At 38.4% G+C, this 72,089-nt stretch overlaps 1 protein-coding gene and 2 pseudogenes across 3 annotated transcripts; 1 reads left to right on the plus strand and 2 right to left on the minus strand.

Annotated features, from left to right (window-relative positions):
- Window positions 1-7,721: 7,721 nt before the first annotated feature.
- Window positions 7,722-20,032, minus strand: LOC103268937 (clavesin-1). Of its 3 annotated transcripts, none has more exons than XM_008066524.1 (2): window positions 19,851-20,032; window positions 7,722-8,332 (listed from the first exon to the last, which is right to left on the minus strand). In XM_008066524.1, the coding sequence occupies exon 2, from the start codon at window positions 8,178-8,180 to the stop codon at window positions 7,722-7,724; it is 459 nt and encodes a 152-aa protein (XP_008064715.1). In that variant the 5' UTR covers window positions 8,181-8,332; window positions 19,851-20,032. The 3 variants fall into 3 exon arrangements, with proteins under 3 accessions (XP_008064715.1, XP_021572502.1, XP_008064716.1); XM_021716827.1 differs by having other exon boundaries at window positions 7,722-8,328; window positions 19,851-20,007; XM_008066525.1 differs by lacking the exon at window positions 19,851-20,032 and adding an exon at window positions 19,756-19,842.
- LOC103268940 lies at window positions 19,779-54,481 on the plus strand (annotated as a pseudogene).
- Window positions 54,482-59,371: 4,890 nt separating this feature from the next.
- Window positions 59,372-60,445, minus strand: LOC103268938 (annotated as a pseudogene).
- Window positions 60,446-72,089: the final 11,644 nt, after the last annotated feature.

Here is a 72,089-nt window from a genome sequence, read left to right on the forward strand (position 1 = left end):
AGTCAAGTTTTCCCATTGATGAGTCATATTGCTCCTTGACTAGAAAGTTTCTCCTCCTCCTGAAACTCTTTTTTGTCATCAGTAACTTAGTGATACTGAAACTCCCAAATGGTTATGAGCATTACATAAAAAGATGGACATTAAAATGCTTGGGAACCATACGGTAATAAGCAGCAGTATAACTATAAGGTAATAAGCCACATTGAAGCCTGAGGCAAAAGGAAAATCAGTAATAATTATCCTGCCGTCTTTAAAAACTGGACATTTTAGAAACAGAAAGTAAAATACTGCATGTTCTCACTTATAAGTGGAAGCTAAACAATCTGTACACGTGGACATGGGGAGTGGAATTATAGACACTGGAGACACCAAAAGGTGGCAGGATGGGAGGGGAGGAGGGATGAAAATTACCTACAGAGTACAAGGTACACTATTTGGGGAATGGTTACACAAAAAGCCTGGACTTCACCACTACACAATATAGCCATTTAAGAAATCTGCACTTTACTCCCCAAATCTATTTTTTTTAAATCCAACGATAAAAGGCAAATGTAAGCATGTTTTCTTTTTAAATAAATATATTTGGATACCTTGCCCATCAAGTTTTTATGCATTGATTGTGAGTTTTACAAGTATTTTATTATAATATTTACTTTGATTATTATTATTATTATTATTATTTTGAGTTGGAGTCTCACTCTGTTGCCCAGACTGGAGTGCAGCAGCTGCTCCCGGCCACCGCAGCTTCGACCTGCTGGGCTCCAGTGATCCTTCCACCTCAACCTTCCAAGTAGCTGGAACTACAAGTGTGCGCTACCACGTCCGGCTGATTTTTTGATTTATTGTAGAGATGAGGTCTCGCTGCCCAGGCGGGTCTCGAACCTGTGGGCTCAGGCAATTCACTCACCTCAGCCTCCCAAAGGCGCGGGATTACAGGCTGAGCCACCGAGCCCGGCTTACTTTGATTATTAAGTGTATTGGTGCTCCCTTAAATTTTGTCCTACTCTTCCATCTTTGCTCAACTCTAAGTTTGAGGTCTGGGTTCAGACTCCCCAGTCTCCCATCCAATTGGTTGTGCTTCAGACCAAACTTTTTGTCTCTTGTTCTGTGTCCTGGGGAGAGAGTCTCTTGTATACTTGACCTCCATATGGTAATGCTACATACTGGAAAATAGTAATCATGTTCTTCATCAACCTCATTTTCTCTCTAGGAAATCGCCCTAACTTAACTCCTCCTTAAAGGGCCTCATGTTCCTCAAATAACAAATTTTTCAACTAGTTTTCAACACAGTTGCTGATTTCTGAACTTTTAATTGTGGGAAACAAACAATATGCTAACAAAAGATGGTTCCGTGCAATTCTGTATATTATGACTTACAATCCATGTTCAGCTGTTTTTCTCCCATCAAGGTTCTTAGGGACCAACTAATGGATATCATTTTGGTGCACTGTGGGACTTTTATTATCAGGATCCACCTTCCTCTTACATCTTGAGAATAACACAACAGGTAGATGGTCTAAGACTGAGTGACTTCTCAGAGCCTCCGAGCACAACTGAGCTATTGGAGATTTGAAGCAAAGTGTTTGGGGATTTTAGTTGTATTTTTTAATACTTTTCCATGTGGAGGGAAGTTGATACTGGCATTAAGTGCTGCTGTCCTTAGAAAGTACATCTAGTACATACTGGTTAGGATATGGAAAATGGGGAACACTCATACACTGTTGGTGGGAATGGAGAACAAGTATGGAGGTTCCTCAAAAAACTAAAAATAGAACTTCCATTTGATCCAGCAATTCTACTACTGAGTATATATCTAAAAGAAAGGAAATCAATATATTAAAAAGGCATCTGTACTCTCATGTTTACTGTAGCTCTTTTAACAGTGGCCAACAATATGGAATCAACCTAAGTTGAATAGATGAATGAATAAAGAAAATGTAGTATATATACCCAACAAAATATTATTCGGCCATGAAAAGAATAACATCTTATCATTTTCAGCAACATGGATGAAATTGGAGGCCAAGCACAGAAAGGCAAGTATCCATGTTCTTACTTATAAGCGGGAGCTAAATAAAGTAGATCTCATGAGCATAGCGAGTAGAATGGCAGTCACCAGAGGCAAGGGAAGAGGCAGTGGCTAGGAAAAGAGACCAGGGGCAGGGGCATAATGAAGGGAGAAAAAAGAATGTAAATATACCATATTTACTACCACTGAACTGTACACTTAAAATGGTAAAGATGATAAATTATATATGTATATTTTACCTCAATAAAATATTTTAAGACAAGAAAGTACATCCTGTGACCTAGGATCCTAGATATCTGCCTGATTTGTTTTCTTAAGAAACAACCACCATTTATTGAACCCCAATAGTGCTAACCTATAACCATCATCATCCCCACTTTACAGGTGAAAAACTGAGGGTAATAAGAATTTAAGCAACTCACTCGAGATCACGTGGCTGGTTAGGAGGCAGCTGGAATCTCAAGCTGGCCATCTGGCTTCAGAGTTTGTGCACTTAATCACTCTTCTGTGCTGGCCTCTGGACACCACTAAGCGTGGCAATTGGGGTTAATCTTTGCAACAGCCCCACATGCCAGGTATTTTACCCATTTCCACCTGATGAAATTGAGACTCCAGAAAGTAAAATAACTTGGCCGGCCTTAACTCTTTTTTTAACTGAGTGAAATCCAGAAAAAATAAATATGCTCTTCTATGCTCATATTCTTTCCCAGTATCTGGGCATTTGCCGCAAATCAGGCTTATGACCAGGTGTGCATCTGCAGCTCAGAAATAGACAAGAAATGGATTTATTTTTGATCATATTTTAAAGGGGCAAAATGTGGATTCTTGCCAATGCTGATATGAGTTTAGGTGGCAAAGATCAAAGGACACACCGAGCAATAGTATTGCCTTAGGTCTCCATTACATGCCAAGCTGGTGAGCTGGAATGCAAGCGCTGCTGACTCTGGGAGGGCTAGGTTCATTTTATGAATGGATATGCAAGCACTGATTTTATCTAACTGATTCCAGTTCAGCCTGGCAGAAAATATGGAAGTCAGCTCTGCTGAGGCCCAGTGTCCAGACAAGGCCAATTTATGCTTGGTAGCACAAGCACTGGCTGTGCCTCAGCTGCCACACCTAACCCAAGCACAGAGCCTGGCACCACACAGCTTTGGAAAACAGTGCTTCCCACCACTCACTGTTCCGCATTTTGTCGCTGTGTCTGGGTCTAGGTGAATGAGAGTTCCATCTTCTTAATAAATATTAATAGCCATTTTAATCTCAGTAAACCTTTCATGAGACATTCAAATAACTTTCTAGTCATCTCAGGCTCCCGGTGAGAAGGAAGCAATTGCCTGGCAAGGCTGTGTCAACCCTTCCAGGCCTTTTAGGTCCCATTTGGGGTGGGTCTGTGTGACAGGAAACAGGTTTGGGGAGAAAGCAACCAGGTGCTCAGGACCAGCGTATGGACAGGTCGAATGCATCACTCACTCCCATAATATTGTACTTCGGTCTCTGGTTCTAATTTCATCTGTGCTGTATTACTTCTGACTTGCAATATTCCATAACATTAGTCATATATTAATACTAGAAGCTAATATGTAGAGTGCTTATATTGTGCCCAACAATGAGATGCATTTCTTCAATGCACTATTTCATTTAATCCTCCCAATCACACAATTAGATAGATGTCATTATTATTCCACCTTACAAATGAGGAATCTGAGTCTCACCGAGGTTGCTTGTCCAAGGTCATATAACTGGTAAATGACATGACAGGTTCAAACTGAGATTCCTTTTTAGCTAAAAGTTGCCTACTAGTGAGATAGCCCTATCATTGCCAATTTTTGGTTTAAAGCCATAATGGCTTAGAACAGATAATATTGCACAGTTTGAAAAAATGAGATGGAAGAGGTCTCTCTCTCTCTCTCTCTCTCTCTCTCTCTCTCTCTCACATACACACAATGAGAGAAAGAGAGAGACAGCAGACAGACAGAGAGAGAGAGATTCCTTCAAAAACTTTTAAGTTCCTTTCCATCCACAGGATCAGGCTGAATGAGCCTCACACTCGTGAACAATTAGAGTTTGAAGGTATCTTGGTGATTGCATAGTTCAAGCTTCTTATTTTACACATAAGGGAATTGAGAAACAGACATAAAATAGCTTGTTTGAGGTTATCATAATCATAAACATTTAGATTATTTGCTCAGAAACTTGTTTCTTCTTCTTAACAACACATTTGGGATATACACAAACTAAATCCTAACACAAAATAAAGTGTTTTACTGTGGTGCATTTCTTCATGTGTACGTCACCACTCACCACCTCGTCTGTCTTAGCAGATGGAAGTTCTAGAACACTGACAACAGCTGAGCACAAATGAAGTCAGTATGATTATTCTCCAGAATCATCAAAATTTTCCTGTTGCAAGTTTTGAAATGTTAATGTGCCATTCTCGGGAAGACAGCTGTTCCCTGTAGTTTACACTGATATTTTGCATCCATGGTTTATATGTCTCAGAAGAAGTCATTCTGGCAGATGGGGATGAACTCTCTGTATGTCTGCACCACTGCTGGACAATAGGCTGCACAATGGGGTCTTCACTAGCACGACCATGTGTTTTCATCACTGTTCTCAGTGCTTTCGGACAAGCCCTGGTGCAAATCTCTGTACTCACCAAATATTTGTTGAGTGAATGATACAGATGGATGAAGCTAAAGACTTATAAAAAAAAAAACTGAGCCGGGCTCGGTGGCTCAGCCTGTCACCCCGCGCCTTTGGGAGGCTGAGGTGAGTGGATTGCCTGAGCCCGAGGGTTCGAGACCCTCCTGGGCAGCGAGACCTCATCTCTACAATAAATCAAAAAATCAGCCGGGCGTGGTAGCGTGCACCTGTAATTCTGGCTACTCGGAAGGTTGAGGCGGAAGGATCGCCGGAGCCCAGCAGGTCGAGGCTGCAGTGGCCGGGTGCGGCCACTGCACTCCAGTCTGGGCGACAGAGTGAGACTCCAACAAAAAAAAAAAAAAAAAAAAAAATCGGTCTTGGCCAGGTGCAGTGTCTCAAGCCTGTAATCCCAGCACTTTGGGAAGCTGAGGCTGGATAATTGTCTGAGCTCAGGTGTTTGAGACCAGCCTGGGCAACTTGGTGAGACCACGTCTCTACAATAAATCAAAAAATAAGCCAGGCGTGGTAGCATGTGCCTGTAGTCCCAGCTACTTGAAAGGCTAAGGCAGAAGGATTGCCTGAGCCCAGCAGGTTGAGACTGTGGTGGCTGCGAGTGTGCCACTGCACTCCAGCCTGGGCAACAGAGTGAGACTACAACTCAAAAAAAAAATCTGTCTCAACAGTGAAGCAGTGTAATGAGGGGCTCATCAATAATTATGTTACTATGATATATGTTAAATATATGTTATTCTATATCACTATGGAATCATAGAACAAAAATATGAAAAGGCAGCTATGGCCCAGGTGCAGCCCCAACCAAACTCCAGACTAAAAGAGTTGACATTCAAATACCTTTCCAGCATTAGATTGCTCTACCCTTACTTATCAACCAGAAAATTATCAGTGGAGGCTAAGATGTTTTACCCTGTTATCATCTTTAAGAGGAAGAGTAGGAGCATGAGGCATTGAAAAGCGACCCTAGAAATTCCTTATGATTCTGGGGGGGGGGTACTTTGATATATTTTAAGTTAAACCTGTGTCCCCCCAGAAAACAAAAATTTCAATGATATCTCTGTGAAAGCTCAAGCCATAGGTGATGCTTTGGAGACTGATTCATTCATTCAACATTTACTGGATATTGTACCATGGGCCAAAAATACAAACATAAAAAAGACACAGTTCCCTTCTCTCAAAGAACCTGCAGTCTTGGGAGGAGGAGTAAGACTACACAAAGCAAAGACACACAATTACAATAAAGTTAAGACACCTAGCTCTCAAATCAGACTAGTTGGGATCAACTCCCACTCCATACTTCACTGGCTATGAGACATTAAGTGAGTTCCATAACTTCTCAAAGCCTTGTGTCATCAAATGTAAAATGGGGGCTGTGGTAATAATACCTATCACGCAATGTTCATGGGTGGATTAAATGAGAAAATAAATATTAATTCTCAACAGAGTATGTAGCAAGTAATAAAAAATATTAGCTGTGATAACAGTGCTTCTTACACGTTTGTTGTAAATGCATTAATAGAAATATGAACAGAGGAAGGGTGCCTAAGTGAAACTAGAAGGTAAATGAAGACTACTTTCCTTAAGAACCATAACGTTGGCCAGGCTCGGTGGCTCAGTCTGTAATCCCAGCACTTTGGAAGGCTGAGGCAAGTGAATTGCCTCAGCCCATAGGTTTGAGACCCACCCGGGCAATTTGGTGAGACCTCATCTCTTCAATAAATCAAAAATTAGCCAGGCGTGGTAGCGCACAGCTGTAGTTCCGACTACTTGGAAGACTGAGGTGGAAGGAGCACCAGAACCCAGCAGGTAGAGGCTGTGGTGGCTGGAAGCATGCCACTGTACTCCAGTCTGGGTGACAGAGTGAGACTCCAACTCAAAAAATAATAATAAAAGAACCATAACGTTGGATATAAATCAGTAAGCAGATTGTGTCAGGATGATTAGAGTTGGGATAGAGGATAACTGGTCCCTCCTTTAGGTATCTAATGGGTCAAGTTCAAAAGGTTAGAGGCAAGTAAAAACCTCAACTATTTAAGGCAAGGCATATGCTCCCAACCAAGACCAGAGAACATGAAGGATGGCAGAGGATGAAGCAGAGTAGGAGATGTAGAAGGTGGATTGTAAAGGCCTTAGTTTACTTTGAAGGCCTTGTAGGTTACTAAAGAACTTTAATCAAGAGAATGATATAACTGAATTTTGGGAAAGTCACCTGGCTACAGTATAGACTAGAATGGCTCAGAGGAGATAAGATCAGAGGCGGGGATGCCAATCAGGAGGCTATTGCAGTAATGTAAGTGAAAAATTATGAGAAACCAAATTATGGTAATAGCAATGGGAGCAAAGGGAAGTGAAAAGATCTGAGAGGTTTTTAAGAAGAAGGGGTAACACTTGGCAGTTAATTGGATGTAAAGGCCAACCCAAGAAGCACTCAAGAATGACTCCCAGATTTCTGACTTGAGAGTCTCAGTGGATAAAAGGGCCGGTATAGTAGGAAAGATGATGCTTTTAGTTTGGGACATGTCAAATTTGGGGTTCCTTATAGGACTTTGCAGGGGGTCCTTATAGGACTTTCAATGTCTAGCAGGTACTTAGATTAAAAAAAAAAAAAGTCAGTCCGGCACTCAGGAGAAATAGAGGTTATTCAAGTCTTGGAGAAGATCCAAGAAATTATTTTATGTGTTGAAAACATTTGATTTAGAGCCATCTATTGAATCCATTTTTGTTATTATTGTTCATAAAGATGAGAACACCAAAGACAGAATATATGGTTCTTCTGGAAAATCAGCTTTCAATTTTATTAAAGTAAATGACCAATTTTGATGACTAGAATGATTATTTATAATGTTATGATTCAATTAGTCATCTGGTATTGCCTTTTGATTATAGCACACCTGTGGCCTTCAAGCTCTGTTGATGAGTGTGTGGAATATATATATTTTAAATAAAAGCCCATTACCTGTAAAGCCATACATCCCCAAACGTGCAGTGATGGTGCTTACAGAAAAGAAAAATCAAGTAAAGACACTATCTACATTTACCTACTCTGATCCCAATTGGCTGCAAACAGCAGAAGAATCTTCCTGCCGTAGTGGTCTCGGTTTTCCAGCACCCCAGGAAACCCGTCGATCAGAGCTCTCTTAATGCCAGGATCATCTGCCTTGAAGTTTTTGAACATGTCTAGGTTTAGCTGGCGGTACTGGAAGTACTGGGCCAGAAGTCTAAAGGCATCCGCTTGGTGAAACTTCCTGGCTCGGAGAAATCTCAGGATGAAGGCATCATCTGTACGTAAAAATCCAATGTCAGGCCTGGTGATGATCATGTCTCTGACTTGCTGAATATCTTGATGTAAAACATCTGGGTTTTCATTTAGTTCCAGACGTGCTTTCTCTATAGTCTCTGGACTGAGTCCAGCCTGTAAGTGGGTCATCTTGGCCAAATCTCCTTTCCAAGCACTTAATTTCTGATATTTTGGAAGAAGAGAGACTGGTCCCATTCACCTGATGGAATGCTGAAACCGTGGCCCATGCAACAGTGTTTTACTACCAGACTGCCACCGGAACAGGCAAATAGAAGATCTTCTTCCGCATTCAAGCCCTATGTGGTGGTGGCCATCCAAAAGAGAAGCAAAACCAAGGCCATTGCTTACTGAAAAACAAACGCACACAAGAGAAACAAAACAGAGATGATACAAAAAAAAGTCTAGGCAAATTAATTGGAGCTTAAATAGAAAAGTAGTGTATTAGGCTATGGGTCTGATTAGATTACATATCCGAAGAATACATGGCAAATTATCCTTAAAATGAGGTATTGAGCATAAGTTGATCATTGACAACTTGAATAAATAATATGCAAAGATTTGAAATATGTTTGAGAACTTTTTAGTTCCACTTACTAATTAACACAATAGTGTCTGATCAGATAAGCAATAGACTGCACTTTTATTAATTCCACTAAGAAACAGTAAGAGGAGAGGAAGATGCTTCTCTGTTGCAGCATTCTTTATGGGGCTATTCCAGGCAGAGAAATTATAGCTGCTGTACAATTTATTGCTTCCCATTAACCTCTTTTCTCAAACAGAATTATCTTTCACAGAAGTATCCCCTCTCCCACTTTTTAAAAAAAGCAGTCATTTATGTCTTAACAATAAAAAAATATCACCCTTTTCTAACCTCACAGGTGCTTGTGACTCACAGGAGTCCTCCACCAGTGTATATGGGGGATGAAGGTGGGAACAGGCTGATGGCTGGAAATTTGACCTTCAAAAATCACATTCAACAATGAGAAAGGAGGCCCATGCAGACAATTACAAATAGTGTCATTATTTGCATTTGCTGCCCTTCTGCAAGGAAAGCAAATGGCCCTGAAACTCTTGGTTGGCTATCCACTTAAACCAATATCCTTATGGGCTTTAAAAAATCATTCCACTGTACGTATGTATTTTGTTGTCCTGAGATACTGTTTTACTTATGATAATGATCATTTCTTATGATTTCTTCACCTAAATGGTATACAAAAAAACACCTATATTGCTTGCCTCTTTCTCATTTTAAGTCTAAATGCTTAAACTCTCACACATATTTGTTTGGTCTAACCGGGAAGTTCTGAAAATTAGAAAATGTACTAGGTATAAATAAAATTGGAAGCATGTATTTTTTCCTAGCTTTACTAGGTCAATGGTATCTGCAATAAGAGGCAGAATATTTACTCCCAATCTAATCATTATTAATAATGCTTTATCATACAAAAATAATTTAAGAGACAAATGATTCTTTTGCCAAATTTAGAACTAACAGTAATTTCTTAAGGGAAACAATCAACTCACACATTTCTGCCTCATATTGCCTTTTGGACATGGAGGAAACAAAGGACATTTCAAGTAACTGGTATTTATTTTCAAGATAACAGAATAATACATATAATTTTATTGATAAAATGTTAGCTTTGTAAATAACTTGTAAGAAAGTAGCATTTAGCTCTGTAATGTGTGAACAGGAAACAGAACAGTCTTGCTTCTCCCTGATTTTTAAAGACCCAAAATAGTAAAGGAAAATAGTAGCATGAACTAGTCCCAGGGTTGGGAAAAACTTCAAAACCCTTCTAGCTCAATGCCCGCCTGTTGTTAAAATTCCCTCTTTGATAGCCTCACCACACCCCTTCAGAAAGCTACCTCATCCAATGTCTCCCTCCTCCAATTCATCCCTATCTCACTGCAATCTATCTTGGACATACTGCTGAAACTGCTGGTACCAATCAATGTCAGGGACAAAGATATAATTTATTATCCATACTTAGGCACTGAAGGGTACTCATAATAATGATGCTGCAACAACAGGCATAAATTGAGATGGTTTCAAGCAAATTCAGACAGATGATCACTCTACTAGGAGGTGACATTTTTGTTGCCATAGCCAGTAGACAAATCTCAACGCCTGTTGTGTGTAACCTCTCTCAGTATTTGACACTGACTACATCATGCTTCTCAGACCACTTTCACTCATTCTCTCATTCCTTTCTGTGACTCCATGCACCCTGACTTTTTTCCCCTAGCCCTTTGTCCTGCTCCTAGTCCTTTGTCCTCTTCAATGTCAGTGTTTTCCAGGATCCTGCCCGATGATTTGGTCATCTACATTTGGACGACAGTTTGTTGCTCCCTCCTGATCTTCAGGCTATACATTTCCCTTACTGGTCTGAACATCTCCACTTACTGGTTCCACAGATGCCACAAACTCAATGTGTTCAAAACTGAATAATCATAGCTCTGCATTCTGAATTTGCTCCTCCACCTCCGTCTCTTAGTGAATGACATCATCTTCCATGCAGTTTCCCACGCTAGAAGTCTGGGAGTCAACCATTATTCCACCCTCTCTCTTATCACCCACGACCAGGCAAGAACTTCCATAGCATTTTTCAAATTTGCCCAAATCTTTCCACCCCCACTATAATCATCTCTGTTTAGACTACATCACCACTCATCTCTTTAGTCCTGCAACGTTCTCCCTACTGGTGACCTGGCTGCCAGTCAATTCTCTGCATTTCAATCTATTCTCTGTATTACAGTTAAAATATGCTCGTATCATTCTTTGATTAACATCCATCATTTGCTTCTAATTGTCTGAGGATAAAATATAAAACTATGAAACATGGTTTCCGAGACCCTTCATCATCTGGTCCCTTTCTGTCTCTCCAGATTCACCTTCTGACCATATAGCCACTTGCAGCTTCTTCTCACCTTTGTGTGCTTTGGTAAAAGCTACCCTCTCTGCCTAGAAGAACCACTGATTCACTCCTCTTTGCCCTTTAGGACTCATCTTGAAAGCCATTTTTCCCTCTGACCGTCAGAGGTTCTCATAGCCCTAACAACACCACATTTTATATGTATTGCCATTTTTCTTTTTCTCTCTTTATTTGGAATACTTTACAAGGACGGGTTGGATCTCATTCATCTGTGTATGCTCAGTACAGGCCCTTATTACATACACAGTCACATACAGTGTCTGCCGTGGTGAAGGTGCTCAGTAAATGCACAGAATAAATGTTGAAAGAAGAAATCCAAATGTTGCTTATATAAGTGAATCAGTGGTTTCCCTTTCCCTCTCTGTTTGGGTACCTACAGGACTGTTTTTCCTTGAATGAAGAGTTGTAGCTGTCATTTAATTTCCTCCCTCATTTACAAACTATTTTTTCCTTTCTGGAGAATGTTGTGGTTCAGAGTCTTGCCTTGCTAAAGCATGCCGAGTAATGTTCACAGTTTCAAGTCATGGGGCACAGTGCTTAAAGCACAGGGTATAGCAATGGCTCGCTCCCTACAGAAGATTTAAAGCTTGGAGCAAGTTACTTACCTTCAGTACAGGGAACTCAACAATGTTTCTGAGATAAATTACTATGGGTTCAAAAGGAGAGTTGAGGTTGCATTTTTCATGGTCTGCTTCCATGTATAGTTATGCCTCCAATCTATAATATCTGAAATAAATCTGCTTCAATCTATATCTTTATTCTGTGCTCAGCATACAGTAGAAACTTCTGGGAGAATACTCAAGCCATGGTCACTCGGTTTCATAACTTAGAATAAAACAGATATTTTCCATTACAGGCAAATTCCTAATACCAGAAGTCTGAATAGACTGTGACTTAAATAACAACTTCAATTGATAATATTTAAGGCACTAGAAAAGCTATATAAAGAATGTTCACCAGGATGTAGCATTTTCAATTGACTATAGTCTTTTGTGCACATAAAGGACTTGGTTCTCACTCAACTTTTCTGAATTATAAAAGGGTGCATTGAACTTGGTATCACATTAAAAGTGGAAGTGATTTTCTGTCTTGTTGGTGTTAATAATAATACCTATTATTATATTATTATTGCTGTTTATTATGTTCTAGGAACGCAAAGACTCTTTTTGATATACCTAGTATTTAATCCTTAGAACTGTATGTAATGAGTAGATTATTGTCCTCACTTTTCAAATGAAGAAACTGAGGCACAGAGAGCTTAGATGACTTGCTTAAGATTACACAGTTATTAAGACAAAAGCTGGATTCAAGCCCAAGTAGTCTTTCTCTGAACCCAAGTTCTTTACTACGATGCTACTTTGCCTCTTACGTGTAGCAGAAAGGTTTTATTATTTCCTACTTAAGATCTATGTGATCATCAGCAAGCCTCAGAACCTCACCGTCTCTCCCTAAAATTCCTTCCAGATTTATCATTCTATGGGCCTAAATATGCCAATAGATGAACAAATTTTCTTAATAGCCTAATACTGTATCTTACAGACATCCAGTTGCCATCTTATCCTCTTTTCTTCTTTGGAAGATGACTGGAGCTGTTCAAAATCCAGCTATCTAGGCCTCTTCCAGATATTACTAATTTTTGCTCTTCTTTTATATATTTCCCTTTGGCAAAAATGACAGATCAAAGACCCTGCCATTCTATTTGAAGGATTGATACTCTGTCATGTCCAGCAGAGTGCCAAGCATGATGTAAGCATTAAAATGTGCTTGATGATCAAAAAGGGCACTTTAACCCGATTCATGTGAGCCTCAAAAACCATCTCTCCTCATTGTGGTTTAGTCCTAGATGAGTCTATACTTAGAGACCATTTCAAAAACACAGAGGGTGATTCACAAGTGTTTCCTGGGGGAAGAAAGGATACTTCCTTCTGCTCTAATCCATGACCTTTTTTAAATGAACTTAGAAATTTAGATAGCGGTACTTTGGTAAGAGGGGGGAGGAAAGAAGTGTCTCCATGTTACAATATGGAAAATCATGCCATCTGTAGATTTTAGATTCATATTTCATCTCGTTTCCATTAGGAAAATACCTGTGTGTGCATTTCCTCACACAGAATTCAGTCTTAAGAAAGTACATGTACAAAAATACACCATATTCTTTATGAATCAAAGAGCCTAAAGTATAAAAATTCTTTCAGAAAGTATAATAATTCAAAAAAATTTATTTTGGTTATTTTATAATCTATTGTTCTCATTTATTTTGGTTATTTATAATCTATTATCTCATTTATTTTGTTATCATCTTCAGAAATGCACATAAAATATATCGGAAAAAATCAGAATAACAATAGCAATGCCTTATCTAAAATATGTACATATGCATGTATTATATCAAAACATTTTATAACAATTATCATTTTCTTTGTTACAATGATCCTGTAATCAGTAAAATAAAGATAATTTCATGAAAATTGCTGAAGTAAAATCAAGTGAAATAATATTGGTAAATGTGCTTGTGAAATGAAAAGATCCATTTTACATTAACTGTGATATTCTTGTTGATATCATAATTATGCTGTCTCCAGGTAAATGAGGATACTGAAACCTAGATCAGCTAAGCAACTGACTTAAAGTCAGATAATGAGGTAGTATTAAAGTTGGAAAACAAACAAATATTCAATGCACATTTGTCATGTGTCAAAGTCCTTGATGTTGTATGATTTAATTTCCACAACGGCCCTTAAAGCTAGTTTATTACTTACTAGATGAAAGTATAAATCTGAGAGATAGATGTAATTGGAAGAAGAAAGACTTGCACCCAGACCTACCTGACCTAGGTTTTGTCCATGACTCTGCCCTGCCTCTTTGAGGAAGTAACTCCTGTAACATCACTCTGGTGCTCTGACATTCACTCACTAGCAAGATAGGTACACATCCACAGTCTACCAGTTCTAAGGGAGATCATATAAGAGATGTTGCAAAATTGTTCAGATTGGGAGAGGAAATAAAATATTGTATTATGATCAGAAAGATAAAGTCTGATATTATTTGAAATATAAGAACATTAATAACTAATGAACAATATCTCAAAACATCCATGGCTTCTGGGGATTCTTGGTAATACAAAGAACAATTTTAGGTATTCATAAATTTAAATAAGTGCAAATATAAAATGAGAAACTAAACCCACATTTGTTTTGGAAGCCTCTCTTACAAGAAAAGGATGAAAAATAAATCTCAATGACAACACTTGATACATGAAAGTCTCAGCAACTACCTCATACATCTTTGAGTGTGAAATTATGTTTACACATTTTCAATATATATTGAATTAGGTTAACTCTTATAGCTCCTCACCTTTTTAGAGTGTCACTTCAGATTTTTAAACTGAATATACATTTTCACCTAGAAATGCCAAACAGACTTTTTATACTGAATAAAATAAAAATAGATGCTGCTGATACATCTAAACCAATATTGAAAATCACAGTGAGCAAAAATCTTTTTTTAAGTACAATTCTATTTGAAATATTTCCTGAAAGATGACATGCTCCCTTACTGCCAGTAGAACATACATTTAAATCTCATAAGTTGATTGATTACAACTTTTTATGGTGCTAACCAAAAAGAAGTCTTTTCCACTGATAAATTTTGAGATTGACTCCTATGACTTGTAGGACTTCTGTATGAGTACTAGCAAAGAAAGATAAGACCTGTGAGTAACAAAGTGGTCCCCAATCCATTGATTTATTTCAAATGTTAGCCAACTTGAAGATATGAACTGTCTGTACTAGAGGCAAACAGAGTAGTCTAAAAGGGAAAAGAAGAGACCTTAATTATCTGAATATGTAGTGTGACCAGAATTCAGCCCGTGGTCCACAGTTCATCTTCTGTCACCATTAGCTCAGTCCTAGCTTAGGACTAACTCTTGCCATATAAATATTCATTGTGTAGATTCCCTAGGCACCCTTTAAAACATCAACCAGGCACAGAGTCATCTGTTCCCCCCTTTGCTCCTGCTTTTAAGAAAGGTTAAAAGTAAATTGGAATATGAGTTCCATTATAGTAGTGACAGTGATAACTTCTACCAAAAATGACACCAGCTCAGAATTAGAGTAGTCAGAGAGTCAGATGAAGTGAATCTATTTGATAGAGAATTCTGTCCTGAGTTCTAGAACCATCTATAAGAGCTTTATTTTTTCCATTTGCTTTGGAACAAATAATGCAAGAAGTTGAGAAGAAAGCCAATTTGTAGGAAAAGCATGGGTTTTTTTTCCCTTCTCAATGTGTAAGGTAGAAATGTTTTTAATTGAAATATCATGTACCTTATACCGTAATGTATTTTAAATAAAGATAATCTATAGGGAAAAAATTATTGAGACACAGAAAATTAGACTAGAATGTTTTCTTATGCTATTAAACAATCCCCATAAGTAGTCACTGGCAGTTAATGCATTCATTTTTAAAACAGATTAGTTGTGCTTCCTAGGAGTATCAATAGGAAGAGAAAGAGAAAACAACAACAACAACATTTGACCCTCTGTCATCAAAAGTAAAAGATAATTATCTAGGAATAGATTCTTTCTTTTTTGAGGAAGAGGACCTGGATAAATGTAAGAAATGTAAGGCAGGATTCAGGCTCATTCAAAGTTGGCCATTAAATTTACTTTTCCCTTTTTCACTCAGCATTTTTCCCAGCATACCCATGTAACTTTTGTTCAGGATGTGATTGGGCAGACAATGGCATCAGCAGGAATCAGAGCTAAGAAAGTGAAACAGAGTGCTTAAGCGTGAGGTGGGAGGCTCAGAAAAAAAGAGGCTATTTGTATATCTTTCTCCTCAATTAGAAATACAATTTCTGAGTTCTTATTGCCTCAGAACTTGGAGTTGCTTTTCTTTTGTTTTAGTGTGAGTGCTATTATTTAATTATGAATCATTTATAAAAAAGACTTTTCTTTGCCCTAGCTTCTCAAAGGGTGTTCTGTAGATTCGCAGCAGTAGCAGCACCCAGAAACTTGTTAGGAACACATACTGTCAGGAGCAAACCAGAACTACTGGGATGGGTGACAGAATCACCAGGCAATTAGTATGCAAATTAATGTCTGAGAAGTGCTGGTCTGGAGGATTCATAATGGCCTAGAGGGATTGAGAAGTTAGGTTAATTGCCCCTGAGGCCAGAGCTCAAACTGTCAGTGGACAGCAGAGCTATATGTTCCAAGAGGAGAGTAAAATCATCCCCGATGTGTTCATCACTTATGGAGCAATGTCACTCATAACATCTTATCAGCTCACCCTGTTAATTACTCTCACACATGCTTGCACAGTCTATATATCAATAAAAAAGTGGAAGAAAGAAATGCAGAAACAGAAGCTAAAGAGAGGGAGAGCGAGAAGGAAGAGAAAAAGGAAAGAGAAAAAAACCTCACGTATTTTGTTTATTTTGTTTTATTTTGACTACCCGTCAAGAAGATTTTTACTTGCAGAGCCTGTGATTTAAAACCCCCAACTGCTATTCCCAGGTCCACACCTTCTCTCCTACTTCCTCCAAAACTATAATGAACATTGAATAAGCTATGCAAATGACACACATAAAAGTATAAAACTTTGCATAACACCTTTGAGAAATAACAGAAGCTGAATTAATGTGATGCTATTTTAAAAGGTAGAGATGGGAAAGGGGTCATCAGTGTTCTGTACTACAGTCAGGAATTGGAAATTTGGCTAAAATGGTCCTGGACACAAGAGCAGATCATCTCAAATATATATGGGGAAATTCTTACTGCTCAGAAGTCAGGAAGAGAAAAAGCTCTCAGGAAATTAGTCTACCACACAGGAAACCTCTGAATCTCCCTGATACAGAACAGTTCCATAAAGAGTCAGAGCATAAGGTTGACCTAACAGAGAAGATATAATAAGGGGCTGTGGGAGGTAGGAGAGATAGGAAAAAATAATGAACTTATTATCCAAATGATTGAAAGATTTTTAATGGAGCAAGAGTGTTTGACTAGTTTATTTCCACATCCATAAATAATCAAAAGAACATAAACTTCCCTTAAGCTAAGAAAAACTCAGACTGGAAATTAAGTACAATTTTCAATAGAATGACAAAAAACACTTAGGACTATGGTATGGGTTACAGACTTGTAGTAATTCACATTGTGAACCTTCTCCTGAAACGACTTTGTTCTAGTGAAATTTGTATAAAATGAGCAATAATCAAAACAAGAAATATTTTGGAGAAGGATGTAGAGGGGAAAGAAAGATCTCTATTGACAAAAGGGTATTTCTGGGCTGACTGCATGTAATCAAGCTTCATATTTTGCAAAACCATATTGTTGTGCTACCTCTTCTGTCTGAGTCACTGTGTAACAAGGGCCGTGGAGAAGATCAAAGTCAGCCTGAATCCGTTTACTAGGATTGGATGGGTTTGCTATGAGGGAGTATGTAAAGTTGTGAATAGACTTCTCAGGGATAATAAGGTACCTCTCTTTGTAAAGCCTGCAGAAGTAAACCACCAGTTCTGAAGCATTCAAGATTTTGTTTTTTGGGAAATGAAGGACCTTCCAGCTTTGTGTTCCATAATTCTGAAATGATGCACCCTTTTATGATCATGTCTACAAAAATGTATGATGACACTCTACTAGAAAATGATTTTTGTTGTTGTTTACTTTTAAATACATTATAAAAATAAGGGAGTTCTGTTATTGAATATATGAAAAAAAGCAAAATAGCCCTGAGTAGACAAGATCTAAGCGAGGAAGGCAGGATAGCGGCATTCTAAAAAAAACTAATAAGCTCAGCATAACATTTCAGTCAGGGAAAGGCACTGCTTACAGACAGATGCCTGTAAATCTCACTGAAGCAGCATTGTTTTAAAATTTCCTCAGCCCCAGGAGATTGTATTAAGCACAGAAAGGCAGCAGTTTTAGAGGCACTAGATTCCTGGCCCAAGTTTCTAGTGTGAAGCAGCTAGAATTGGCAATATATGTACACTTTAAAAAATTGTCTGAGATGAACCATTCTTTGCAGACAGATAAGGGAGTTTTAAGAATCTATTTTCTTGGGGGAATTGAAAGGTTTTGTTTACTGTAGATATTAACTATTTATGTAGATGACAAAATTTCCTTCTATAAATCCATTTCACTACATATTTTTACTAGTTTTCTTGGTTTTAGATCAAAAGTGAATAATTTTAGAGGCAGATAGAATTATGCTATGTTGACGTAATTAGTAGCTGTAAATAACTTTTGACATGATACTATTATTGCTTATTCACGAAGAGTATTAGGTATAAATTTCCTCACAACTTCTTCTAGAAGATATCTGTTTGTGACTACCTTTATATACAATGCCCCTAATGATAAGCAAGCTAGTTTAGATGAAATTTGCTTCACTGTACAATGTACAAGGGCAATTTTTAAATGAAGCTTTTTCTGTCCTCTGGCTTAAACTTTATTGTTATATGTGACCTGACATTATTCCCATTTAAATACATTCCACTTTTAATTAAGATGTTGATTTTATGAAAAACGCTTGTCAAAAAAAAACCTCAAAGCTTTGCTGTTCAGTAAAAATCAATTAAGTGAGCACCCACGAAAAGATTTTTATTTATGACAAACTCAGGTGCTTATTTTCTAGTGTTTGTTAGCTCTTATAAAACAGATGATCCTGGCTAAATCAAATAAGCGCTATGACTTGGGTTTAGACCTTCAAGTTTAAATTAATCAGATATTTGAAAGATGTTCCAACTTCCTTTCAACTGAAATAGAAAATAATAGCACTCTAAAAGCAGAGCTTCTTAGAAAACAGTTATATAAAATGTCTTTTCAATTTTTGTACTCTGGTGCCCTTTACTATAATAGGAAAATGGTGTTATCGCCTGATTACTGAGAAAGCACACAAAAATCTCGCCTTCCAAATCTGAGCCAGTCCTTGACTAGTAATGAACAAAGCCAGGCCATCTGCTCTGAATATCATTACTACTTTGGCCATTTGGGCAAAGGATCTATCTTCTCTGCTTCCAAGAGAGGGTTAAGATGGGAAAATTGAAATAAGTAGACAGCAAGAGACATTTGAACAAACAGCACTTTCAAATGAGATCCCCATTCCTTAGGCTATGATGATTGTCATCATTTTAATTTTTATTCTTGCGCAGAGTTAACCTTTGCGGCCCCTATTTTACAAAACATTTCAGTAAAAAAAGAAAGAAAGAAACTTAATTCCAGAGTTCCTGCAGTAAACGCTTAGGAAGGAAAACGGACATGTGGGTGAATATGAGTCATCAGTCACCCCCACCCTGCTTCCTGGAGATTCTCCATTGGAAAACCAGAAATACAGGTTGAGTTTACATGTCTATTTTTCTGGAACCACACTATGCCTCAGGCCATGTTAATTTCCTGAACTAAACAGCCCCTAATCTGCTGAAAGGCAGCTGGCTAACTGCTGGTGTCTGGCAAGTGCCCCATCTGTCCCCGTGCCCGGGGTCTCTCCTTCCTGCCTGCACTTTCCCTTTTCCCCGCAGCAGGCGTCCCTCTTTGTTTTCAGGGGTGTCGTTCGCCTGAACTTTCCTTCCTAAGGCTGTAAACTTGAGCTCTTTTCCTCTCCCCTGCGGAGCCGGGGCTTTGTCTCAGTGACAAGACACAGTTGTGCGACTGTAGTTACCGCGCTGGTGATGGTGGAGATGATGACGGTGATGGTGGAGATGGGGGTGCTGATGGTGTCGGGGAGCGCAGGCTGAGCGGCGCCGGAGGAGGATGGACCGCGGAGGCGGCGGCGAGCGGGGCGGGGGCGGGAGGGATGGAGTGCAGAGGGATTGCGGATGGGAGCTGTCCACATACCGAAGTGCTGAAACGCCGCAGCCATGGCATCGCCAGAGCGGGGGAAAGGCGGGGAGGCGCTGCGAAAACAGAAGGGAGAAAAAGGCAACAAATACCTTTACACGGCCGCCCAGCCTGGCTTTGGGAATGTTTCTGCAGGTGTCCTCGCTGCTGAACTGGGTGGGTGAGATCCCCTATGCTGGCAGGTTCGGGTTCAGATTTCTCTAGAAAGCTGTGAATGAGAGCTCGGGCTCCACACGGGGCTGTGATTTTGGTAGGAGGCGTGTGCGCCCGATTCTCTGTCCTTCTATACCGAGCCTGGCTTTCCCCTGGGTCCTAAGTGCCTCCGCACCGTTGCTCTCCCCCGGTTCCGTCGAGAGGTACTAATACTTATTGTAATTTTGTTAACATCTGGGACAAAAAGTACTGGAACCCTCACTCCCCACACAACCCTAAAAATAGAATATTTCAAACTGATTAATGCCAGCTCAGAAGCAGACCAATGTGTGTGTGTGTGTGTCTGTGTGTGTGTGTGTGTGTGTGTGTGTGTGTATGTGTGTGTGTATGTGTCTGTGTGTAAATTTGACAGACGAGCAAGTATCACAAATCTGTGGGAAAAAGGATGGATTACTTTATTTAAAAATAATGTTAATAAAATGAACTATTTTAAAAGCCTCAATTAAAGCTTCATTACATCAGAATACATTATACATGGATAAAATAGCTCAACAAAAAAGTAATCTAAAAAAACTAGAAGCTCATAAATATTTTCCTGATCTCAGAATAGAGGAGGTTTCTAAACACAAGAAGAATAGAAGACATTACAAAGAAAAATATCATTAACTTTGAGTGCACAAAAATACCTCTGGGTGTCAAAATATCAAAAAAATAGTAAATATACAAATTACCACTTTAAAATTGCAACAAATGGATGTTTCATACATAAAATATTTCATAAAAGAAAAACAGCCTCATAGAAAAGAGGCAGAAGGGTAAATGACAATGTGCAGAAGAAAGGGAATGCATAATAAACACATTTTTAAAAATAAACCTTACCAGTAAACAGAAATATGTAGTTTATAACAGTTTTGGCTGAGGTTTTAAATACACACATCTCATATTGTAGGGATAAAAGTGAGAAAGAGTAATGTCTCTACAAATCTATTTCACAACATGCATCAAGTGTTGTGAAGTATACATGACAATTAGATACAATAATTCCACTTCTAGTTCCTTATGCTGGGAATGTGTTCAGATATGCAGGCAAAGATTCATGCCTATGAACTTCATTTATGATTATAGAAATTATTGAGAATTATAAAAGTACTACATTTGTATATAGTCTATAATATTTACAGCCATGAAAAACATTTTGAAGACATATTTTTCATTTTGAGAAATGCTTACAAAATGATAAGCGATGGAAAGCAATATAACAAATAAAGCATTCCTCTTTTTCCTCAATTATCAAGTTGGTAAGATCATAGAATAGTATGAGATCACAGGTTTGTTTGTTTGTTTGTTTGCCAAGGTGACTTGATTTTCTTCCTTGTATTTGTCTTAAGCTTTCATGTATACTAAAAACAAAGAAAACTTATGACATAGTTTAAGGCAGTCTTTCTATTATGTATTTTACAGAGACTTTGCAGTCATCGGAATTCTTCCAACTCTGACATAGTATTATATACTTATTTACTTCCTTGTTTGCTGTCTGTGTCTTCAACAGAATGTAAGTACCATGCCTCAGATAATTTATTTGTTCATTATAGTTTTTCAAGCACTTAGAAGTGTGCCCGGAACATCATTTTTGTTTATTTATTTATTTTTATTATAAAGATGTGGGGTACAGTTCAGGATTAAGTATACAAAAGTTGATTATTCAGATACCCTTGTTGATGAGGTATAACTCCCCCTCCCCTGACAGTGTCCCACTACTGCCAATCCCTTTCTTATACTATTATAATTGTTCAAGGTCTGCTTATGAGTGAGAACATATGGTACTCTGTTCTTTGTTTCTGTGATAGATCACTGAGTATGATTGACTCCAAATCCATCCAAGTTGCTGTGAAGTCCATATATTTGTCCTTCTTTATGGCTGCATAATATTCCGTTGTGTATATGTACCATTTTTTATCCATTCCAGCTTTGATGGGCAACATGGTTGGTTCCATGTTTTTGCTATTGTGAATAGAGCTGCAACAAATATACATGTACAGGTATCCTTTTTGTAGAATGATTTGAGTTCCTCCAGGTATATTTCTAATAGAGGAATTGCTGGGTCATACGGAAGGTCAATTTCCAGTTCTTTCAGAAATCACCACACTCTTCCAAAGAGGTTGCACAAGTTTTCATGCCCTCCAGCTGTGTAGAAACATTCCTTTTTCTCTGCATCCCCACCAGCATCTGTTGTTTGTTTTATTAATGATGGCCATTCTTACTGGGGTTAGATGGTATCTCAATGTGGTTTTGATTTGCATTTCTCTGATGATGAGTGAGGCTGAGCATTTTTCATGTGTCTGTTGGCTGCCCATATATCTTCCTTTGAGATGTGTCTATTCATGTCTTTTGCCCACTTTTTAAAGGGGCTTGGAACATCATTTTTAGTTTATACATCTCCAGAATGAGAAGATCCACATATGGATATGCTGTAGAGATAAGATAACCACATAAAACCTAGAAATTCACATGTTGGAAATGCTTTTCTGGAAGAATTTTTGGAGATGGGTTTGGTGTGTTCTAGGGGTGGTGGTACAAAGGGAGCCAGGATATTTTTGGTAACCACAAGAGCAGATTGTTTACACACACTAGACCCTTCACATAGAGAGAGGGCCATGCTCCCATCACGAGCTATGAGCGGAAATGATGCATATTACTTCCAGGTTAAAGAATAAGGTCAGGTACAAGTTCTCAGTGTATTATTCTTACCTGCTGTGATAATTCCTCACTTGGTTCCTGGGTGACTTAAGTGGAACAGAGCTCTCACCGTCCTCCACATCTCCTACCCCCAGTGTGAACAAGGAAGAAGCTATTGTTATGGGAAGCATTGGGACTGCAGAGTTAATTTGCTCTTTCAGCATTGTCTAACCTATCCTGACCCAATACAAAATGCCGAAACTTCAAAATTGGTATATTAGATAATAGAAATATTCATGACACTAATATTCTATTAGTGATAAGAAAAATATTAGTGAAAATGTCTTATGATAATATATTGGGATATATGTTATGAAACCACACAGGGGGAGAACAAAATATAATCTAGTTAATTAAAATATCTTTACTTTTACAAGTTGACCTTACTCCTCACAAATTTTCTCAGCCATTAAACCTCCAACTTAGGTAGATGTCCAAAAATAGGCTGTTTAATTACAATATTATCCTAATATCTCCTTCATACATATCAAGATTTCTTTGGGTATTAAACCCATTCCTCCTGAACTCTCAACTTCAGAGCATTCCCATGTGGATAGGGCATTTACCTGTCACCAGCCAACACACAACAAGTACTCTCCTGATGTCCAAAACTAGATTACATTATTAACAAGGTCCTTTAAGACAGTACAGAAATGAGTAACTGACTAGGGAGTCCCAGGCACAAGGTCAGGCAGCATGAAAGGTGTTTGTGAACAGACCACACTTTCCCGCTTGCTATTGATAGGTTATACACAAAAGAGTACATGGAGAAGTCCTGGCAAACAAATATATAGGTAGCTGTAGTGTGAGGAGCTGAAAGGGGAATTGAGCAGTATGAAAAATGTCAGCACAATGTGAATGAAGAAAAAAATTACTGGATGGTCATTTTCGAATCTGTTCTAGGTAAAGTGGCCATGTTTATCAGAGTAGCCCCATTTTCTATGGAATGAAATTAAAAAGTATATGATCAAATTACATTCACATTTAGCTGGTTTCCCATGTAAGGCAGTTATAAGCAAGTGGTTACAAAAAGGATGATGTATTCTTTACACTATTCTGAAAAGTACATACCTCAGCCTTCTTGGAAGTACACTGGTTTTTAGCCCACTCTCTTCCCATAGAAGACTGGGAGTTGATGGGTTATTTTAATTCTCTGAGGTTCCACAGGCTTTTTTATTCCAACCTCATAATTTATTTGAAAGTTTAACTCTCTGAAGACCTTGGAAGTGCATCTTCCATCTGACTTAACCAGTTATTTATTCCAGTAACCACACCATAGGTCTTTGGAGACACAGAACTTAGATCTGCTATATTTATTTGCTTTTTCATTCCTACATCTTTCTAATATGTCTCTGTGCCTCTCTAGAGTAGTAAGCAGTAAGGATAGTTTTTTTTACCTGATCTTTTCCTTAAATCATCCTAAACCATTAAGAAGTTTCAAGTAAACATAAAGCCCACATTCTTAATCTGATGATTGACAAAAATATTTGGATTTAATGGACTTTCCCCCAAATGCTTGCTTCATTTTGTCTCTTTCTTTGAACATAAAAATATATTGACCTTTCCAACATGGCAAGATCTGGATTTCTGGAACTCTCTGTTTCTCTTTATTTCTACTTTAAAAACTAGACATCTCTTTCTTTACTCTATTGGAAAATGTAGCAAATAATAACCAAGATATACTACTGACACTTTGTTTCTTACCTACTTCCCCATAGAAATGTAAATTATTTAAGTACACATCTTTGTCATGATTAACACATAACAAGTGTGCATATTTATGGGACAAAATGTAATTATTTGTATATATATTGTGTAATGATAAAATCAGGGTAATTAACATATCTAGCACCTTAAACATTCATCATTTCCTTGTGATAAGGACATTTTAAAATCTCTCTCCTAACTATTTTGAAATATGCAACACATTATGGTGAACTTGGTCATCCTACTATGTAGCAGAATACCAGAACTCATTCCTCTTACTAACTGTAGCTTTGTTCCTGGTAATCAATCTCTCATCATATTTTCCTCCCCACTATCCTCTCCAACCTCTGGTAGCCACTATTCTACTTTCTACTTCTACAAGAACAACTTATATGTATGAGTGAGATCATGTGATATTTTCTTTCTGTGCCTGGTTTATTTCACTTAATATTATCTAGGTTCATCCATATTGCCACAAATGACAGGATTTCATTCTTTTCTATGGTTGAATATTATTCCATTGCATATACATATGCCACTTTTTAAATACATTCATTCACTGGTGAGTACTTAGAATGATTTCATATCTTGGCTATATTATCTTACTTCTAAGCTATCACAGGCAACAGTTTTACCAACATTTTTATCACTGCATAACATGGATTGTTATCTTTTCTACCTTTAATATCAGCTTCCCAACCATGAATTTCCAACCACTAAATCAACACTACCCAATTTATTTTTTTAATACAGCACTTCACTTCTAGGAGATGGTAGACTGTGCTCCAATAATAAATTAACCCAAAGCTCTTAGAAGCTTGATACAACAAAGTTTTATTTTTCATGCTGGGGGTTCAATACTAGTTGGCATGGAGATGAGACAGAAGATCTCTAGTCCACGAAGTCAAACTCAGGAAAAAGTTCTACAGTGGCAAAAGCCATCATAGTGGGAAAAATGGGTACATGAGAACTCACACTCACTCTTAGAAGTGAAATATATCATTTCTACTTATAGTCTATTGACTAACATAAGTCTTTTGGTCCTACTTAATTGCATGGAGCTGGAAAAGGTGGGAGTATTTGATGAGAAGTATAATTTCAAATGCAAGTACAAGTTTAAGCTAATTTCTGAGAGACTACAAGCTTGCGAGTCTGAAAGTAAAGATCTAATAATTTTTCATTATGCACTGATACTTCCAGAGGATTGTTTTGCAGCATCAAATAGCAGGAGGTGCCCAAGGTTGGAAATTCTTGACTTTATGGAAGAGTAAAGCAATCCAACCTATAGTGAACATCTACAATATATCAAACAAGAAAGCATAACCACTGTTATCAAAATTGTTACTTCTGTCACTTGAAAACAAAAGAGCTCAGCAATCAATATCAGCATTGTAGAGGAAAATGCAAGGAAGTTGGAGAGAGAGAACTTTGGCTCAAATATTATTAGTTGTGGGATCGCAGATGAATTGCTACAGCAGACATGTGTTTTCTGTCTGACCAATACATCTTTGAAGGAATCCTTCTTCTTTCATAATTTAATATTTCTGTTTAGATCATGTAATAGGAGGCACTTGAGACTGGTCAATCACCACTTCAGAAAATGGCAGGTAAAGAATATAGGAGAGAATGAAGCCAGGGAGAGTTTGGAGACCCATAAAAGGAGAGTACCATAGGTTTCATTACTTTCCCCAAGGTTTTGATTCTTACAACTCTTCCTTCAGTTATCGAAGCCACATGATGAAGTCCATCAAGCTATTTTGTATTAGCTTATCATGGATATTAACTTATCATGAATATCACAATAGTTCTGCTTAGTTCTACTATTTCTCTGGAATAGTTTGAAGAGATTTCACTACACAGAATATAATTTCCTTATGGGACCTACTTTTGTGGGAAAAGTCTACACTCCAGAAAATAGATTTTCTTATTACCTATCTAACCTTAGGAGGAAGAAATGAGCAGGGAGCTGTAACTGACACTGCCAATACTAGAATTCACCTAGGGGCCTTTGTATTATTTGGTGAGGATGTTGTGGACAATCATAACCCTTCCTACACAAGCCTCCTCTTTATTAGGACAGAAAGAAGCAGTTGAGTATTAGAAACAATACACCTTGCTGAGTATGATGGCTCATGTCTGTAATCTCAGCACTTTGAGAGGCTGGGACAGGAGAATCACTTCAGCTTAAGAGTTTGCGATCAGCTTGGGTGACACAGTGAGACCTCATGTCTACAAAAAGAAAAGAATATATCTGGGTGTGGTGGTACATGCCTGTAGTCCCAGCTACTTGGGAGGCTAAGGTAGGAGGATTACTTGAGTTCAGAGGTCAAGGCTACAGTGAGTTATAATCGAGCCACTGCACTCTAGCCTAAGCAAAAGAATGAGATCCTATCAAAGAAGAAAAAGTAGAATAAAAGAGAAAGAGGAAGAGAAGGAGGAGGAAGAGAAGGAATAGGAGGAGGAACAAGAAGAAGGCAAAGGAGAAGGAAGAGGCAGAGAAGGGGAGAAAATCATTCACCTTAATTCCTACAAAAATCTCTAAAAAATGCAAGTATATTCTTAGAGAAGTTATTGTGTCAAAATCGTTAAGTGATAGTCTCGTTTAGATTGCAGAATGCAGAAGTTAGATCTAAACTTTATTTACTTTATTAGATAAGAGGTTGTTATAAGCTACACAGCTTATAGTAATAGTAATAACAACAATAGCTTAGCTAAAACATTAATTTTTCATCATGTATAAACACCATAGTAAGAACTTTATAAGCACTAAGTCATTGAATCTTCATAGCAATTCCATGAGGTAGTTTTTTTATTGTCTCCTTTTTTCCAGAGAAAATGAGCCATGAAAAAGTTGAGTGACATGCCTAAATTATTTGGGCAGCTGGGATTGTAACCTATTTCTGTCTGATCCCAAGGTCAATGCACTGAACTACACTATGTGAATCCTAGAAGAAGTGCACTATTGCACTTGGACTACAAGGTGCCATATCTCAATGTCAGCTCCTGTGGTCTTGTAATCAGGTTCTATCATGGCTTCTCCAAACACTTCGCTGCTTCTATCAGCAGCTTCTTTCCCTCTTAATCTTTCTGCCTCGTGACTTCTGCTTACTTATGGTCTCTGCTAGTCAAGGCTCATGCCTACTGTCATCTTTCTCTGTGTCTTCCCTACTTTGTCTTCTGCTTATGAGATTCTTATTATATATTGCATTCAAACTTTCTTAGAGCCACAATCCGATTTGCTCATTTGGTCATTATCAGGTGAGGAGCATCCTTTCAGGTAAGATTCTTTCCTTGGCAGCACGATAGGTCTCCCACTGCTAGTTGTCTTTTGCCCAGGACCAAACCTTGTTCGAAGTAGTTGTGGTTGATCTCTAGCCAGGGGGGACAGGTTTGGATATAGAGATCAGTGGATGCCTTGAGGAGCCAGGATGGAACAAGAGAGCCTTGGATATCAAGATGTGCATGTGCATATTAAGTAAATGACCACTTACATGGGCTAAAGTATTTTAAAGACTACAAGGGCTAAAGTATTTTAAAGACTATGATAGAGAATATTCCAAACTTCTTTTGAGCTATTATATTTGCAAATAGGGGACTTTGTTGCCATTAATGAAGCAAAGGCTCAGGGAAGTTCATACATAATTTGTTTATAAAACTACTTTCTTGATATGTTAATGAAGATTTTTAATGGTCTTACTATTTTCATTTATGTTCTTTATTCATTTCATTATGAAAACATTATTTTAATGTAAAACTCATGATAAAATAACTCTTCAATACCAAATGTGAACAGTCTGTTTTTTTAAAAAATTGAGTAAGCAGAAATTGTACATCATTTTGAATTCAAAAAGAAAAAGTCTATCTAATGTAGAGGATAAACTCTAGCAAGTGGGTATTGAGCTAGGTGTGTTACTTACTATCCATGTAATTTAAAAATCCTTTTGCCCCTTCAATGATTTCAAGGATTCCATTTTATTAAATAAGAAAAATATACATTGCATATCTCTCTATATATTTAATCTCTGATGACATCCCTAACACATATAGCCAAATTTGTGTATGTTACTGACACTAGAGATCTTTGAAAGTTATGTCCAACACCTCCAAGTTATAAAATCAAAAAATTTTGAAAGTCTACTTTGAATACAGAACATATGTTTTAAAAAAATTCTCACAAAAAGAAAACAAATTTACAAGGATTTTTTTGAAATTGTAGAATAGGATTAGCCTAAACATCCCCTAGCAAATCAAGACTGGTGAATAGAAATTAAGGTTATAGTACATTTATTGCTACTTAAAGAAGTGTTCAATGGCAGAGTGTTTGCTTACTGGCTTTTTAAAATTGCTTTATTTAGTGGATGTAAAAAGTTTCATGAGAGAGAGGCCTTCTGTTTTTGCTAACCATTAAGTCTATTGTGGGATACCAGAATATGTTTCTTCAAAATAGAAAAGATTGTTGAGCTGAAGATGATTAAGAAGAAGCAGATGCAGGAAAGTTCTCTGCCCTCCCACTTTTTGCTTGAAATTAGGACATGGATTTACAAAGACTAAAGATATTTTGCCTTCTACCCAGCCCCTTCCCCCACCACCAGAAAGAACACTGAAGACAGCTTTAGGATCTACTCAGCCTGGAGATGACACCAGAGGAATCTGTATTAACAATTTTTGCTAGCTAATCTTTGTCTTCCCTCAAGTTGCCGTAGAGACTCAAGGTCGTTTTTTTTGTTTTCTGACTTGTCACTTCTCTAAAAATGTACTATTCTAGCCGGGCTCGGTGGCTCAGCCTGTAATCCTGCACTTTGGGAAGCTGAGGTGAGTGGATTGCCTGAGCCCGCGGGTTTGAGACCCGCCTGGGCAACTTAGCGAGCCCTCATCTCTACAATAAATCAAAAATGAGCCGGTTGTGGTAGCACACGCCTGTAGTTCCAGCTACTTGGAAGGCTGAGTCAGAAGGATCGCTGGAGCCCAGCAGGTTGAGGCTGCAGTGGCCGGGAGTGGTCACTGCACTCCAGTCTGGGCGACAGAGTGAGACTCCAACTCAAAAAAAAAAAGTACTGTTTTTTATTGAAGATTCCATAAAAACTGGAATTCAGAGTCATCTCTTTGAGAACTACTTATTCTCTGGATGCTTCATATAAATACATAAACACAAACATTTATATATTTGTGTGTGCATATATACACATACATATACTAACAGACGTATGTTTTTGTTTTCTCTCATTAATCTGTCTTTTGTATTAGGAGTCTGTTCCAGTGGTTAATCTATGGGGGTTATTACCAATAAAGATTTGTTGAAGGAATGAGTTTACTTAAGACCTCAGTAATTTCCTCTAATTTTGTTTTCCACACGAGACCTTGATTTTTGCCCCCATGGAATTGTGAAGAACAAATGGGGCAATATATGGAAAACACCTGGCATGCCTACTCTAACATGTATAGGAGTTGAAAGTAGTAATCAAGTAATCACACCCATCCATAGATCATCCCTAATATACTCATCCCTGGCTCTGTCCTGCATCATGAGGGCCTTCATAGACTGAGTGTGGTCACCATACACAACAAAGCTCATCCAACCTCACCCCAACCAGCTGCACAGGGATGCTTAGGAAATAGAACCCTTGGAAAAGGTCCACAATAGATCTGAATGCAGATCTGGGGGTCATTTTGGCAGGAAATTCTTGTATCTTAGTAGTTGGAATGTGGAAAGATGGCACAGATTCTGGGTATACATGTCCTTGGGCATTGTGAGCTCCTAATCTCAGGGAAGTGGGATGCCCAGAGCCAGAACAAAGGCTTCATTATCCAGGAGCAAGGTAGTGCTTGGTATATAGTATGAGAGAGAGAGAGAGAGAGGGAGAGAGAGAATATAGCTCCTGATCCAGCAAGATCTGACTGCAATCAGATTGAATAGGTCAACAGAGATAAAATTAAAAGGTATGGTTTAAAAGGAATTTATTCTATTATGGTGTGGTAGAAAGGAGAATTTGAAAGACAAATCAACATGACCACAGCCTATGCATGCATCAATGAGGTGCTGAAAGGGTAAGGAACAAGGCATCAGAGGAAGGAAAACATGACAGAAAGAACAGTAGTAGCCATACCCTCTGATTTGCTTGGGACTTTGGAATTCTCTTCTCTGAGAACACCACCCCTATATAAATTGTCCTCCCTCATTCTCCCAGTTCAATCATTGTGTTTCTTTTATGCTTTTATATATTAACTAACACTTGGATTTTTTTTTTTTCGAGTTGGAGTCTCACTCTGTTGCCCAGACTAGAGTGCAGTGGCCACTCCCGGCCACCACAGCCTTGACCTGCTGGGTTCCAGCAATCCTTCCGCCTCAGCCTTCCAAGTAGCTGGAACTACAGGTGTGCGCTACCACGCCTGGCTAATTTTTTTGATTTATTGTAGAGATGAGGTCTCGCTGCCCAGGCGGGTCTCGAACCCGCGGGCTCAGGCAATCCACTCACCTCAGCCTCCCAAAGGCACGGGATTACAGGCTGAGCTACCGAGCCCGGCAACACTTGGATCTTTAAACAAAGTGGAACTCTTCACAGACACCTATTATCTTGTGTGGCTGTATTCATTTGTTTCTTTGTTTTAATAACATAATGCTTACTGTGATAGGTGCCTGGAATGCAACAATGATTAAGACATGATCATTTGTCCCTTAATGTATAGAGTCATATGTAGGAGATGAATGTGTTAGCAAATAATTATAGTGAAGTTGATAAGTGCTGGATACAGGTGTGGAAAAAAATGCTGTAGAGCACTGAAGAGGTTGAAAAACTAAGAGTCTAGTTTAATTAGGATCTAAAAACAAACAAAAGAGCATTGCCAGAAATAGAGTCTTACTGGTGCATAAGTGCAAGGGTTTCCTGAGCAATCTTTCTAACTACACACATTTGCTGGGACTGTTTGGGATCATCATCACCCCTAGAAGAGAAGAAAGGGAGTAAACAAAGAGAAGAAAAAGGTATTCCAAGTGCATTGATCACACAGGGACTAAGAAATAGGAAGAGAAGGGAAGACATTGAAAATAGAGTGTAAACTAATGTAGGTGCATATTGATGGCAACTGGTTGGACAAAGAATGATGGCAGATTGTTTTCTAATTACCAGCTTGTACTTCGTCCTTCATTCTGTGAGCACCTTCTCTGCTGATTGTTAATGGCTTATTCCAAGTATCTTAGAAAACCACAAGAAGAATTGTTTTCTTAATGAATGTTCAGCTCTGAGTCAGAAAGTGCGAGGAATCCAGGAGTTCCCAAACAAAACCTTTCTTTGTTCCCTTTTATGTTTACATGATGAAGCTGCAGCTCTTGATTTACCATATTAGTGGCAACTTTAAAAATACCACTGCATCCTATGTCAAACAAAATGATCTTCTTATAATGTAGTCATATTGACATAAAGAAATTTAGCATGAGTAACATGATATCTAAGAGAAAATAATTTCTGAATGTGTCATAGAGTTGTATTTATTTTAGTTCAGTGGGTTGTTCTTTTGAGGGATCAATGGCATTTTTAAAGGCAAGTGCCTTTTGGAGGCTTATTTGAAAACTATAACTTTAAGCTTGTAAGAATGCCATCATTTAATCAGTTTTTATTGACTGCTCCAGTCATTGTACAAAATGAGCAATAAGCCTAGCGTGTGTGAGAGATTGAACTCAAAACTCAAAACTCAGCTTTCTCTCTTAGCTTGGTTGAATTATTCAACCTCTCGAACTAAACTTCCTTTACATTACTCCTTTGACATACTTTTGTGGACTCACAAAAAATATGAAATATTATATTAATGACCTAGATTTTTAGTTGGTTCTGGCTTTAATCTCTCAGACAAATATAACCATGCATGAAGTGGAAAGGGCTCTAGATGGGGACTCAGGATATTTGAGAAGTAAACTGCATGTGAAACATGTTGCTAATCAGTTGCCTTGAATAACTTACCGAACTCACAGTTTTCTCATTTCCTTATCTGTAAAAAGTGGGTCACAGATTTCAATGCAGCTAGGTGCCAGGCAGGTAGTACAAATGCACGAATAAGGTCAGAGGTAAGGCAGTGGTGTTGGTGGGGAGTGTGGTAGACTAAAGAGCAGTTTGCATTTTCTAAAGGCATTGAAATCAAGGTTAAAAACATAAAAGCAATCTGCAGGCCAGACCAGGCCTGAAGGTCTTCTGTTTGCAATCTCTGGGTTAGATAATATTTTCATTCCACTCTAGTTGTAATAATTTGTAGTCTTTGGGTTTTTTGGGTATTTTTGTTTTAAAGTCAAAATCTCCCAGCATCTGAGCTATTCCCCGATTGCAAATTGGGCACCTTCAAAAACTTCATTAATTCTTTGCACCACTAGAGAACCATTCCATAAATTATTTATTCCATTGCACTCTTTATGTATTACTCAATGATCACAGTCTTTAAAGCTGTCAGACTACCCTATTTGTACTTGGAGAAATAGATCGAGTCTGTAATATGAATTATAAAGACATAAGAGACTACAAGTATTAATCAAGCTAAGAAAGTAGCACCAAATTTTAAACAACTTCATCTGGAGAGAAAAGATGTAATTTTTTTGGTTTCTTTTTTTGTTTTGTTGTTGTTGTTGTTTGAGTTGGAGTCTCTGTCGCCCAGCCTGGAGAGCTGTGGCACACTCACAGGACCCCAGCGTCAACCTGCTGGTCTCCGGCGCGATCCTTCCACTTCAGCCTTCCAAGTAGCCGGATCTACAGGTGTGCTCTACCATACCTGGCTAATTTTTTTTTTCTCTTACTGTAGAGAGGAAGTCTCACCAAGTTTCCCAGGCTGGTCTCAAACCTATGGGCTCAAGCAATCCACTTGCCTCGATCTCGCAAAGTACTGGGATCACAGGCCCAGCCACTGAGCCTGGCCAAAGATGTGTTTTAAGTCCATTTTAAGCCACCCAAACTTCGAAATAACCAGTGATTTTGTGCTCCTTTGCCATGATGTATCCCCAAAATGAAGATGAATTCTTGGGACTTGAAAATCGATTGCAGTGTGATGAAAGCAAGAAATAGCAATTTTTCTGATTTGATAAAAACATCTCAAATTCGCTACATGTTAAAAGACATAAGGCACAAATAGTAATGAGTTCACTAATCAGAATTTAGTTAGAGAAAAGAGGTAGAGAACAAAGCAACAAGAGAAAAGTTTAAAGAAATTAAGTATGTCTTTGGTTAAGTGATTCATCTGGGTAGAGAAATGGCATTATCAATAACTATCAAGAAGATTAAGCTCAGGGAAATAGAGCTAATTTCAGCTGGAATAAAAAAGTACATCCAGGGAAAATAAAGCCAAAGAATATTTAATCTAAGCAGAGGGCAACAAAATGAAATAAGTTCCTCGAAACATCATTGAAAGAATGGGTCTTACAGCATCATTTAATTACCCATTGACTCATAGCACAATGCTGGGCACAACAAAGGAGCTCAGCAAATTATTCTTGATTATCGAATATCATGTGAAACATTTAAAATATTCTGTTATTTTTAAGAATTTTTAGTCAGAATAATTAGCCATTTCTAATTCTTACATATTCAGAATGACTCCCCTATCACCAAACAACTGTTATCAAGACTTTTATGTTGTGCTAACTACAAGAGCCCATGAATGGCAAAGTCTCCTTCTCTGATCAATCCACCAATAAAGTGTTAATTAATGACCTTTTTTCACACTCAGCCCTGAGACAGATTTCTTAATCACAGTGAGGAGAGTTTTCTTAAATAAATTAACTCAAAATGACAACACAGTTACAATAAATTGAAGCATGTTTTATGGGTCTTGAAACATAATGATGCCAACTTTGAAAGCTCATATTTGTTACACATATAAACAGGCAATAAACCCAAATTAGCTATGTACCTCAGTCATGATTATCATTTAATCTATTTTCAGTTGAGAAGGATGCTTAGATTAGTTACAAGAAGAGAATAAACTAAACTGATATGGGAAGTTGTTTGATTTTTTTTAATTACAGCTGTTTACGCATTATATGGAAGCTTCAAGTTGCTCTGTCTTCCAAGGCTGAAGATCATTTTTCTTATAAAATTATAGTCAGCTATATATTCCATGTTTGAGCAGGAGAAACCCAACATCGGTGATCTAAAACACCCATTAAAGATTAAAGATAGTAGAAGGACGTGTGTGTGTGTGTGTGTGTGTGTGTGTGTGTGTGTGTGTGTGTGTTAAGGTTGAGGAGTATATTTATGGCTTATTTTATTCTATTATATGTTGTTTCTGTTCATTTTAATTTTTAAATACAGCCAGGAGTACAATAAAAATTTAGATACAAGGTTTATAAAATACTAAATACCTACTTGAAAAATAAAAAACCTTTATTTTTTTAAATAATACCCTTTGATTGCATGAATATTTAACTTTCTATAAATATAAAGACACACACCCACACTACTTTTTTTCTTTCTTGTTGGTTATGTTTTCTGAAGGATTAGGTGGGCAACAAGGAAACTAACATCATCAGATAATCAGAACATGTATTTTTTTCTGCACATGAATAGGAAAAAAATGAGTTGATGGGTGAATGGCAATTCTAGCCTACCATCAGCCACTCATTATATTTGGCCATAATACCTTGGCTCTCCTGAGGTTCTGTCTCTGCACCCAGCATTCAGCTCAATGTGAAACTGCCTCTGTGTTGCTCCATGGTGTTGGGATTTCATCAATAAGCATTGAGATTCAACAGGCATAAGGGTTAACAAGCTACAGCTACAATATTTTGGCTAGAATCCCAAATAGCAATCTATTTTTACTCTATAACACATACCCATTAGGCATCTATCATGTACTAGGTACCTTTTAGACACTGGGGACTGTCAATTTTTTAAAAATCTGGATTTATTAAAGAGAGACTTTATTTGAAAGGATTATTGCAAGAAGGAAAAGGAACTGTTGCAATAGGGTGAAGATGGTTATTGCAATAGGTAACACTGAACTGTAAGTCTCTAATGGGTTATGCAAAAAGGGATTTTCTTTTACAGGAAGGTGCAAAAGGTTAGGCAGAGGCTGTTTGGAGAAATAGAATGAGATAGAATCCTAACAGGATTCAAATAGGTGTAGAGAAATAGGATGAAAGAGTGGCATGACGGGATAGTTTGTCCTAGAATGTCTTACCCAGAGGCCAGCCTGTTCTTACCTGGGGCTGTCAACAGGCTCAGATTGAGTGTGGGCCAAAGTCCTTTTGCTTGAGGGAAGGAAGATATATTCACCAAATTGGATTAAAAAGCATTTTTTCCAACAGATCAATGGGGATTGGCCAGGAACAAGCAGTTCAGCTGAGCATTTATGAGGCAAAGAGTGGAAATCTGGAAGGTCTGCCTGGCCTCCTCTTAGGTAAACAAGGGAAGGAATCTGATTCTTGTCAAAGTCATTTAGGGAAGGATAATTCTTTTTAAGCTGTTTCCCAGGACACAAAGTGTGAAGAAATTTCCCTGCTTTTGCTGTTTGCCCAGGATCACAGGAGTCAGGTAAAGTTCAACATCATCTGGACATAATAACAAAATAGATAGGTTCTCATCTGACATTCCTCCATAGGGAGAGATGCACAGGAACTGGACACATTGATGTGTCCATTAATATGGTCATTTCAGATCCTGTTATATGTTAGGAGTAAATTAGGATAATATGACAAGATGGGCAGTTATCAGTGATGAGGCTTCTCTGAGTGTGAAGATGAGGGACACTCTCTTGGAAGAGGTGACATCTCAGTTGAGAAGCAATTGATGCGCAAGAGCAATCACAGCATGCCAGCTCATCCTGAATGAGGTGGGAAAGGAGGTGGGACCCAAGCAGGTGTGGTCCAGCAGACCGGGTGAGAGGCCTGGTGAGGAGCTCAGATTCTGTTTGCTCTGCAAAGGATAGGCAGTAGCAGGAGACAAGTTAGAAGGTATCTAGGAATTCAACAGAGATATAATGACCATCTGGTCAGAGATTGTGTATTGGGTTGGTGAGAAGTGATTAAATTCAGGGTATATTTTTGGAAGCTGACAATATTTGCTAGTAAAACCTAGTTGAGGCATGAGGATTTGATAATGATAATGATAATGACAATAGCAAACCCTTCACAGAACCCACGATATGTCAGGCATCATGCTGAGTGGTTTATGTTTAAACTTCACAAAATTCTGAAGAGATAGGTACTATATTGTCCTTGCTTTACAGATAGGGCAACTGAAGCATACAAGATCATCCTCAATTTACAGGTAAGGAAACTAAGGTACAGAAAAATTGAGTAACTAATCCAAAGTCACCAAGCTAATAAGCAGTTGAGCTGGGATTTGAACCCTGGCAGACTTCAATGCTGAGTCCAAAATGGATGGTTCTTATGATTTGGGCCTGAACCACTGGGTGAAAGATAGTGCCATCTGTTGAGAGAAATAAGTCTTGGTGGGACATGAATTTGAAGGGAAGATAGTAGTTCAGGGTAAACCATGCTAATTTTCTAATGTTTATTAGACATACATGTAATAGCATTGAAAATTTAACTGGATGCATATTTGGAACTCATGAGATAGAGCCAGGACCTCCTCTTAGGGGGCTTCACACCCTGCAAGCTTGAAAATAAGGGAAAATCTTGAGTTTGTTCAAGGGAAATTACATGTATCTAGCTTAACCCTGAGAAGTAAATAAGCAACTTAATAAGCAAGAAGGTAACATAGCTTAAAACAATAGCCAAGGAAGCTAGGATAATAGGATGTTTAGTTCCCTATAAAAACTAAAGACTACAACTTAACAAATGCCTCTGGAATCCCAGGCCCACACCAAATGTATCTACTGGCACATAGACCTTGGATAAGGGGAGCTGCAGACTAAACTCTGTTGTTCTTTGCCTTAACTTTCTTTCTGAGGGGCCTGCAGGAAGTCATACCTGTGAGCCAGAGCTAACAATCTTTTCTACTGACCCACATTTTTAAACAACAACAAAAAAATTGCTTAACCAATTGCAGATCAGAAAATCTTTGCATCTACCTATGACCTTTAAGCCCTCACTTCAAGGTGTCCTGTCCTTTTAGGTCAAAGTCAATGTGTAATCTCCATACAATAATTTACAATTTTGCTGGTAACGTCTGCTTTCCTGAAATTTTACCCAAGCCTTTAAAAAAAAAAAAAAAAAGCCCTTATCTGCAAGCCATCGGGGAGGTCAACATTCAAGCATTAACTACTTATTAACTACTTGATCTTCCTTGCTTAGAGCCCTGCAAATTAACGCCTTTCTTTCTCTTGCTGCAAACTTCAATGTGGATATCTGGTCTCACTGTATCCAGTGAGCAGACTCCAGTTCAGTTTAATAACACTCAGGGGAAATTCCAATTTAAAACTATAGCTTTAAGCATCTCTAGCATATAGATGATATTTAATATCATGGGTTTAAATGAGATCACCTGGAGAGATACAGGGAAGAAAATGACAAGGTCTGCAACCCAGAATGTCAGTGGTTTAACAGCAACATTGCCAACTTTGAACCTCTATTCCAGGTTCTCTTGATTTTCACATGAGGGTATCTGTTCCCTTGATTTCTATATGGGACAGGCTGTCTCTTTGAATACAAAAAAAAAAAGAATCTTACACTCACTTACTATGACAATGACCATCTTCTCAACCTAAGGTACCTGCTTAGGGCTAGAGCCCTAGACTGCTTGAAATAACCATATTGTAATTTATTGCATGCTTTCATATCTACCATCTCATTTGACCTTCATAAACACCTCATGAGGTAAGCAGGATTCTGACCATAATAACACTTACTGATGAGGGTCTAATGCTTAGAGAGACTAGATGGGCTGCTTTAGGCTCTGATGTTAAGTATTGGAACCAGGACTCAAACCCATCTGGTGTTACCAATTATTATGCCCTTTCTGTAACACTACACCTGCTCAACACACCCAGTGTGCTTCATTATGTTTGCAACTCCCATTCATTTCATTATAAATCACAGAAATGCAAACACTTAACTTTCTCTCTCCTACAAGCCAAAAGGTTGATGCTGTTGAATCCCAAGACATCATGGATTACAAATAAGAGCTGATAAAAGAAGTTGGAAAGAAACCAAGAAGCTTTCCTTTACCTGATGAGGGAGAGTTAGCCAGTGTGGCTTCCTTATTTTGTAAATATGAATTATTAAAGCACAAAACACACATATTTTCATATGTAATTACAAAATCGTATCCAAAAGTCAACCAAAAAAAAAAATCTGTGGATTTTAAAGCCACAATTATATATTTGCATCATTACGAATAATTGAGAGTTGATATTCAAAGAAAAACATGAGAGTAAAAAATAGCAACATGTAAAACCCAGACTTCATCCACTGTGTGCTGGGAAAATGGCAGGGAGTTTTAGCAGAAATCTTAAGCAAACAATGGTAAATAGGAGGAGGCTTTCAGTACCTTTTGCTAGCAAATCAAATACTTAACCAGAACATCTCTGGGCCATTTTTTACCTGTCAAGTCTCTCTCTCTCTTTCTCTCTCCTCCTTCAGATGCTAGCAGATTCAATCACTAAAATGTTCAAATGCTAGCTGATGCAATCACTAAGACATGTATTCATCTTTCTGTCCTAAGACAGTGCATCACAGCAGGTTTAACTAACTTGCCCATAAGACCCTCTGAAATCATGGGCACCTTCCCCTCACCACCGCCAATTGCAGCTCCTTCGGCAGAAGCAATGTGTGGCCCCCGTGGCTTCTAGAGCAACAAGTGCTCTTTGCTGCAGTCACTTCAAATATCCTAGCAGGTCCCAGTAGGAAAGGGCAAGTCATCAACAAGGAGCAGGCAGGGTGAGACTGACCTCAATGCTGGTCACCCTGTCCCTGCACACTCTACCTGCAGCCTAGGAGGCAGGAAGTGGTATGCCAAGAGAAAACTAGTCCTCATATAAAATAGACTTCGGTCAGCAGAGGGAGGAAACTTAATCTCCATCTTTCCCAGCACTGAGTAAAAGACATGTTTGGAGCATGTGCTTTTCTTGTAGTGCTACAATTCTCCCATTTCAGAACAAGGAAAAAAATCCTTCTAAATTCTTATCAGATATGTTCTATTGGACTGTCAAGCAGCATCCTACAACATGCTTTAAAAATTACTGCCAAGTGGTAGAAGAAGCTGTGATTTGACACAAGAAAAGAGGGCCCCTTACCTGAAGAACGTGCACCATGGAAACTTCACTGTCTTAATGTGTTCCAGTTTCCATAACAGAATAACATAGACTTGGTGGCTTTAAAACAACAGAAATTTCTCACAGTTCTAGAGGCTGCAAAGTCCAAGATCAAGGCGCAGTGATTTGAAGTCTGGTGAGGGCCCGTTCCTGGTCCATGCATGGTTCCCTCTAGCTGGGTCCTCACATGGGAAGGGATCTGGAAGCTCTCCAGTGTCTCTTTTATAAGACCACTAGTCACATTCATGAGGCCTCCACTCTCATGATTTAATCATCTCCCAAAGACCTCACCTCATAATACTATCACATTGGGAGTAGGATTTCAATATATGAATCTGAGGAGACATATGCTCACTCTCTAGCACTCACACTCTCAAAGGCTTTGCATCTTTCTGGATTTGTATAGTGATGAGATTGTGAACAGGGGCTTCACCTAAACCCCCATCTAAACCTGAGCTATATTTTTTTTTATTCACCTCTATTTCAGTTCTGAAATAAACTTTGTTGTTCAAGGATGGTTAACCTGTTTTATTTTAGGGTTCTAAAATAGTGTTACTTAGTCAATGCGTCACAACTGCTTTCACAGCAAGATACTCAGAATAAATGACAGCATTTGTAAGCCACAGCAAGGTCAATGTTTGGGGCTGGCCGAGGGTCATCCATCTGGACAAAGGTTCCCTGGCCACGTCTGGGAAGCAGTATCCGAATATACAGCCAGTGGAAGCTCCGGCTTAGATCGCAGAGCTCAAGTCACAGGTGCTTGATTCTTTTATGATATGTGAGGATATAAGACTAGCTGTTACAAGATTATCCAGACACCACTTTAAAATGAAGATTCTAGAGTCTAACTATCCCACCCACACCTACTGAATCTAAATTTCAAGAAAACCTGAAACCCGGGAATTTGAATTGAAACAAGCTTTCTCTATCATTCTCAAGTATGCTAAGATTGCAGACGTTTGTGTTTTTGTGCCTTCATTCTCACCACCATTACGCCATTGTCACTCTCCTCTTTGACTTGCTTCCTAGGTAGAGCGATGCTTCCTTGCTTTCTTTGGGAAGCTGTCCCTTATCAAATTAGGATAATACAAAATGGAAATAAGAGAAAAGATTCAGTGCAATAAAACACAGAACTTGATCTATGAGACCATCAATATAGTTGGGCTGGACCAAGAAGAGCTACTCTTTTTTTCTCTCCTCCTTTTATAGGCAAAGACCCAAAGGCCTTGAAAATCAGACTTTCCTCCTCCACACCCACCCCAAGTCCTACCAACTGACAGCTTGACTAGAAGGTTAGATAAAGCAATGATGGAGCACTGGTGTGGGAAAGTGGAGAGGAGTGCAGAGGGAGGTATGTTATTTCTATATGTTCAGCGGCTACATATGAAAAAAAGGAGGAACAGATGTTTGCTAGCATTCCAAAGAAAAAGGTTTTGTTCCTTCCTTTGGATTGTGTGTTTGCTTTATCATCTAATAGCTTTTTTTTTTTTTTTTGAGTTGGAGTCTCACTCTGTTGCCCAGATTGGAGGGCAGTGGCCGCTCCCGGCCACTGCAGCCTCGACCTGCTGGGCTCCAGCGATCCTTCTGCCTCAGCCTTCCAAGTAGCTGGAACTACAGGTGCGTGCTACCATGCCCGGCTAATCTTTTTATTTATTGGAGAGATGAGGTCTCACCAAGTTGCCCAGGTGGGTCTCGAATCCGCGGGCTCAGGCAATCCACTCACCTCAGCCTACCAAGGCACGGGATTACAGGCTGAGCCACCGAGCCTGGCATCTAATATAAAGTTTTATTTGCAAGCAAATAGTCTTCCAGATGACCCTGCCCTTCTGGATGTTACAGACCTAGCTAAGGGTACCACTCTTAATTTAGGTGAGCAACCTCAAGCATATGACCTAATTCTCTGGCCATTAATATCTTTGCTTATTAAAGGAAGGGACTGGAATGAGTGACAAGCAAATAAGCAAAATATTGCGTATAAGTACTATGAAGGAAACCAAAAGGAACTGGAGTAGAGAGTAATAAAGACTGGTAACCGTCATCCTACCTTATTTGGGGGAGGAGGGTGGCAGGGAAGGAGGAGGCATTTACACTGAAAACAAAGAAGGAGACATTAGAAATGAAAGATCACATGTTCTGAGCACAGGCAACACGTGTGTAAAGGGCAGGATCAACGGATTCTAGAGTTACTGATGCAGCTGTGTGGTAAGAGTGAGCAAGGGAGAAAACGCAAGGTGGGGTCGCAGATCCTCCGGCGAACATTCTGCTATCGCTGGGAGAGCTGCAGCCAGGGCACCTCCTGTACTCTGGGCTGTGCCCACAGCTGCAGACCATGTAGCTTGCCATATGGGCACTGTCCTAAACATCTGCACATAACCATAAATACCCATGGAACTTCTACAAAGCTCAGTGTGCTCTGGAGAACCCAATGAGTATCAGCTCTCAAACTCTATGCTAAAAGGTGACTGCATGCATGATGCAGCACGTGCCATGCTGTTGACATCTCTTTCCTCAGAATGGAGGCAAGCAATATGCTACCTGCATCATCTTGTTCTTCTGTGACTAGATCTTTGATTTTACCCTAACATCCTTGGCTACAGTTACTGTCATGTTTAACCAAACTCCACACAGGACTACACATGATAAGCCGCCTTGCCATAATTTCCCTGCAAGGAAAATATCACTTTAGTGATTTTTCCCTGTATAGCATTGTCTTGACATTTAAGGGTTACCTTATCTGCTGTGTTTTTGGAATTTCTGCTGATATAATACCGAGGTCAGGAACTCCTCTAATGTTGCAGTTCATATATTAGTGATTGTGTCATGGTGCCATTACTGCCATAAAATAGTACCTCTGTGAATAGTGCTAGGAAGAAGCTCCTACCACCTCTCACGTCAACCCTCACCCAAAAGAAAATTTCACCCAGGAAAGATGGCTTAACTTTCCAGGTATCTAAGCAACAGCTATTGTATTTCATTTTTAAGTAATTTGCTAATGATATGCTGCAGTTTTTAAGTTGAGATGTATATTAAACCACTTTATGAGTGATTTTTGACATATGTTTTTGTTAGAATTCTGAGGTAGTAGTTGTAGAATTATTGCCTAAGCTTTTCTTAGGAATCTTTAATATGCAGTCTTTCAAATACTGGAACTTATAAATGTTTTGTACCTATTGGGCCCTGCCATTAGGGAATATGCATCACTTTCCTCCTCTGTGTTTACACTATGCGTTTGGAATGTCTAAAATGAAATCAAAGTTAGGCATTGCTTTCCTCCCAAAATATTCTGTTGTCCCGAATAAACTCTTGTGGTAACAAGAAGGTTAATTATGTAATCATTTTACTAGACAAGTAAATAGAAGCTATAATCTAAGTAATAAGAAACTCATTCATACCTTCCTTTTATGATATAATCTCAGTGGCAACTTTGAATACCAATAATGTTCTCTGTAGTTTTTAGGTGAAAGGTTTAGGTGAAAGCCATCCTGTGTCCTGGGGCAAAGAGAGCAATAAATAGCCACTGTGTCTATGCTGGAGTCTCGGGTAGGATGCCTGGGTCACAGGGGTGAGAATTGGTCCTGCTGACTTTGTACTTTGTAGAATCCTGGTGATTTTGTAGGATGCATCTGTCTCCTGTCCCTCCTTCCCCTGGGCTGCCTTTATTAGTACTTGGCTCAAGCCTGATTCAAAAAGGTCCACCTGATATGTATTTGTTCAATAATATGAAATAATATTTTTTTCTCCTCTTCTCAAAAGGTGCATGATACTGCTTTGCACTCTCTAGGATACAGAATAAAAGGTGATCTTTTAACATGTAAAATAATCAATCCTTTGGGAAGCTGAGGTGGGCTGCTTTCTTGTTGAATGCTGTTATCTTGGCTTCTTGACTACGAAGGAATGTTTATGTATTCCATCGATCAAAATTCTGCAAATCTTCTTGTTATTAAAGTCACTAAATAGAGACTTTTGCTATAAAATATATTTGCCCCCACATAATGGGGAAAAAAAGGCAAGAGTGTCTGTAAAACTCTTGAAATGTGGCCAGTGGGAGCAAAGCAGAGCAACAGGATTGACCAGGTCTGCCCTGTGAGGAGGGCCTACCCTTGCCTTTTTTTTCCCCATGCCCTTCTTTCTTCCCGTTGTCTTGCCTTTCCTTCTGTTCTTGGTTTTTTCAGTGAAAGTTATCATTACCATTATCAACATCATCACCGCCATCATTGACATGAATAACCACCAATACATATTTAATAAAATTGCAAAGCATAGCTAGTCTCCTCTGATGGAGTAACAGGATACATGAATAGCATATATATAGTTACTCATGGTAGCAGGAGTCAATGAATGGTACGGGAGCATATTTATTTTCTTAACTCTAGATTTAGGTTAATATGTCCATTTATAAGCAAAGCATTGATGGCTGGGCATGGTGGCTCATGCCTGTAATCCCAGCACTTTGGGAGGCCAAGGTGGAAGGATTGCTTGAGTCCAGGAATTGGTGACCAGGCTAAGCAACACAGCAAGATCTTGTCTCAAAAAAAAAAAAAAAAATCACTGGGTATGGTGGTATGTGCCTGTAGTTCCAGCTGCTTGGGAGGCTGAGGCAGAAGGATTACCTGAGCCCAGGAGGTCGAGGATGTGGTGAGCCATGATTGTGCCACCGCATTCCAGCCTGAGTGACAGAGTGAGAACCAACTCAAAAAACAACAACAAAAAACCCATAACATTGAAGCCCAACCTATATATCCTTTTTAAAATTAGTCTCTGGGTTCCTATTTTCCCATTCTCCTTCTCTTACTTGTTCACCCTTTTCTAGCTAAGTCTCCCACCCTTCATCCCTTTAACTTGCTGAAAACTGCTCAGTAAGTCCCCTGGAACATGGGTACAAATCTTACTGGTTTTGCAGCCTATGCCCTGCAATGATGCATGCAAAATCTATTTATTCCTACTTTGTGAGCAGACGGGAGCATTTCCAAAGTTAATTTAATTAAAGGACAGAGAATTGAAGGTATCGAAAATCATTTGTCCAGACTTTTTCAAGTATACTCAAATTGTATATAATTTAAGTGTTTCTGGTCTGGAGTTAAAACATATTTCAGACTTATAAAATCTTGAAAGTCAAGATTTTAAATGTGTGGCTTTGCTAAATATAGATCAAATTTGTAGGCATTAAAGGTCTGCCTGCCATCAATTTAATGGGTGACAGAACAACTAAAGATGTTTTATCAATATTTGTTTGCTGCAAAGGAAAAGTCTGTCTACTCAATTAGCACAGAGACAGAAAATGAAAGTGATGCTGCTAATGCATTTGTTGGAGTTATCCCCACAATCTGGGTTTTGTTTAAATCAAATGGTGCAGCTATAATTGATTTTAGCCCATTATAAAATGTATGTATTATGATCAATCAAAGCCTTTTTTTTTTGGTGTTGTTTCAGGGGAAAAATGATGTTGAACATCAGGGAAGTTGTTTTATTTGCACCAGAAACATCACTCAAAAACCATACAATATAAGGCCCTACAGGTCTTATTACCTATATTTCCAATTAGAAAATCAGTAACAATAATGTGCAAGTAGTTAAGTAGCTCTTGGTTTTGAAACTTGCCACTTAAATCTACTTAGGAACCCTATATGATATGAGAAGGGTCAAGTGATTTATTTGGTTTGAAATTTTCTAAAATTGTCTCCTTCACTAAAACCACCTCACAAATCTAATAAGCAAAGTGCGTAAAAACCACAATCAATAACAATGGTCAGAACAGAATTACTTGTACTGGTAATTTACTATTTGATTCCTACAAAAAGCATGTCAGTTAAAAAAAAATACATAAAAATATTGTATGATTTCAGATACCTGAGGTACCTTGAGTAGTCAAATTCATAGAAAGAAAGTAGAATGGTAGTTTTCAGGGGCTAGGGACATGGAGGAAGGGAAATTATTGTTTTATGGAAACAGAGTTTAGTTTGGAATGATAGGTTCTGGAGACAGATGTTGGTGATGGTTGCACAGCAATGTGAATGGTGAATGTACTAAATGCCACTGAACTGTACACTTAAAAATGGTTATAATGATAGATTTTGTGTTATATATTTTTACTGTATTAAAAAATAAAAGTAATATTTTGCTACTTTTCTCCCAAAACAGTGATGCAGTATATAATTTGTGTTATATTATATAAAGGAAGTTGAATCAAAAATTCCTTAGGCTAAAGACAGAACTTACCTTTCAAAAATATACATATATCTTCTCCTTGTTCAGCAGGGCCACTTCTTATAGTAAGGTCAACTTTCAGGGTTTTTCAAACAAATTATGAACATTTCAATGGCAAATCTTTCAGTTATTTTGACAAATAGTACAAATGTGCTTCCCTAGAGATTTATCTGACCTGTGCTTCTGCTCTATTGTCTTACTTTAAAAGATGCACCTTGAAACCAAACACCAAACCATTTCATGCTTGGAAAGCTATTTGCAGAATGGAAATGATTATAAGGAGAAGCTCATAAAGGAGATAGAATGGCACTTATCAATACCTTAAATTATATTATACTTTTGTTTACATGTTTATTTTCTCTCTTCTTCTCCTCTCTATACACACAAACAAGAATTTGACTTTTGTGGGCACTGAGGTTTGGTCTATAGCAGTCCCTGCTATACCCTCAGCACCTAGCATGGTTCCTGGCACATATCAGAAGATTGATAACTGTTTGCTAAATAAATAAATAAACAAACAAACAAGCTTGATGAGAAGTCTGGTAATGTGAAGGTACCAGAATTATCTCAAAAGATTGGATGTTTAATATTTGCTTCAGCAACACACTTAATTCAGTTAGGCAACCTCAAACTCTCCCTCCAACTTTCTGGAAATGAGTATCCTTGTTTATAAAAGGAAACTCAAGTTTCCTCCAGCGGAAATAGTCTGTGATCTCATCCTGTATTCCCTGTAGACCTACAATTATACTTTTAAAAGACAGTGCCATCTCATTGAAGTGAATTCCCAGAATGTTATAACCCCTCCTAAAAAAAAATCTACCAAAAGCAAAAACTTTGTAACAAAATATTATTAGATAAAGAAAATTTCAATTGTATTTCAAAGGTATTAAAAATGGTAAAATGGTCATTTTACATTAATTTACATTGATTAAAGTATGATACAATGACTTTACAGTAATAAAATTATGTGTTCAATATTACAGCTTAGAACTAAATAAAACAAAAACAAACTTAAAGTGCAGAGAATAATGAAGACACAGTTGCATGGGATACCAAAACAAAGCATTAACAGTTTATGACTGATCAAGTGGTCAGAAATAAGGACAATTTTTAAACCAGTAATAAATGTAAATTCTCTCTCTCTCTTGCTCTCTGTATCTTTCTATCTCTATCTCTTAGCTTCAAAAGATTATAAGAAAACTTCATAAAGGAGAGAGAATATACATATCTATATCTGAAATTATATATTTACTTGTTACTATATATTTTCATTCACATACACACACAATTAAACACATGCCATTGAGTCTTTCTCTACAGTATTCATTGCTATATTCCAAAACTTATTACTCACAACAGTTAGCCCAATCTGAAACGTATGCAACTTCTTTCTGTCTTTTTTATTAAATGGTTCATCTCCACTAGAATGCAAACTTTATAAATGTAGGAGTCTGATAACTATTCAATGTATTGTCTCTCCAAAGCCTATAAAACTGACTTACACTGAGTAAAAATCCAAAATAATATCAGCAAATTATGCTCAAGAGTACATTAGAGTAAATAACTGGAACTCTAGGTTCTGTAAAGGCACACTATGTAAGTCAGACTAATTCTCCTTAGAACAAATTTAAATTCTGCTCAAAAGAATTTGTAATTGACTTAAAGACAGTAGAGATTTACGGGGCCAAATTTAGAGAAGTAGAAAGTTCAGAGAGATGATCTGGAGGAAATGGCTAAGAAACTGAGAAGCTGAGCAGAGCTTGTGATAGTCTCACAAAATCAGGAGGGTAGGTATTGGATGTTAGGTCCATTAAAGGGCTAACTTGACCATCATCAAGCTTTAATTTAGGACTTAATTAGGTCAATGCCTAAGAGTCTAAGTGAACAAAATCACAAATTTTAATAGAGAAATTTAAATAAAAAGAATAAAACATTTAAGCTGATATATACAATATTAAGACATCAGTGAAAGAGTTAGCCAAATAAACACAGCTGAAGAAAGAATCGGTGAATAAGAATAAGGGAAAAAATTATTCAGAAGAAAGTGTGAAGAGACAAAAGAATAGAAAATAAAGAAGAGAAGATAAACCTAAGAGATACACTGAAAAAGTCTAACATAATTGTATTCCCAGAAAAGAGAGTGAGAAAGAATCAGAAGTGATAAAGTTAAAAGGCCCTACAACTAATTCACCAAACAAAAAAACAACATCAAGCCACAGACACAAACAAACAAACAAGCAAAACTATTAACCTAAAGCAGAATATTTGCAAAGAAAATCATTCTCAGGCTTGTCATAATAAAACTTCTGAACAGCAAAGGCCAAGATAAAATCTGAAAAACAGCCAGAGGTAAGGGAGGGGAGGGACAGAGTTTACTTTCAAAATAGCAACAATCAGTTGACTGCTGACTTTTCAATAAAAACAATGAAGACAGAATAAAATGAAATGATTTTTTTAATGGCAGAAAAAAATAACTCCCAAGCTAGAGAAAAAGATATGTATATACAGAGTGAGATAAAAATGAAAACATTTTCAGTCAAACGCAAACCAGAAGAATTCTCCACCAAACCAATTTTTAAGAATAACACTAAGAGCTGTTGTTCTTTCATTTAAAAAAAAAAAAGACACCATTGAAAAGACTTTCTTGATAAGACTTTCAAGAAAAAATGAAGGATATTTGAAAGGGTAAATATATGGATAAATCTAAGTGATTATTGAGAATGCCATGCAATAATAATGTCTTATGGGACTTTTACATATATAACTAAAATATATAATAATTACATAAAAGTTGGGAGGGTGATAAATAGGGTTTAAGGATGCTAATGTCCTGCCTTTCCTTGGAAGAGATAAAGCTACTCATTTATATTAATATATATAAGACCAAAAATGCAAGCTTAAATTTCCACACTATTTCCAAGATAACAGTAAAATGTTGTGTAACTACCAAGCTGATAATGAGTAAAATAATAAAATTTTAAAAAATCAATCAACTTAAAATAAAACAAAAGTTATGTTTTATATATGTGTATGTAAAATTAGACAGGATAAATAGATGGCAACCAATAGGTGGGTTTTTTGTTCTAGGGTATCAGTAATTATATTTAATATAAATGAACTTAAGACCACTGTGAAGTAAAAAAGATGTAAAGCTTGATTTGAAAATAAGGCAACAAAATGTTGCTTATAAAAGACAGATCTAATATATAAGGATACTTAAAAGTTGAAAGTAAAGGGATAAAAAACAATATACCATTAAAATACTAACCAAAAGGAAGCCAATATAACTGTATTAATATATGGCAAAATAGTAATTAAGGATAAATACTTTTAGAAATAAGATGTGGCATTTAATGTAAGAAAAGATTGAATATACCAGAAAGGCATAAAAATTATGATTATACACTCAGTTATATAACCTAAAATATGTACAAAGCAATTCTTGATAGGGCTGTAGACATAGGAAATAGATACACAATTGTAGGGAAACTTTTAAATCAATAAACTTTTTTTAAGAGCAGTTTTAGATTTATATGAAAGCTGAGCAAAAAGTACAGAGTTCTCTTATACCCCATCACCCCCATGTCACACACACAATACCCACTACTAACATCTTGCATTCATGTGGCACATTTGTTATAACTAATGAACCAATATGATACATTATCATTGATTAAACTGTACATAGTCTATATTAGGAATCCCTTTTTGTGTTATACATTCTATGAGCTTTCATAGTGGATATTTTAACAAATTTATCTTAGCAACTAATAAACAAGCATGCAAAATATGAGCACACAGAAGAACTAAATAATATTAAAAGCTTAACTCTATTGTCATATGTAGGGTCCTACACCCAACAACTGTAGAAACATATATTTTTAGATGTACAGGAAACACAGAAATTGAGCACACACTAAGCCATAAAACAAATCTTGACAACTTTCCAAGGATTTTTTTTATATACAGTACACTTTCTGCTCATAGGGCAATTAAGACCCAGATCAGTAACGAAAACCTTTTTATTAAACTCACACACTTGAGAATAAAAGATAGTCTTGTAAATAACTCATGGATCACAGAAGTCAAAATGAAAGTATAACAATATTTTGGGCTAAAGGATTAAAAAAAAATACAATGCACTACACTGCACTGCCCCCTACTGTCTTCATCCTCTGGTCATCTCTGTAAGAAAGCTGAAACAAGGCAAAACGTCACTATGTTCAACTTCCACTGAGAATGTTCACACTAGATGACATACATTTTTTACCACTATGTGCATGTTCAAGAATAACCACAAAAGCAAAACAAGTATTAATTTAATGGATAAAAATAAATTTTGATGAATTTGCAAATAGGGAAAGCACAGATAATGAAGAGCAACTGCATTAGAAAAGATGTTAAAATGAGTGAGTAAAGCATTCATCTAAGAAAGTAGGAGAAAAAAAGTAGTACATTAAACCCAAAAAAAGTTCAAGGAAGTAACAATGAAGGAGCAGATATTAATGAAATAAAATACAACCGTACAACAGAGATTACAACTTGATAAATGGTACCTTGAAAAGCTAAAATGTTTGATAACCACTTAGTATGACTGCTTAAAAGAGAGAAGGCTCAAATAAATAATATCAAGAATAGAAAGGATTCTGTAAGAGTTATCCTGTTGGGGGCAGGGAAGAATAGAAAAGGGAACATCACTACAGATTCTACAGACCTAAAATACAATGTAATGTAAGATGAACAATTTTATGTCAACACATTTATCAGCTTAGATGAAATGAGCAAATTTTAAAAACCCAATCCAAAATCAGCAACCAGTTAAATTAAAAACTGGGAGAATATCACAATTTAAGGAAATTGAATCTAAAAGTAAAACCTTCCTGTGAAAGTTCTACTCCTGTGATGAATAAGTAAGCTACTAACAAACTGATGTTCTCTCAAATAGCAACTCTAAACTCTTATTCTGTTTGTGTTGCTATACAAGAATACCTTAGGCTGGGCAATTTATAAAGAAAAAAGTTTTATTTGGCTCACAATTCTGATGGTTGAAAAGTTCATCTTTGGGCACCTGCATGTGGTAAGGGCCTCAGTCAGGCTGCTTCTACTCATAGTGGAAAGCAAAGGGAAGACAGTGTGTACAAGGATCACATGGAAAGAGAAGAAGTAAGAGAAAGGAGGAAGGTGCCAGGTTCTTTGTAACAACAAGCTCTCAGGAAACAAAAGAGTAAGAACTAACTCACCCCCAAAGTAGGGCATTAATCTACTCATGAGGAATCTATCCATATGACCCAAACACCTTCCATTAGGCCCCCACCTCAAACACCAGGGATCAAAATTCTTCATGAGGTTTGAAGGGTCAAATATTCAAACCATAACAGCTCTGGATAAAATAAGAAACATCTGGAAAGTGAGCAAAAGATGGTAAATTTTGGAAGGAAATGAAAACTTGGAGAAAACCATCAGCATGGGGCAAGTTTCATGTTTTTCTGACTATATCCTGAGGGTAGTCACAATAATGGTGGCAGTGACAGACAACTAAAGCCTCAGCAGAAAAATCTGCATCTTTCAGGCTGGAGAAATCATATGTGAAGGAACCTGGGCAACCAAGACCATCAAAGAGTGAGGAGGGACTCATTGAAAAAGAGATCTAGGGAAGTGAGAGCCGGCCTGCACATAAACTCTGCCCAAGCCTCTGTCTGGCTTTCGAATCATGCATTTGTAAGCCAACTTGAAGGCAGTCTCATATATGTTAATTCATTTCACTATAGTAATCACTCTACTATACATGTATCTTATAACATCATGTTGTATACCTTAAATGTGCACAATCAGATTTATTTTTTAAGAAAATCTGTTTGATCTTAGAGCTGAAGTATTCACTGGTGGCATGAAAGAATTTGCCATTTAAGTCTCACCAAATTAATTTTCGGATTAAAATAAAATTAGTCCTCTTCTGAGCAACAGGGCAGAACGCAGAGCAATAAGACAAAACCTAATATAACATTCACAATGTAAAATTTCTCCATTTAAGAGCAACAAGGAGAATGTGACCTATTGTTAAAGAATAAGACAGCAAATGACAACTCTAGAATTATCAATCTAAGGACTGTCAAGGACTCATTATCACTACGCTCAATGAGGTCAAGTTTAATATGTTCACAATGAAAGAGAGAAAATGTCAGTAGAGAAACAAAAGATATATTTCATAAGTAGAAATTATTTTAAAATAGAAATTTCACTTAGAGTGAAAAAGAGAATACCTGAAATTTAAAAATTCACGGGACAGTCAGAATGGCAGAAAAGAGAATCAGAGAACTTGAAGGTAAATGAACATAAATGATCCAATCTGAAAAATTAAAATTAAAAAGAAAAAACACACAGAAACTCAGGAACATATGAAGTTATTTTTAAAAGTCTAACATATGAATAATTGAAGTTTCAAAATGAGAAGAAAAAAATGGGGCCCGAAAAAATTTGAAGACATAATAATAAAATTTCTAAAATTTACAGCAAAATCTAAACAAGGTGTTTGAAGAAAACCATGCTTGGTCACATCATAGCTAAACTGCTAAAAACCCAAGATAGGAAGATCTTTAAAGAAATCAGAGCAAAACAATTCATTATATACAGAAAAGCAGTGATTCAAATGACTGCAGGTTTCCCATTAGAAAAAATAGAGACCACAGACAGTATGAACGTATGTTGAAAGTTCCAGGGGAAAACCAACCACTGTGAAGCCAGAAATCTATATACAATGAAAGTATAAATCTCAACCAAATAAGACTAAGAGACCTACACTACAAGAAAGTGCAGACCTGCACTACAAGAAACATTAAAGAAATTTCTTCCGGAGGAACTGGAATGATTTACAAAAGAAACTCAGATCTTAGAAATGAAGGGTATCAGAAATGACAAATATTTGCATAATATAAAAACCATTTTTTCCCTCAATTTCTTTACAATATAGTCCCATTGAAAGCAAAAATTATAACATTGTCTTGCAAGGTTTATACCATATGAAAATTACAGCATAGGCTTTCCTCCCTATGCAGATACACCAGCGCCTCTGTCTCACTTTTTCTTATTCCCCCTACCTTTCCCTTCTCCCCCTCTCCCTACTCCTTTTTCTCCCCACTCCTCCTTTCACCATTTTCCTTCAGAGGTGCTTCTCCCGGGCAGGGACAGAGTGGGTCTCACCCCTGCTAATCCTGTCTCCCCTCAGCCCCTGCCGCCCTAGGGTGATGAGTAGTCCCCTCCCACTCTGGCTCCAGTGGTGGCTGGAGGAACAGGACCAGGGTGGAGGCAGTGGCCTGGGGTCCAAGGTCATCTTGGAACTAATTCACTGACTGACCTACCTACTGGCGGTGCGTCCCACTTGAGCGCCTGCGATCCCCATCCGGATCCCCCCTCTTCTCCCTTCTTAGTCGTCGGTGTCCTGGTCCAGTTCCCGCCAAGCAGGAAGAGGTGATAGCTGGCCTCCACGATCCAGAATCACCACCATCGTAAGGCCTACCATCTCTGCTGGAGAGAAGGAAGAGGAAGCCGCAGGGAATGTATTCATCAAGCTGAGTGGTGGGCAGATTCGAAGGATAGCGTGAAGTTTCCAGGACTGTTGGAAATCCAATTCAGGGATTGCCTTTCTTGTTGGAAAAGGCAGTCTCTAAGGAAGCCCAGATATGGAAGGTGAATATGCTAAAAATGCCTAGCGATCAGAATGTTTCTCCAGCCCAAAGTAATTGTGTCTGACCAAACTCAGAAACTAATTCACCCTTTACCCTGAAACACTTGCTCTGGCTAGCAGTCTTTTGGACAAGTTTTTAGCTGTTGTAAAGCCCCCCCCCCCCGCCCCCAAATACCTGAGCTGTATTGCAATGAGCTGTTTTTGCCTAGTTGCCAAGATAGTTGAGGAAAATGAGAGAATTCCATTACTGAAGGTGTTGACAAGAGGCAGTTTCTGTGGATGTTTCTATTCTGAAATTCTGAGAATGGAGAGAATTATTCTGGATAAGTTGAATTAGAATCTCCACACAAGCACACCTTTGAAATTTCTTCACATTTTCCATGACATTACAGTGTCCATGAGGCCTCAGTTACTTTTCAATTTGCCCAAATGGAGCCTGTCTCAACATTTGGAGGTCCTTACCAAGCAAATACTTCACTGTATGGCCTGCAACCAACTTCTGCAATTCAAAGGAGCCAGGCTTGCTCTGACCATGGATAGCCTGGAAATGGAGAAACTCATTTCTGATTGGTTTTCTCTTACAATGAACTCCTTCAGTAAGCATAAATGGGTAACTCCTACTTGATCTGATGTCATGAGCTTGTGGCACATCACCCTTCTACTTTGCAGTCTTTCCTGCCTGTAAATCTCATTTTTGCCAACCATCCCCTCAAGCACACCGTGGTGACCTGTGACAAATGAGTCTTCCGATTATATTCCTTCTGTGTCCTAGGCCCAGATTTCTCAAAGGACAGCAGCAAACCAGAAGTGCCAGTCAGAGAGGCATAGCAGTCTTCTACTACCTTCTCCCTGTTGCCAATGGGTGCAGGTATACCTCTGCTAAACACCAAGGAAGGGAAATGGAAGTGATGACTTCTGTGGTCAAATCAAATGGCTCCATAGTGAAGATACTGCTTCAGAAGTTGTGGGTTCTGTGTGTGACACTGATTTATCAAGACAATGGAACATGCTTCTCCATGTCCACCTTTGCTGTTTCTGTCGTGTGGTTTCAACTAGTGTTACCTTCAAGTGCAAACTAAAGATTGACTACTCTAGGAATGAGAGCATGCAAAACCTTGAAAGATAGTTACTTTATCAGACTGATTTGAAGTGAGCCAGAAAAAAAAAACCTCTCATTGACCTCATTATTATTCAACATTGTTTAAGTACTTAAAGTTGAAAAAAAAAACATGAAAAATCCAAAAGATGCAAAAATTTTTAAACACAGATTTATTTGTAGTATTCAGTTGCATTCTTTCTTTCTGCTAAAGTATAATATCACATACCTCATGTCAAAAACTCACATTTAATGTTTTTCTAAAAAGTTCCAAAATTTATAGTTGGCAAACCTGTCCCCAGCATCCCAATCTGATTTTCCTGTTGCTTTTGCTTGCTTCTCCATTTAATACTTAATGAATTTTTTTGCATGTTGATCTATGCTCTGACTTTCACTGAATAGGAAACCCCCAAATTATTTTTTAGCAGTTTAATGAACAAATTTTACCAGTGTGATAACCATGTTTACTCAGTGACTCAAATTCCAATTAATCTGAAAAGTGTACTTTGGAATTGTCCCATGTGAATCAGAGGTGATAATAGAAAAGTTCTCACATTACTATGTTGATTTTGCGTCTATCTCACTTCAATTTCTATAGTTTAAAAACAACATTTCTGTTTTCATTTTTGTTTATCTTAAAGTGACACTTAAAAGTGGCATGTAATTAGGACAGTCTTAGATTTGTTGAAAGCATTTTGAGATTTGTATAAAAGAATTTGTGATAAAGTTAATATATCAGTGCTCACCAAAGAAGCATATATGTAACAACTAAAATTAGGCTTTTTATAATGGATCAGTTTTTACTCACTATCGGTAGGAAAGGTTATCTAGATGCTGGGACAATCCTATGATTTGAGTATATAGCATGTCATAACTGAATTCAATACCCTAGTTTTATGTTAAGCTATTAGAATTTTCTTGACACAAGTTATTCCTTTTCCCTTTCCAGTTTATCTATATTTCTCAGTGATTTCTAGATCTTGAGCTCCCTTTGCAATCTGAAAAAGGTATTGCAGTCAGAACCATGACCTGAAGATAAAGGTCTCTGATAGCAATAAAAAAAGTCCTAAAAAAAAAAGAAAGAAAATTATAACATAAAGAATGGTGAGTGGGGGTAAATAAACCTGTAAGTTTTCAAGATTTTTATTTTTTAATTTTTTAATTTTTATATTTTTTTACATGAAGTCGTACAATATTAACCCCAAGTAGGATTATATGCTGGAATATATATTCTCCCCAAAGCAACCATTAAAAAGTATTAGCAAAAAATTCAACAGCATATAATAAAGATAATATATCATGACCAATGTGACTAATTTCAGAAATGCAAGAATGGTTTAACATTTGAAAATTCATAACAATATAATAGTTTCAGAATAAGAATTTGTTATAATTTATATTTATTTATAATAATTTATAATAAACTATGAATTGGGGATTTTCTTAACCTGATAAAGTTTATTGCTATAGACTGTGTTTATTGCTATAGACTATAGTTTATTGCTATATGCCTGTATACCTAAAAAATGTATATGTTCAAACCCTGATCCCCAATGCGATGGTGTTAAGAAGTAGAGTCTTTGGTAGGTAATTGGCATGTAAAGGTAACTCTCTATGAACCAAGAAGCAACCCTCATCAGACACCATATCTGCCTGTGCCTTGACCTTGGATTTCTCAGCCTCCAGAACTGTGAGAAATACATTTCTGTTGTTTATAAGTGACCCAGTCTATGGTAATTTGTTATATCAGCCTGAATGAATGAAGACAGTTATCTACAAAAATCCTACAGCAAACATCATCATTAATATTAGAATTCTGAGATTTGTTACCCCTAACATCAGGACCAAGGCAAGAAATCCCCTACTGCCCCTCTGTTCAACACTGTACTGTTGATTTTAGCCAGCCACAATAAGAGGGGGGTGGGAGCACATAGTAAAAAAAAAAAGAAATGATAACAAAGTGTTAGTATTTTCAGATAAGATGACAATCTGAATGCATTAAAAATCTAAAAGAAATGTACGATTAATCATTAGAATTAAACGTGTGAATTTTGCAAAGTGGCTAATACAAGATGAACGCAGGCACTGAGAACACAGTTGTGAATAAGATAGACAAGGATTCCACCTTCACTGCAGTGTAAGTTTTTGTGAAGAAGCAAATATAGCTGTGTGCAGACAAATAAGAATATTCTTCATAAAATTAATTAGATAAAACTGACACAGACTGATGTAACAGAAGGTGACTTACTGGTGGGCAGCAGGCTATTGTGGAATCACAGGAAGAAGGCAGCCATTGGGAGTTCTGTGCCAAGGGCAGTCCAGACGCAGAGACCAGCCAGCACTGAAGTGCTAAGTCAGAAATGAACTTGGCCTGTTGAAGACACAGGAAGCTGAGCACAGTGAGCATGGAGGAGGGTGGAGGGTCAGAGAGAAGAAAAAGGTCTGATGCCAAAGGAGTTTGCTTTTAATCTAACGGTGGTGAGAAGTTGGGGAGTGTTTAAGCAGAAAAGAACAGTGTGATAATCTCTCCATTTTTATTTCATCTCTGCTTTCTTTTGTTTGTTGGTCTTGTTTGTTTGTTTGTTTTTTCTTTTCCTACCAGAGATGTTTTTTTCTTTATATGGTAGAAAGATACGACTATATTAAAAACAAATCCCAGTTGTATATGGAACGAGACTGCCTACGTGGCTAAATGGGACAAAGCGCATTATTGGCCAGAGAGGCGTAATCTAATTCTGTGGCTCTGCAGCTTCATGGACATGTGTCCAGGGCATGTTCCCTACCACCCCAAGTCTTGTGGCCTTTATTTTCTTAAAAAGGAGATAATGAGGATCTCAACTCTCATATAACTGAAATAAATGTTTAAAAGATATTATAAGAAAGCTTAGCATAAGGACTGGCACAGAGGAAGCACTTTCAAAAATTAGTTTTTGTATTGAAAAAACAATATACATGTCTAATACATACATAGTTGATCACTGGATAAGGGATGGCTTTCTAAGCACAATGACAATAAAAGAAATCACAGAAGAAATATGCAGAAATTCCACATATGATTCTAACAAAATTTGGTCAAATTTTCTCAGGGTAATATGTCCAGTATAAAGATTTTACAATATACAATCCTAGAGGACAACAGTACATGTTTGTAAAATGATAATAAAATTAAAGAGAGAACTAACAGGCTTCAAAAGTAAAACAAATTAAGCAAATACCACACTACTTAAAGAATTCTTAAAAAAATAAATTGAAACAAAAATTCAATACAATTTTTCAGCCATCAAAGTGGCAAAAATAAAATGCTGAAGTTGCAAAGATGAGTGTTCACCTTCTGTTGGCAGCGTGGGAGTGTGTGTATCTTTAAACAAGAGAATTGTCCTTCTCAGCATGTAGTAGTTTACTTTACAGAAATAGTCCTAGGTATGGGACCAAGATCGACGTATAAAGATATTCATCAGAGTGAAAAATTAGAAACTACTTAAATGACCACAATAGCAGATTAATTAAATACATTGTTATTTTCATTTGATGGAATATTCTGAAAGAATATTGACTAGCATGAGAAATTGCACACAACAAAATATTAAGCAAAATATAAAGATTTTTCAAAAACTAAGTACAGTATAATGCCAACTGGCAGGCTGAATGGCTAGAAGCAGAACTCTGGAGCTTACGGATATGGGAGGGCCCTTCACTTGCATTAAGAAGCAGATAGCCAGGCTCGGTGACTCAGCCTGTCATCCCGCGCCTTTGGGAGGCTGAGGTGAGTGGATTGCCTGAGCCCGCGGGTTCAAGACCCACCTGGGCAGGCGAGACCTCATCTCTACAATAAATCAAAAAATTAGCCAGGCATGGTAGCGCACGCCTGTAATTCCGGCTACTCGGAAGGCTGAGGCGGAAGGATCGCCAGAGCCCAGCAGGTCGAGGCTGCGGTGGCCGGGAGCGGCCACTGCACTCCAGTCTGGGCGACAGAGTGAGACTCCAACTCAAAAAAGAAACAAACAAACAAACAAAAAAGAAGTAGAGAAAACCCATCTGTCAGAGAACTGAGTGAAGTCTATTTGCCAGGGAAGCAGCAGAGATTCCCCTGTTTACCCTCAGCTCAAGTCCATTCCTGAGGCCCAGCAGCAGCCATCCACTGTTTCAGGAGTCACACAGCAGCCTTCGAATAAAGCATCTCTTTGTGAAGAAGAAAGATAAGGAGGGAAAGAAAGAACAAAGGGAAGAAAGGAAAGAAAGAGGGAAGGAGATAAGGAGAGGAGAGGGAGAGCCAGCAGGAAGAATGGAGAAGGAGGAAGGAAGAAAAGAGTGAAAGGGAAGAGGGCGGAGGAGGGGAGGGGAGAGGAAAAGGAGGGAAGTGGAGAGGAGGGGAGGCGGGGAGAAGTGGAGGTCAACAGTGAGGAGGAGAGAGAATGAGGAGGAATGGAAAGAGGAAAGAAGGATTAAAATGTTAGCGATAGATTCTTTCTGAACGTTTGAATTACAGGTTATTTTTGTTTCTCTTCTAGAAATATTTATAGCATAGTCTCGAATGATCTCATTCAACATCTTTATTTTATTTTATTCTTTACTAATCCAAGGAGAAGCACGTTTATTCTGGGCCCTAGTGGAGAGCACCCAATTTCATTCCCACTCGTCATCACCAATAAAATGAGGGTGGATTCTGGGCTCATGGAGGCCCTGTGGCCCCTGGCTCCCTGCTCTGTGCCTTCCTCAGCCTCAAGACAGGCAGTATGTATTGGAGGCAGACATGGCACCCACAGAGAGTGCCAGAGCTGGGCAGGTTCATAGGTCCAAAGGCAGGAAGAGCAGGGAGCTGAGGGTGCATGTCCATGAGTCCAGTCAAGCCTTCACTTGCTGTCTGCCGTGATCTTGTACTGTAGGGCACAGTGAGCAGCCTTGCCATGGGCTGCCTCCCTGGTGGTGGCAGAGCCATGACCCTGGTGGCCGGCTGGTGGACAATTCCACCAGATACTGGCAGAATCCACTCAGACTCTTTGATATTCAGGTAGCTGACATGGAAGGCCCGCTCCTCAGAGAGCTCACTGAGGACACTGCAGTAGGCAGGACCCAGAGCACCTAGGGAGCAACTGCAGAGGGACTGGATCTTCTCTTCCACTGAATTTCACAGAAAAGCCCAGGTGCAGCCTGGGTCCTGGTTCCAAAGTCTATCCAGGTAGGAACCCATACCAAGGGAGAAAAGATCACCATCAGACCCGCCTCGGCGCCATCCCAGGCATCCAGAGGGGTACCGCATGGACTGAAGCATCATTCTAGCCACCGCATTGCACTTTGTCAGTATTTTGGAAGTTAGCCAAGCTCAACAAAACACTCCACTCAGCAGGTCAAGGTGAATTCTCTGCGGTGGGCTGGCCTGGATTCCTGGGTCACTGTGTACTCTAGCAAATACCAGTCTTTCTGCACCACCAGCTCCTTGTAGGGCCCAACGGGGCTGCCCTAAGACTGTTGAAGGGAAAGGGGGTTGGTACGGACAGCGTCTCCATGGACGGGGGAGGCTACGAGTTAGGACAACAGATGGAACAGAAGCAGTAGCTGCCACAGCAGTAAAAACTAGAATGTCCTCAGGCAATGAAGAGTCTGCTGTCTTCCAGAGTCAGGTCCAGCATGCTCCCCACTTTGAGATGTTTGAGGGCCATCTCGGCTACCTTGTTTTTGGCTTTCTTCTTGCTGGGGCCCTGACAGGTGCATCTGGTATTGCCCGTGGTGACCCGGGAGGTGAAATTAGGCTGGCGGGCTTGGCCCTCAGCTTTGAGAAAGTCATACATGGGCATCTTCCCTATTCTGGTCCCGTACTCCTGCAGAAGATTGATTGGAGTCTTATCAGGGTTGACTGCCAGCATTTGCTCTGTACTCAGCAGCCCGCAGCTCCTGGTAGTGCCAGAGCCTTGCTCCTCTTCACTCATTCCCTCCTCTGTCCCTGCGGGCGCCACCATGACTGTAGCCTCCAGGTGTCTCAATACACCGCCAATGATCTAAGGCCAGGGCCAAGCCCCACGTCTTTATTTCTTAATATCTGCCAGCAAAAAGTGTGGGCCAAGATAGGAGGAACCCTGCAAGTTAGGCATTCTAAGATCAAATCAGATTGCTTCAGACCAAACCAGTGGTGAAACTCTCTTTAGTTAGACCAGTCTCTGCTTGGATGCCTCAGGTAAATGCTCAGTATAGAAGAGCTCTGCCCTCTCCCACATTTCTCCTCACACTTGGATGGGTAGAGAATCTGGCTTCTGTGATTCAAGGGCAGCAGAAAGTCCACGGCACATTTTTTAGGTTCCACATGTCTCCAAAGCCATGTGATTTTGGAGTGGGCCAATGGATTCTGTACTTTGCCTTGCTCTGGCAATCTTCATATACTGCAGCTTCAAAGATTGGACCATAGGCATGCCCCTCCATGGGCCCTCCAAACGGCCTCTGCAGGATCTCATCAAACCACTGTCTACTAGAGAAGCTGCTGCGTCATGACTCATCCCAGAGTCCTGGAGTTTTTGTCAAAGCTGGAAAGAGAATTCACTTTACCTCTCCAGACCTCAATACCCTCAACTTTAAATTAGTAACTGAAAAAGCTTGAAGAAATGACCTCTGAGGTCCCTTTCAGTTCAGTAACTTCAAGATTCTCAAAATAAAGGAGAACTTTTCTCCATGGATCTCCTTTTTTTTCCCTTCTTTTTTTTTTTAAAAGGGCGGTCTCACTCTGTTACTCAGACTAGAGTGCAGTGTTGCAATCATGGCTTACTACAGCCTGAAACTCTTGAGTTCAAGTCATCCTCCACCTCAGCTTCCCAAGTGACTGATACTACAGGCACGCACCATGACACTCAGCTTCCTTTTTTTTCCTTCCTCCTATTCTTCCCTTACAGGCACTGCCAAGAACCTCCTTAAAATGAACTCAATCACTGAGGCCAGTGGCCTGATACCTAGACCAGCTCTGCCAGAAATAGGAGTCATTCTGTGGTTTGACCTTAGTTCACTATGCTTCTCTTAGGTTTGGGAACAAAATTCCAACTAATTAAAAAATATCCCCCTTTGCCTCACTGATCATTCTCCCATGGTTATATTTCTCTTTGAGACTTCACATGAAGAATCAGTTAATTAACTAAAGACGGGATTTAAGCGTTTCTGGGTCCTCTGGTCAAACTGTTCATGAAACCATATTAATAACACATACTTATACTTTGTTCACTAATTAATTGCACTCCATTTCATCACCCAGCTGCGTGGGAGAAAGCAGACTTTGGGGGTACAGGTGTTGGCTCACTGACCTCTCGCATTCTAAGTGTGGGCTGATCCATGGAGCTAATTCCCCTGCATCAGCTCTGAGACCCAGGGAAGTGACTTAGACTCTCTTGACCACCATTTCCCCATTTGCAAAATGAATTCAGTGAACTTGATGATCTCTACAGCCCTTTCTATTTAGAAACCTGTAATCCCTCTTGTTTCTGGAAATGAAGCCCAGCTGAATCTAGGCCCTGGGGAGCTATCAGAGAGCAGAGCAGGCGCTGAGCACAGGGAGGAGAGATGGGATTTCACAAAGAGGAAAGGCTTCCCACCCAAGAACAGTGCCGCTGCTGCATTTGTAAAATTTTACTCTTGACTCCAGAGCTCTGGTTTGGGGCGGATTTCTAGGTCCCAGAGGGATGTCTGCATGAGCGGCAGACTGTCTGAGAAATACCAGCATGCCCCGCTGCAGACTGCATCTTGGAAGGAGAACTTCTCAGGGCCTGCTGCCACTGGAAATAAACCTACAACAGGCAGGTTTCACTCTGGACCCCTTGGTTTGTGAGCTGAACACACTCATCTCTAATTGCCTGCTGTCACCACGTCTATTGCCTCTCTGTGTCACTGTGAAAATATTGGTCGCATACTCTTTGTGGCTCTCATTCATCCTTTCTCTGGCTTGAGAAGTGTTCTGCCCATCTCACATGCTCTTGGCCAACATACTGTTATCTACCCTTGGACCTGGCAGTGCATTGCTTCAGGTTAGCATAAATTCAGCATAGCCAAGATGAATGGAAGGCATCTATGGCATAGACAACTTGTTACCAACAGCCTTTGCTTTCTCACCAAGTGTGGAAAGCAATCCAGGAACCTCACAAAGGATCCTAACAGCAATAGCCACTCTCCACAGATAGGACCCCAGCCTCCAGTTTCATGGGTCTGAAACCTGACAGCTCAGGGGTCCAGCTGGGCTTCTCACTATGTGCCAGATGACATATTGCTCTTGTCAACAGGGTTTCTAGAAGGGGACTTAAACACAGAAGTAAAGTCTCAAAAGATCTTGGGCCTAATGTTCTCTATCCCCAGCAACAAGAAGTGGTGTGTACGTTCTGTTTTGACTTCAGGACAGATGATGTGTCAGAAAACAGGGCATTCATATATTAACCTTCAATTCAAATCACCTGATACTTGTGAGTTCCAACATCCTTACAAATGAAGCCTCCCTTTCTTGATATATCAGCCAAAGAACAGAAATTGTGTACAGATAAACAGAAAATTCTCCTTTCCCTCCTAGTGTCTTCTTTCTAGATAATCTTGTCCTCAGAAATGTGTAATTGATTTTTTTTTAACTGAAAGGCACGTTCAGAAGCTTTAAGAAAGTACTAGGTGGAATATCTCCAATACCGAAATTTGTTTATAAGAAATTGTGTATTTATTCTCACGTGATTAAACTTTACCTTCAAAGTACTCTCTGTTTGACGCACTACAACTATCGATAAGCTTTTTCCACTGCTCAAAACAGTTTTTGAGTCATCGATTTTGATGCCTTTTATTGTCTCTGCTGTTTTGTTTCACCTCTTCCACATTGGCAAAATGTTTCACTTTGAGGACTTTTTTCATCCACAGAAACAACAAAAAAAGTTGCTTTGGGCAAGATTGGGTGAGTAGGGAGGGTGGGACATGGGGGTCATGCAGTTTTTGGTCAAAAACTGCTAAACACTCAATGGGGTCTGGGCAAGTGTGCTTGTAAATCACCCGTCATGAAATGGGCAAATGCGTTGAAAGACTCTCCAAAAATAATTAACTGAAGCTGAACATATCTCACAACAAAACTAGATGATACACTGATGACAATGGGTTCTTAGAGCATTTACCTAGCAGAGGAAGTTTGTACTACAAGGGGCCTGCCCTCCAAAAAAAATGTCATTTTTTTAGGGATCGTCTCTCATGCAGTGGTAAGTTGGGCCAAATTGAAAACAAGCAAACCATTCTACAAAACATGTCCACTTAAGTTCCATTTTATTGGGCTTTAAATGTAGTTATTTTTAGTTATTAATAATAGCTCAATACTAACTAAGTACATCTGTGATTTGAAATTCTTACCTCCTGAAACCACTCTGAAAACAAAAAAGGCGCGCAACTCCCTCGGGGCCCCTCCTATTGTGGGAGATTTTTCTGTTCTCTCAATAAATCCTGCTTTCTTAAAAACAAAACAAAACAAAAAAAACGGCATGTACTTGCAGCTCAGATGACCCATCCCCTATGGGAGTCCTTTGCAGTTTTGCCAGAGTATCACTGCAGAATCACCCTCTGGCATGGGTAGTCTCTCTGTTCATTTTAGGGCAGCCACATACCCTCAAGCAGCTATATCATTTTAGTGTTCTGCTCAATACTTACTTTTTGGCCTTTGAAACCTTTACTCCACAGTCTAAACAGCAATTGCATGTAGGACAGCCATGCCATTGAGATGCTTTCTTCACAGACTCTGTCAGGGTCTTCAGTTATGTCCGGGTCCCTAGGCTGCCATTTAAGGAGCCACCAGGTTCTTCTGTGAGCTGCAATTAGCCTGGTCATATTAAAAGTCCTCAGTCATCTTGCTCTGTTTGGGATGACAATGATTCTTCTGAAGTATCCTAGAACTGTATGTCCCATGTGGAGAAGACAGTTTACTCCTTAGAGATCTAGGGTAGAAAATCATCACCACAGCCATTCTGTCCACTCTGATTTTTTTCAAAGAACAAACTATGAAAACTGGCAAGATTATACCAGTTATGCTGAGGTCTGTGAGCTCCAAGAGCCCCCGCCTCCCCCCCATTTGCCTGCTGAGATCCATGTCTGCTGAGCTAGTAAAGACTTGGTCAGTGCCACATAAAGGTTAGCAGTCAGTGTTAACACCAGTAACTAGGGACTGAACCTGGATTCTGCCATTGTCTACCTGTGTGATACACACACCTAAGCTTCAGCTTTCTCATCTGAAAATGGGAATAATCAAAGAGAAAAGTTAAAAAAAAATCCCAGCAAATTGTAAAATATTAAAATATTAAATAATAAACAATATTAAAATAAGTACTGTTTGCCTTACAAATAAGATCAATACACTTTGGTTGATTACTACTCTGCAATTCTGTTACCCAGGTAGCCCTACTTATCCTAGAGGGGATATAATGACATGGTCAGATACTTGTCATGATAACCGGTTGATGTTGGGTCAAAAAGTCCAGGGCAGAGGATTTTCAAATTGATACTGGGAGTGTAGGAGACTCTTACTAAGAATGTTTCCAGATTTATTAATATTCATGTATTAAGAAGACTATGGATTATTTTATGGTGGCCTCTAGAAAGTAACCCATTACTTGCAAATCTGACCTGTTTTTATTTAGTTAAATTTGTCTGGGGATAAATCTCTCAAAGGAAGGAAATTAGTCTGGAAATTTGACGAGTCAAATTAGACTTTATTTCAACCCTGGTTTCTTATTCAAAAAGGTCCACAGACTTTCCATCCCCACAAAAGTGTCAAATGTGGCTGACCAAATAAAAAACAGGCCTCTTCCATATTGGTAACTGGAAGTCCCCAGTACAAACTGTATCTTAAAAGTATCCTAAAACTTTTTTCAGGACTGTGTTTGGTTACTCCTTTGACCACAAGGATCTGAAAGCATCTGATGTTACTGCAGCAAAATACATGCAGAGAGCATTGTGACAATTTCCCCGGCAACCACCCCCACTCCCCACTTTTGCACTGTGTAGCATGCGTTAAGGTTTAAATGGAGTGATTCTGCCCTCATTTCTAGGGATGGGTCACAAGCATCACAGGGAGAACTTGTTAAGAGTTTCCTGCCCTTCCCATTCCCATTTGTTCAGTTGTTTGGGAAGGGGCCTGAGATCTGCATGTCCAAAAAATTTCCAGGTGATCCTGTTTTTACCAGCATTTCTGTTATTTGCCATCCACAGTACCATTTCCAAAAATGTTCTGTTACACCAGGAGGTGAAAACTCTCTGTGTGCCAGGAAGGTGGGTAAGGAGGAAGGAACAAGGGGAGAGGATTTGCTTTGGAGCAGTGGGTCTCAACCTTGACTGCACATCAAAATCACATGGGGATCTTCACAAAAATATGGAGACCTACCCCTACTCTCAAGGAATTCTGATTTCATTGTTCTGGGTGAAGCCTGGAGAGCAGTAGTATTTCAACTCCCCCTATGATTCTAATGTGCATCCAGAGTTGAAAAATCACTACTTTATAAAGCAAGAGATGTTTCCTAATATTTAAGCTGTGTGTATGTGTGTGTGTGTGTGTGTGTGTGTGTGCATGCGCGCGTGCATACGCGGTTCTGCATGTGTTTTGTGGGAGGAGACTGTGTAGTAGTTTACCTAAACTTTTTGTTCTTTTATAATAGGAGTAAGGGACTCAATGTACTCCATCATGAGAATTGGCCCACCTGGACTGTGGCTTCAAATAGCTTTCAGGAGAGGTGGCATCTCCAGGTTCTGCATCCCCAAAGTAAATCATGTTGTCCAGTTTTGCATACTGCTATAGTCTAAATTTCTGTGTGCTTCCAAGCTACACATGTTGTAATCTAGCCCCCAAGGTGATGGTATTTGAAAAAGGAGGGCATTTGGGAGCTGATTAGGCCATAGGGGTTGAACTCTCATAAATAAGATTAGTGTTCTCATAAAAAGGACCCCAGAGAGCTCCTTTGTCCTTTCCACCATGTGAAGACACAGAGAGAAGGCACCATTTATGAATTAGGAAACAGCCCTCACCAAACTCAAAATATGCCAGTTCCTTGATCTTATACTTACCAGGCTTAAAAATTGTAAGAAATAAATTTCTGTTGTGTAGAAGTCACCCAGTCTATGGTATTTTTGTTATAGAACCTGAGTAAAGTAAGATATGCACTGAGTCAAGTGGCTAATATATTGTTCAATTTAAGTAGGAAGCTTGAGTAGATAAACAGGAAAAGGAGAAAGTAAAGAAAAAAATGGCATATTACAAAATACACAAGATTGATTTAAATAAAAGAAGCAATGTTTGTCTTACAAATAAGATCAATACACTTTGGATTTGAATAATTACTACTAACCAGATACTTACTGTGCTCCATCCTTAGTGCTTATATCTATTAACTAATTAATTCTTAATGACCTTTAAGGAAGATGCTATTTTTATCATTGTCATTTTATAGATGAGCTCACTAAAGTTCAGAAAGGTTAGTCATGGGCCCAGGGCCACACAGCCAAGAAGGGGAAAGCTAGAATCTAGACCTCAGCAGTCCAACTCCAGAATCTGTGAGATAACCCATTGTGCTAGATGCTGTTTCTCTGATAATATTAACATTTAAGATATTTAACTTATTTGCATAACAAAAGAAGAAACGGGCTACCCCCATAGGCGTTGTCAGGGATCAGCAGTCTGGAAGAACTTCATCTCTGACCATTTCCTTCTACCTTAGTTTATTCCTTCCTCTCACTCACCTTTTTTGCCCTAACACACCTTTCTCCACTCCACATCATTGTGTAAGGATCCTTTTCAGAGAGTTTCTCAGATCTTAGAGAGAAGGGTCCCTTTCAGATAGCTCAGTGTTTTTCTCCTGGCTGACGCGAACATCACATAAGAGGACCTATGTGAAAGCTGTCAGAAATGTGCCAGCATGATGTGAATGCCCCATTCCTATTAGTGCCTTAAATCCAGGGTTTGGCCTCAAGGATCAGAATTCTGTATCTACCAGCATAGCATCAGATATAGGGGCTTTCGTTTCATACTCAGGATTGCTTAAATTCCACCTTTTTGCCTTTAGCTAGTCACTTGGTATTTCTGAGCCTCCAATTCTCAATCCAGAAAGTGATAACAATGGGGTTCAACAATTAGCTATGATGAGGAATAAGTGAGAATACGTGTCAAGTGTTTAACATGAGGTAAGCGCTCCATAAGGGTCAATGTAAATATCACAAGAGGAGGAATATTGTTTTGTTCTCTGGTATATTTCCATTGACAGTGCCTGGCATAGGAAATGAACTCAAATAAATATTTTTGAATGAATTAATGAGCAAGTGGATGAGGCAAGCCACTTAGCTGCTAGCTTTAACTCATTCTCTGAAATTCAGGGGAAATTGACCTGAAGATACATTTCTCAAAAGAAGACATACAAATGACCAACAGGTATATGAAAAGATGTTCAACATAACTAATCATCAGAGAAATGCAAATTAAAACGACAATGAGATATTACCTCACCCTGTTACAAAGGCTATTATCAAACCAGCAAAAGATACATGTTGGGAGGATGTGGAGAAAAGAGTTTCCTCTAAAAATAGAACTACCATATGATTCAGCAACCAAACTGGTGAAAATAAGTCTGAGGAAAATGAAATTAGTATGTCAAAGAGATATCTGTACTCTCATGTTACTATTGTGCTATTATTCACAACAGCCAAAGTATAGAATCAACCTAATTGTCCATCAGTGAACGCATAAATACCGAAAATGTGGTATCTACACACAATGAAATACTATTCAGCCTTTAAAAAGAAAATCCTGTCATTTGTGACAACACAAGAGAACCTGGAGGGCATTATATTAAGTGAAATAAGCCAGGCAGAGAAAGACAAATATTGCATGATTCATTGATACATGGAGTATAAAAATGTTAAACTCATAGAAACAAAGATTACATGAGATATTCAACACTTTATCATAAAATAGGTTTTGTGTTCGATGATTTTGCACAACTGTAGGCAATGTAAGTGTTCTGAAAACATTTAAGGTAAGCTAGGCTAAGCTATGATGTTGGCAGGTTAGGTGTTAGGTGTACTTGTTAGGTGTATTAAATGTATTTTTAACTTACAACATTTTTAATTTACAATGGGTTTGTCCAGAGCTAACCTCATCAAAAGTTGAGGAACATCTGTATATGGTATACTTGAAAATTGCAAAAGAAGGAAATTTTAAGTGTTCTCAACACACATATAAAAGATAAGCATTTGAGATAATGCATATGTTAAATAGTTTGATTTAGCCATCCAATAATATAGACATATTTCAAAACATTACATTGTACCCTATACAAGTATACAGTTTTTACTTGTCAACTAAAAACTTAAAAATAAATTTTTTTAATGGATCATAAAAATCAATTACTAGAAAAAATGAAATTAAAAAAATTCAGGGAACCTAAATACAGACATTTCTCAAAAAAATCACTTCTCTTTGGAACTCAACATAGAATCCCAAAGACTTCATTCTCTAAGGGTACCAGTTTTTTTGTCTTCATGCCACTCCTGGTATTATATTTCTGTTTGTTTTCTTTCCAAACAGGAAACAATCTCCTTCCATCAGGCTTCTCTCTCTCTTGCTCCTTACTGCTCCATTATTCAACGAGTCACTTGAAGGACTAACAGTCTTGTTTTTTCCAGGACTTCACAGTGTTCTAGCACTGAAAGTGCCATGAAAGTGCCTGTGTCCATGAAAGTCCATGAAAACCCCTCATGTCACCCTAGTTAGCACCCAGACATCTTTGACTGTAAAAACTTAATTGAGTACCAACCATTCCAATATAAAGTGTCTCCAAATGATTCATTCCTTTGCAACTGACCTTTGCCATAGAGCAAGATAAGCCTTCTCTCTCTGTCTCTGTCTCCATTTGGATATGATCACAACAGCAAAAAGGCAAACATAGACTATCACATTTATGGAAAATAACTACTAATTTTTGACAGAATTCAAAACAGGAATTAATATATAAAAATTATTTGTGCCCCTTCAAATTTTTTTCCAAGTTGGATGATTTAAAAGAAGAAAATTTGACAAAATGCTTATAATGAGGCAAGTAGCAATAAATTCTCATAAAAATGTAATGGTGTGGTGTCAGCTCAGGGTACATCAAAGGTCTGCTAGAAATGTGATTACATAGTTTCTCAGAATCAGATTTTACAGCTATGTGCCTGATCAGAAAGATTATGAAATCTCTCACATAACAAAGAAATAGCATTTCTCACCTAATACTTAAAGGGCTTCTACCTCACATCCAAGAGGACTTCATTCTTAATAAGAATTAATTCAATATAGCACTTCTGGTCTACGGTAGGATCTCATTTTATAAGGCAATCTACCTCAGTGTTCATTTATTAGGACACATCTGCACAGCTAAGGACACATCCAAACATTGTTTACCTATTGATGATACAGCTTTCTTTTCCAGTGTCACTTCCAAGTATTATCAGAGCATATTATCAATTAAAATCAGTCCTAGATATGATATTGAACTGCTTCTGAAAAGCTAAACCTAACACTAAAGCTGAACAAGGAGAAACATATGTTTTTGTAATATGGCAGGTGTTCTTCATATAATTCTGAAACCCTGGATCATCCAGAAAGGAACTCTCATTCATTCTAATTACTTTCCAAAGGGAAACTGTCATTACTGCAGCTGCACCATCTTTAGACCTCATTGCCTTCTGATGTCCTCACTGGATGGATATGAGTTATCATTGCTGACACCAAACAGTGATTGCAGATAGCAACCAGTTATCTTTCCCTACAACTGGACTCTCCTTCCTCCCCAGTCCCAGTGTTAAAATGAAAGGTTGATGCTACAGGATGGTATGCTTGGTTGTCAGTGAAGAGGAGATGATTTTAACCTAAAAAATTATCATAAGGAAGACTCTGAGATTATTTTTCATTCACTCTAAATTTTATTTATTTTAAGGGAAAACTCAGTTCTGTCACAAATGCTACTGGAAGAAGACATCAAGATGAAAAAGAGGAGAATTTGATACTTCTTCACCACTCAGGTTCAACAAAGTCAGTTATGTGCAAAATTAAAATGCTTGCATGTGAAAACTATCTTCTGATTTTAAGGGCAAAGGCTCAAGCTGGAAAATTTCAAGTCTGAAGAGTTTGTTTTAATTTATTTTCTTATAATTGGTGGAGGAGCTTGCAAGACAAGAATGCAGTTATTCTCCAAAACACACGTTCTAATAATGCCTTTGAATGATAAGTTGTAGGCTGACTTTCCTTTAAAAAGTGATATTTATTACTCACTAGTTAATGCAGCGATCTTGAAAAAAACCCAGTAGGTTTAAAAAATAATTATATGACCAGCCTGTTCTTATTTTTTTTTATTCTGGAGCATATTGATTTTACTTCAGCAAGCATCTCTGCTCCATTTGCAACACTTCTAAAGCTAAAACAAGCCTAGTGATTATGTTCGCTGTAGTCAAAGTTGGTATCACCATGAATCTCAAACTGAAAATACAGAATTTGCTTTTTTCTTCTCAAAAAGTTTACAGGAAATGTCTTGAGAAATGAGCAGAGATGGCTTTACAGTGATAATATTAGAAACCCAATGGTTACACATCTTTCGTGTTATAATTGGAAGTACTGGACAGACTTTGTACTGTGCACTACATTTAGCAATTGCAACCCAGGAGGAAGCACTACCAAGAAAGGCAAATGCATCCTGGGGATTAATGACAGCACAGGAGCTGCCAATACATTGAATTGAAGCCCAAATTCCATTAATTCCAACTAATCATTTGTCCTAGGATGTACTTTTCAGCTAAGTGCCTCAGCCCATTGTAGGCTGTGCAATTAGCCTGAAATACACTGGCTTACAGAATGCATTCCCTTCCTGCCATTGGAATTGTGCATTCTGAATGCCAACAAAAGGATTTGTTTATTTATTTTTTGCTTCTCCTTCAAGTATCATGTTAATGGTTCATTTCCTGTATAACCCGGTAAAAGTAACTGTGATACACATTTAGAAAAAAATACCTTAGGCGCTAAAGCTGCTCAGATTCGAGATTCCAAAGGAAAATCTTACTTTCAAATCCTAACAAGTACAAAGCATTGAAACAAGACTGCACAGAATTTTACTTAAAAATAAGAATGTGCGATTTTTTAAAAAGTTGTTTCCTGGGATTTGGTAAGCATGAATGGTGGTTGACCATAGTTAACAATAATCATTCACTGGGGATAAAGAAGATTTTATAGCGGTATTTTTTAATTTTCTTTTTTCCAAACTATACAATTACTTTGGTAAAATGCAAATATGTCATGCATATCTATTCCTATTATGAGAATTTATAATGCCCTTAGAAGGCTAGATAGTTAGCATCCTGCAGTCATAACCCAAGTTCCTCCCTACCCGCTACCCTTCAGTGACTTGCAGATGCTATGACTACCTCTGTCTGAGCATTATTTACATTCTGGTGAAGTTCTCTGTTTATTTTTCCTACCCCCAAAGACTGTGAGCACCTTGAGCTCAGTTACTGCCTCTTATGTTTATTTGTTAATTTTTAATTGACAAATAGTAATTGCACATATTTATGGGGTACATA

This window comes from Carlito syrichta, unplaced genomic scaffold, assembly GCF_000164805.1.
Source record: "Carlito syrichta isolate Samal-C Ts95f unplaced genomic scaffold, Tarsius_syrichta-2.0.1 Scaffold308996, whole genome shotgun sequence".
Lineage (NCBI taxonomy): Eukaryota > Metazoa > Chordata > Mammalia > Primates > Tarsiidae > Carlito > Carlito syrichta.

What these genes read in the sequence shown, in the direction of transcription:
- LOC103268937 (XM_008066524.1), bottom strand. Translation starts at nt 8,180, where the DNA reads ATGGGACCAGTCTCTCTTCTTCCAAAATATCAGAAATTAAGTGCTTGG.